The sequence below is a fragment of the Malaclemys terrapin genome, chromosome 13, assembly GCF_027887155.1.
Source record: "Malaclemys terrapin pileata isolate rMalTer1 chromosome 13, rMalTer1.hap1, whole genome shotgun sequence".
In the NCBI taxonomy this organism is placed as follows: Eukaryota; Metazoa; Chordata; order Testudines; family Emydidae; genus Malaclemys; species Malaclemys terrapin.
The window spans coordinates 16,022,336-16,090,367 of NC_071517.1; the positions used below are offsets into that span (position 1 = coordinate 16,022,336).

Genomic DNA, 68,032 nt, shown 5'->3' on the forward strand with positions numbered 1-68,032 from the left:
GAACACGGGGCTGGGGGTGTATCATTCTCTAAGGTTAATTTAATTTTAAACTTCAGGACCGTGCAGGATGCTGTCGTCTCCATGTGACTGCAGGAAACCAGCAGCTAGGCCTACAGGTTCCCAGCGTAGAGCTAGTCACACAGGTGCTGCCAGCAGGCCTTGGGCAGTCCATGGCATATAAGCGCAGCATGCAGCATTTGTAGTCACCCACCATGCAGCACATGTGTGGCCAGCCTGCAGTATATGCCATGTGAGTGCAGCACACATGCGCAACCTGCCTACAGTGCATGGCATATGCTTGTAGCCAGCTGCCATGCAGCATCCATGTGCTGCCAGCATGCACAGCAGGTGTCCACCATGGGGTATTAATGAAAGGCAAAACCTCAGCAAACTATGGACAGATTCGACCCTGGCATGGCTCTGGGTTCAACCACACAGAACAGACAGCATGTCTACACTGTACCGTCGCACACTGGAGACCTACAACAAGCATGTCACATCCGGTGTTCACATGCAGTGGACATATCGCATATGTGGGGCCAAAACTTGCCCAAGTTTAATCCACTTGGCATGAGAGACCTGGGCCTAGGCATCACTTAAGTCCCACACATACCCTCAAAATAGAGCTTCCGTGGGACCTAGCTGTAAGAGGTGCAGAGGCTGTGTCCAGGCCCCCTGCACAGGGGGGAATCTTCCCCTGGTCCCTCCTCTCTAAGCTGGTCTCCGCTCCACACTGTCAAGTCCTTCACATTAAATCATTCAGCACCCAGCCTGATTCCCATCGAAGTCAACAGGAGTTTTGCCATTGACTCTAATGGGAGCTGGAGCCAGCCCATACCATAAACTTCATTCAAGTTTTCCCCTCACAGAAACACTGTTGCTTTCGTTGTGTACTGGCAGGAGCTTTCAGAAGGCAGGGACAACGGTCCCCAACTGTCCCTCCTCCTCCCTCAGCACAGGGGCAAACACTGCAGAGGCAGGATATTTACAGGTTAACAACTATGACAGAACAGGTAGTGGCGGGATGTTTATAAGACAAGTGCCAGGGGATGGACATTTAGTAACAGGGCAAGTGGCATTACAGCCTGTGCCATGTATTTACTGGGAGAGCGTCTTGGTTATTTGCAAGGTTGGTGGCAGGCAATGGGTCACGTTACATAGCAGGCGTGTGATGATTTCTGATACCTGCATTAAGTCACAGATGCCATTGGCCAAGTGTAATGACAAAACAATGTTGGGAGCACGCAAGGAAGTAGCTACAGGGCATTAATCAAGTAAACCCTATGTAATTACTAACCCAGTTAGGAGGACTTACACAATAATTGTGCCAAGTGATCTGTCTAGTATTGGTTACACTGACACTTAGTTCTCTCAACACAGCCTACTGAAACCTGCTGGACACACAAAGGTGTGAGTGAGCAGAGAATTGAAATCAAGCTGCATCGTAGCGTCTTTACTGCTCAGCCCTTCCTTGACTACGAAATGCTACCTGCCGCCTGCAGTCTGGACTTTGGTTTGTCTTCTTGTGCTAGGGCCGTCCAAAGCATCTCCAGCACTCTAAGGCAAGAACAACAGTCCTCTCTTTCTCTCTCACTCTCTCTCAATGCTAGCTCCAAATGATGATCAAACCGGCACCAGAGCCATGGAGAGGATGAAAATGAAAAGCATGCAGCTAGGTTAAATGCAGCAGGCACAAAGTGCATGAGACTGAATCAAGGAATGGGGATAATAATGCAAGAACTTAGATGCAAGCCAGGTGGATTATAGGTGGGGTTTTCCAGTCGGTTTGCTAGACATCTGTCTCCCCAGCTTTGGAATCATTTGTAACCCTTCATAGCATTCCCTTGCGTTTGTACAGCTCCACAGATCCAGGGATCTCAAGGTGCTTTATGCAAGGCCTCACAACAGGGACTTTTACAGATGGTGGAAATGAAGGCATACAGGAGCGGAGGAGTCCACCCAAGGTCACACAGTGAGTCAGTGGCAGAGCTAAGAATCGAACCTGGCTTTGACATTCAGTCTTGTGCCTTATCTACAGGCCACCTGTCCTCCGCAAATCACTCAGCACTATCACCTCCCTCCCTCTCAAAGCCCTTTCTCCTCACCGACAAAAGAAAACAAAGGGCTGGGAAGTTTAGATGATATTAGCTGGGGCCGGCGCCCTTTGCCTGATCCCCAATTTGAGGCCCAGGCGTTCAGGGAAGCAAAGACCTGCACGGAGGAAAGAGCAGTTCTGATCAGAGGCCTGTGTGTTCACCGGATGAGGAAACGACAGAACAACAGATTCTTTTCTCATGACTCCCGGAGCACGGGCACTGCCCTGCTGTAGGAAAGACAGCAGTCACCAAAAGTGTGTAGCCCCTTGCTTAGAAACGATCGCTCTGATTAAGCCTCTCTTGCCAACTCCAGTCTGAGCACAGCTGCAAGAAGCCCATGCTGGATCAAGCACTGTGTGAAGGGGTTGGGAGAGGGGAGGCAGCTACCCTGGTGCTCAATCCCCTCCCTGCCTGCCTCACAAACCCTGATTTGACATCTAGAGGGACCAGTCCTTACTTGTCATGGAGCTCAGACTTTGCTCACATGAGGGCAGCACTAGTCGTTTGCTAGGGTGCTTTCCAAGGGCCACCGCCAAGGTGCACAGAATAGAGCAGACTGTAGCCTACCCTCCTCTTCGGTACTAAGGTGCAGCCTATGAAGACTACAGCTCCCAGCATGCAGCATTCCAAGTAGCTACTTAGGGCCCATAGTGAGCCACAGCTCTCCACCGAGGAGGACAGTGGGTGGGCCGTGGGGGTAGGGTGACCAGACAGCAAGTGTGAAAAACTGGGACGGGATGGGGGTAATAGGAGCCTATATAAGAAAAAGACCCAAAAATCGGGACTGTCCCTATAAAATCTGGACATCTGATCTCCCTACGTGGGGGAGAACTTTGGGCTGCATTCTGCTCTGGTGCTTTTCACTCAAACAAGTCACCAATAGTCCGGTTTCAAAGACTCCCCTTTGTGCACATGAGGTGCGTCGGGCTCTGTGAGACAAAGGACAGTGCAAGATCCCCGGGGTTGAAATGAGCCGGTGTCAAACTGGCTTATGCAGAAGATCTGGTATTTGCAAAATCTACTCGGGCAAAGCTAGCAGCAGTGAGGGGAGGATTTGCAAAGGCCAGGGACGAATTGTTTTCACGACTGACCGTGCTGCCCACCTCCGCCTTCTACCAGTGCTGCTGCGTGGAACCGCCCTGGGTCCTGTTTGCTGCAAGCACCGCACAAAAAGCTCCCTGTTCCTATCGCCGCGATGCATGTACACAGCCTCCTCTCTGTTCTGCTCACTCTTTATTGCCTGGCTTCCGTCAGCGAGCGCTGCTTTCCTGCCATCGCAGTCACTGTAACGGAGCCGGCTGCTCAGCCGATCGCCGGCGCATGGAAAGGTCCAGCTGAAGCTCTAGGGTTTCTTTCTCCTGCGTGGGAGAATCCTCTCTTCCCTCCTCAGGGGGAGGTGTTGAAGTTGATAGATGGGTCAGGTCCACTCGGGACAGTCGACCCTCCGATGACACGGGCCTGTCCTTTAGCGACCTAGCTGTACCTACAGGGAAACATTGCAGACGATTTAACTGACGGATTATCCAGTTGTCTGATTTTCCGTGCATCCTGGGCCGTGTCTCTGTTTCTGCACTCATCACCCATCCATCCTGCCTTCCCCATCCCTCATTTCCTGATTCTTCCCCATCCAGCCTCTTTTCCATCCATTATTACATCCAGCCACCCTTCATTTACCTACCCTGCTTCTATCCTTCAACTATCAGTTGTTATGACTCTGTCCACCCATTCATCGACATGCTCTTCTACAAATCCATCCATCTCCCCTACCTTCCACCATGTCCTAAGCCTGCTCCTGACATCCACTCCATGTTTGTTTATTGAGGACATCAATGCCCACACTTAATTTGCTGAAGAGCAAATTAAGTGTGGGGCTTCAGTGAAGCAGAGAATTTGTCCCTCTGTGTGAAGTTCATCCCAATGCAATCTGTTATTTCACATATCTATTGATGGATCTTTTCCTCCAGCCTTGCTGCTTTCAATCCATTTGTCCAATCAAACTTTTTGCCTTCTTTCTTTCCATACCCAATTCTACCAAGCTAAACACGTGCTCTTCCTGCTGAAGGCATGTACGTTGTCAAATGCTGTGTGTCTCTGTTTTAATGGTGGGAGGGGAATATTGTTCTCAGCTGTGCTGAGAGGTTCTGTGCTTTCCCAGCAAGCTTTTCACTCAGGCCATATTCTATTACAGTTGTTCTAGCTGATTGTGTTTTAAATCACGGCTCAGATCACATGGTTCTGCAGCATCACGCAGCTCACCCTTCCCAAAACGAACAGATGGATGGGCTGACACAGGGATTGCCAACAGATCCCAAATCCATCCATCATCAGGGTGTTTTTATGAAGGACACCGCTGAGCGCTAGTTTAGAAGAGTCTGCAATGTTGGTCGATATCTCCCCAGCACCAGTACGAAGCTTGGAATCAAGAACACGTCTTTCCTTCTTGCTTTGGGCTGCAGGCTGCCCTCAGCCACACGGCGCTGAGGGGACGGCAGAAAAGGCCCTGCCTCTGGGGCGGGGAGCACTGCTGCTTTCCCCCACGGCCCATCTCTCTAGCTCCCATGTGTGGCCCTTTTCAGGGTGGATGGAACCAGAGAGCAGCTTCCCCTCCAGTCTGAGTGGATTGAATCAGCAGCGTTTCCCCTTCTACGCAGCGAGTATCCCACTGGGTGGGGTGCTGGAGCAACTGCCTGTGGGGAGGATGAGGAGCAGCGCCGGGCGCTGGGGAGGTTCCCACCTGCAGATCTCAGGTGGTGGTGGTGGTGGGGGGGGGGCTGAAACACCTGCATGGGGCTGGGAGGAAGCTTTGCATGTGGCTGTTTCTTGTCCCTCCATGGGTTTTCCCCACGGATGGAGCAAGGGCCCCAGTGATTCCCCCCCCCATCATCCTCCCCGCCCCCCCGATTGGTTTACAGAGCCTGTCAGTGTCCCAGGGGTGCTTTTATTTCCTTGTCAGCTTTTGTTATCGCTGATGTCCTGACAAACAGCCTCAGCGCTGTGATGGGAAGCAGGTTTGTTCTTTAACTCATGCCCCCTCTGCTGGCTACCTCTGCAGCAGTTGGGCACAAATACTCCTGTGCTAACCGTGGTTAGTGGGGACTCCAGAGGCAGACTGGTGTGTCTTGTCCCTCGGGAGGGGTGAAGCCTCCTTGAACTCTCCTCACCTCAGCACCTCCACAGAGCCTGGCATAACCTACCCCAGCTCCACGTGGGGGGAATCTCTGCTAGGAACACAGAGAACGAGACAGAGGATTCCGCTAGGAGCCTCTCAGTAGCACACACTCATCAGACAGTAAATTCTCAGGGGGCTCCAGCTCCCATCTAGACCCAAGCGAGGTACCTGAATTGCTGGGGGAAGACAGTTTGGCGCTGTGCGGGCGTGCCGGGAGGCCAGCTGTGTCCATCAGGGTCGGCTGCCGTTGTGATGAAGACCGGGAGAGCTTGGGTTTGGACTTCAAAGGACCTGGTGGGAAGCATATGGGTAAGTGAGGCTTTCAACAGTTCTTGGAGCCATGTGGAGCCACCAGGTAATGGTGGCTCAGCTACCGCAGAGGATTGCCCATGGGAGTGCTGCGCAGATCTGAGATGGGTGTTAGCCTTAGACATTCTGGGCTACATGCATCCCTGATGGAATCTCCTGGACCTGGTGGAACTCCATTCAAGTCAGTGACCTGAGAATCTGCTGTCCAAGGACCTTTCACGGTGGAGTCTCTGTGGGACCCCATTGCGTGTGGCCACACAGCGGGAAGCCACCCAAAGACCAGGAAGCTGGGATGAGTGGAAAATAGCAGATTGCAGTGTATTTCACCAAGTGCAGTGTACCTTGCAGAGAAGTGTATCGGAGAAGTAACACAATGCCTCATGGGGAGTTTACTAGCACTCAGTGTTAAGGAGCAGCTACTTGAGAGGGGGCTGCATTCCAAGCTCACATAGAATCAGTGCTGCAATACTGCTGGGTGCTGTTACAGTGTCCCCTAACCCAGGATCTCAAAGCTCTTTACATACATTAATGAGAAAGCTTTATTATCCCCATTTTACAAATGAGGAAACTGAGGCAGCGAGCATGCAATTTCCCCAGCCCATGGCAGAGGCAGGAAAAGACCCCAGAGTTCTTGCCCCTTCATTTCCTTGGGGAAAGGTTTGACCTGATGCATTTGCTGAGCCCCTTGGGTGCTCTCCTTATTCCTGGGGATTAGCATGCAGATCTGAACAGGCACACACAGCTCTGCCCTGCCAAAACCGCCACCCGCCTCGGGCACGTTGTTATGTAACTGGCAAAGTCTACAGGAGAACAGATGAGCTACCAGGACTGTAAGGGAAGGACAAGTTCATTCAAGCTGCTGCTGTCACCTGGCAGTGATTCCAAGAGAGGAATGATGCACACAAGTGCCAGATGGGACGCTTGACTGTTGACCCAGTTTTCTCCCATTTTTGACTGGCTCAGTTGCATGCTCTGGTGTAGTGCCCTGGCTACCGGTGGGGATCCCCAGCACCTCATGAGCCCCATTGGCTGCTCTCTGACCCCTCCCCTCCCAGCGTCCCATTGGCTGCTCCCCCTTACTCAGTGGCAGGACACCACTGCCCTATGCATTCTTGCATAGGCTGAAGTTTGGCCTAGCTCTGCAGAATTTGGGAGCCATTCCCACGGCAGCCAACAGGGGGCAGTAGGGGCACATTCTTCAAGTTCTGCCTCTAGCCTTGGTGGGCTGTGTTTGTGTGGAGGGGGCAACATTTCAGTCATGGGCTAGAGCTAGTTCCATCCTGGGTCCAAGGGAGGGCGTGGAAGCTATAGCCGGGTCTAGAGCAGGGGTAGGCAACCTATGACACGCGTGCCGAAGGCGGCACGCGAGCTGATTTTCAGCGGCACTCACACTGCCCGGGTCCTGGCCTCTGGTCCGGGGGGCTCTGCATTTTAATTTAATTTTAAATGAAGCTTCTTAAACATTTAAAAAAACCTTATTTACTTTACATACAACAATAGTTTAGTTATATATTATAGACTTATAGAAAGAGACCTTCTAAAAACGTTAAAATGTATTACTGGCACGCGAAACCTTAAATTAGAGTGAATAAATGAAGTCTCCGCACACCACTTCTGAAAGGTTGCCGACCCCTGAGCCAACGGTTAGGTCTGAGATGAGCAGAGCGCTGAAGCAGGCTCCGAGGGAGCTCATACCTCCCATTTCCCAAGCTATTGTTTTAAGGATACCGATTTACAGGGGTTGGGGAGAGGGCCGGAGGTCATGTGAGCAGCAGATTCCATCCAAGGAATCAAGATGAAGGACAATCCCGTGGTTCGGGTGCTAGCCTGGAACAAATCCCGCCACAGACTTCCTGTGTGACCTTGGGCAAGTCACTCGGTGTGCCTCAGTTCCCATCTGTACAATGGGGATAACTGCACAGCCCTGCCTCACAGTGTGGTTGAGGAGGATAAAAATACATTAAAGATTGTCAAGTGCTCAGATACCGAGGTGCTGGAGGACGATATAATTACCTAATATAGCTAGATAAAGGCCTCCCATCATACAGTGGCCCTTTTCAGGGTGCCACGTGGACAGCAGATCCGTTTTGGAGGAACAGACGAAAGGGGAAACACCCTTCTCTTCTCTAAATCCCACATTCCTCAGTCTCTGTCTGGCCAGCATGATAAAGAAACAGTTGCAGTCCATCAACAGGCAGGAGATGAACAAAGGCTCCCCAAAGAAAACATACAGAGGATCCGAGACTTACCATCCTTGGCTGAAATTGATGGGAGCCGAGTGTCCATCCGCCCTTTGTAGATGTGTCCATCCAGGCCCAGGATATCCACCTCTTCATGCTAGGAAGGAAACGCAAAGATAGAACTGGTGTTGGTGCCAGTGGTTAAAGTCAGACTTGGGGACAGAGTTCTTTTTAAATGCCCAGCGTTTTTAAAAGAAAACAACAGTGAAAACCCCTGGGAATGAGCTGGATGGCATGGGCCAGGGGGGTTCGACGCAGACCAGTGACTCGGTAAGAACAGCATTGCTGGGGCCTCCTGGCTACTGCCTCTTAGTGGCTCCAGATCAATCTGCTCAGTTTGCAAGTAAACCACTAGCTTCTCTAACTGCTCGCCCTCCAAACTCAACTTGGGATCTGAGAGTCAAGCTGGGTTCTTTCCATCCTCGGTCAGAACTTGGTTAACGGGTGTGCTGATGAGACAAAAGAGAATCTAGCTCATGCTCCCAGAGCTGTGCTGGCTCTCCAGGGCTAACAGCAGTAACAACCTGTTTCAGTCACTAAAGTCAGCAGTGGCTGTTTGTATGTAGTCACTGTCCAGAGCGGGACCACACATATCAGTCCCATCCTCTGTGTACGCATGGTCTTCACAGTCACGACACTGGTATTAGAGAGAGGGTGATAGTGACTCCTATAGTTCCATACAAACCCTGATCTGTTCTCTGAGAGGAGTCCTGCCACGGAAGAGCAAACAATATTCTACCAAAAGGTGAACGGGCATCAGACACATCAGGGTCTGAAATGTACATTAAAGGAAATTACACCCAGGTGGCCAGATTCTGGTCTCGGATCTGAAAAGGCTACTGGAATTATTCTGGATTTACACTGCTAAAATTGAGACCTGGGGACTCAAGAGTTCCTAAACCACTTAGGAGCTGACATCATGTTGATTTTCAGGGGGCCTTAGGCTCCGAACTCACTGCTAACTCACCTAGGCATGTTTGAGAAGGTTATCCTAGATCTACTGCTTCAATCTTGCTGTCTCCACAAAGCAACGTGTGGCATATTGGAAAGGGGGTGTTAATATTTCATTGTAAAGACGCAGGGACAAAACCTTTCCCCTTGGCAGGAGGAAGGGAGCGGAAATGTCCCATGACAGATGCTACTGGTTTATTCTTAATACTGGAAGATGCTCAAATATCTTAGGGATGGGCACAATACAGGTACCTAAACAGAATGGATTTGGCTCCAACCCCAGAGGGTTATTAGCATTTCTAACCTCCATTCAGGCAAAGAAGAATACCTGTTCCAGACCCCCACGCAGCAGCAGAGTGAACGGGTTCAACACCCTGCAGTCACCTCCTTTCCCTTCCGCACGTATTTACTAGAAAACACCAGTATCGCTCGGGAATGCTGCCCTGCGCCGACCCCTTTGTACCTAGGGCACCATCCACATTAAGGAAATCCACACGTGCGCTGCTACATCAAGGGAGTTACGCCAGTATCAAGCCTGAGTGTGGACGTGCTGCACCGATGCAGAGTGGGCTTTGCACCTACGGTAAAGTACGTCACTGAATGATGGGATCAAGCTACGTGCCCAGCTTTGCATCAGTGCAGTGTCGCTAACTGATGTAACCACACTGAGATGGTAAGAATTTCCTTAATGCAGGCAGCTACTCCACCCATTAATTCCTCCCTGCCCCTCCAAGCCACGTCTCTTCTCCATCTCTGCCATTGTCACACCATCCTCATCCCCATCTCCATGTCTCGCTCTCTTACTCTCAGTCTCAATTTTCAGAGCCCTGGATAGTCCATCTCTCCCCCCCAATTCTCTATCGCTGTTACCCCGTCCCCGTAGCCCAACCTCGCACTGTTTCTCCCTCCCCCTCCATTACACTGCTCTGTTCGCTCAGATCTGGCAGGGACAGGCCAGGGGAGAGTGGAGTGGCGGTGAGGAGGCTCCGATGCGCATTCCCAGGGCTGAGCCGGTTCTGACTGACGGCAGTGCGCAGCAACCAGGCATGTCAGCACACTGTACAGGGCCTGAGGGGGGCTGTAGGCACCTGGGAACGCCCTGACTTTGTGTCCCTTTTGGAACAGGCCCCAACCCCATGTCTGGGGTGTTTCCAATCACGCCTTTCTTTCTCTGCCCCCACCCGCCCCAGGGAATTAATTGTGGGCTTGTATGTGAACTATTAATAGGGGATATAGCCCTGAGATTTGTTTCCCAGGGACTGAGACTTCTCTGACCATCTTGGACTCTACGGGGGGGCCAGGCCTGTGAGGGAAAAGGTCTCCTGAAAAGCAGAAGGTGCAATAAGAAAAACAACCCCTAGCTCTTACATAGCTCTTTTCAATCAATAGATCTCAAAGCACTCCACGGGATCATTGCCCCCATTTTACAGATAGGGAAACCGAGGCACGGGGAAGTAACGTGATTTGCCCAAGGACACCCTGAACCCGGGACAGAACCTAGCTCTCCTGAGTCCCAGTCCAGTGTTCTAGCCACTTGGCCAGTCACGATGACAGGCCTGGCAAGGGCCTTTGTGCAAAGCGCTGGAGCTAAAGGCACAGCAGAGGGGTGAGGTATCTGGGAGGCAGGTGCATCTCGGTGGGCAGCTGGGGAGATGTGGAAGCAGGGTTCGTGGGGGGGCAGAGGAGAGGGAGTGTATTGCTTCCTGCTTCACTCTCTGTGCTGCCATCTTTGCCAAAGGGGATCATCCTAACCGTCTAGTCTGACCTCTGTGGACCTCCCCGGTCAGGAGCGGGTGGAGCTGGGAATGAGAGACAGAAGCTGGAGCATCTGCTGTCCCTGACTCATTGGGGGTTATTCTGCACCCAAGATTGGGGTGGGGAAGGGTGGAATTTCTTTAGAAACTGCTAGAGAAGCTAGAAAATAAGCTGTGGTGCTCAGAGTCTCTGGGTGCTAGGGGTTCTGGAGAGTCCAGATACTCCAAGCCCCTCTGTATTCAGGAGGAACTCGGTTAGGAACAAACAGCTGGATTCTCAACTACTCCAGTCCCATACTTGGGGCAGGGATTTGGGGGATAATGTGGCTTCATGTTCCCCTTATTCTGAGGCTATTGCTGGGTCTGCCTGGTCCTCAGTATAAACTGGAGCAGCCTTAGGGCTCCTCTGACTTCTACTTCCCACTGCCCCTGAGAAACCAAGAGCAGACAGTGTGGTGTACCCCAGGCAAGCCTGACACACTCCTCTTGTCAGTGTAGAAACTTCACACCAGCTCTGCACTAGCCAGAAGGCCTCTTGCTCCAGGGAATTCTATGGGGGTGTTTCCAGCCTGTGTAAGGCCCTTTTACAGTACCAGTGCAGCGCACGCGCACACACACACACACACACACTCATGCAGCTGACACCTGGCCCAAAGGGTTTCCTTCCCCCAACATTTCCTGCATCTCCTATTCCTGGAAAAGCTGGTGATTAAAAAGGCCCGACTAATTCTCACCCTTACCAGCTCTGACCACCGTTTCTTATCCAACAGCTGCAGATACAGACAGGGCCCTGGCTAAAGGAAGATTTCTAAAAAGCCTTACGTTGCCAGATGATTCAAAAGTTAAATTCCCCAATGGAAACCACAACAGCCTGTTTTGGTCAAGTCAGAGACTTTTCCACTGTGATTAGCAACACTGGTAGCAAAAGCTGGGTTGCTGTGGTTTAAGTAGTGTTTCCTTTAGACCTGCTCTGAGCAGGGTAAGATGACCTGGGACTTAAAATTCCGGCAGCAGCCCCATCTATGGCTCAATATTATAGCTACCATGGAGCTGAAGTGGTGTTAGCAACTGAGGGTCGTCTTTGCAACACGTCCCGAGCGTAGTCAAGGCTTATGAAGAAGATACATTTTATTGACTCAAAATTATTAGCATCTTGTAGACAAGATCCAGACTGGCTCTGGGGCAATCTGACTTGGGATTGTATCTAGGAATAGAACTGTTTTTCTTGTGATCCAACAGCGGGAACTGAGGTGGAGGGGCCAGCCCCATGTCCCAGACAGCTCTCTGGGTACCACCAGCAAGCACACTGCACACTCCGGGTCTGGTTCTCCCTTGCTTTGCATATCCCTGGAGCCCAGTGCAAAGCAAGAGCGTAGCGCACTTCTGTCATGACCAGGTATTGTTTTACACCCACTTTGCACTGGTGTCAATGGTCACGCGAGGGGTGGGCCGGTGGAGAGTCAGGCCAGCTGTGTTCTTGGTCTCTCTCCCTCCCTGCCATCCCAGCCCCGGATACCTTCATCACTGTCAGCATGGCAGTCTCCTCGGGATGCACTGGCATACATTGGGCGATTTGCTGCAGCCGTGTGTAGCGCCTGTAGGGGTAGGTGAGGGTGTGGCTGCCGCCGCAGCGCCGAGGCATGGACAGGTAACCGTATTCCGCCATCTCCGCCATCTTGTCACTGTGGGACAGTGAACGGCAACGCTGCAAACTCAGCCAGGTAAACAGCAGAAAGCCTCCCCGACAGCCCAGCTCCAGCGCACACTGCAAAACCGAGCTGGCTTCTGGAGACCAGGCTTTCTATCTTCGTAAGTCACCATAGAAACAAAAGCCTCCTGCTGCCACGCCCCAGTGTTACCAGTGACCTGTGATGGGGAAGTAACTGGGTGTGTGGCCTTTATTGCGGCTTTAAGAGGGACAAAGAAAGCCTGGAAGGGGTATGGCTCTTAAAAAACATCCTGCATGTTTGTAAACTAGACATTGCTAGCTTGCCTATCCTGTTTTTCCTGTGGACAACTGGAGACCTGGTGAGATCCTGACAGCTGAGATACCATGAAACTGACGCTTGATTGGTGAGAGGGGAAGTGACTTTTGTGCAGCCTGTTTAGAACGACGGGCACATTTTTGTTAGCATCCATTTAACTCAAATCCCGACAAACGCTTGGGGGAAAAGTGGTCTTTGTTAAAGTCTCAACCCCTTTCTCTCAGCCCCTCATTTATGTGCTGAGAAAGCTCCCAGATCCCGAACAAGTCCCTCCAACAAAACCAGGGACTTGAAAAGAACAAACAAACAAAAAATCTTTTCAGGGACTAGCTTCTCCTTGCAGGTCACCTTCAAAGGATGTTGAAAGTGACCCCTTCCAGGGATGCTACCAGGAGCATAGCATTCCTGGCTGCTACTGCTGGAGCCCCACGCATGGACACTGAGCTAGCTGTGAACTCCATGAAGACCACAGGGACAGGGAAAAGAAGAGACTGGAGAGGGGGCTGAGGAAGGGACAAGGAGCCTTGAGGTGGGAGGGACAACCTTCTAGTAGCAGGCAATTCTTGCAGTTGCCTGTGCAGCCATACAGTAACACGGTAGCAGTGGGGAGAGGGGCCTGACACAGATGGGATTCAAGGCCTGGGTATTAGGCAAAGAGAAACACTCACCCCTCAGGACAACCCATTGGACTCTTTGGGTCTCCTCTTATTCTCCTCTGACCTATAGAGAGGGGCCCAAGTTGCCAAGTTGGATCCAAATTCAAAACTTTCCCCAAAGCCTGGATCCAGGTTTTCGGTTCAGCCTGCTAGAGATGGGGCTGGATCCGAACTGCTCCAGAATCCAGTGTGTTCTGGTCTGGATTTGGGCGCATCATCTCTACGATTTGGGGCTCACAGCAGTGAGGGACAAACCCTCTGGCTGGAGCCAGACGCAACATGGGCAGGTGCCAAACAAGCTCCTCCCACACACACTTCACTGCAGACCTGGGCATCTCCCAAGCACACCCCACCAGTCATTCCACACTACGGGGAGGGCTCAGTCCTGAGACATGCTCTGCACCCTCAGCTCCCACTATTTTAAATGGGAATTGGGGACCCATCAGCCCCTCCCAGGATCAGGCCCTTTGCGAGGGACCCCATGTGCAGATGGGACGAACTCAGACTCATTTTCATTTGTGCCTGAATAACCCAGGGCGGGGTCTCCGGAGGAGAAAGGCCCATTTCCCAAAGCCAGGGAGTCCTCATCACTCCAGCACTGGGGTCTGTGAGATTTGCTTATCATCAGGCTGCTGAACCGCAGACAAAGGGAAACCTACACATGCCGAGAAGTCCCACAGAGCGATGTGCAGAGCGGGGCGCAGCCTGGGGACACCCCCAGCTCACAGGCCCAGGCTCAGTCCCCAATCTGGGTTGAAAGCGCAAACCACATGGCAAACCCCAAACGACGTGACAGACACACAAATCCAGGGGCCCAGCAGTAGAGGAGGCTGGAGTCTGAGGCCCGCCTTACTGATGGTAACTGAGGTGTGCCTGCCCTGTGGTGCATCCCATTAGACGGGGGCTGTCTGCCGTAGCGTGGGTCTAATGATCAGCGCTGTCCATCCGGAGTGGGGGTAAGGGAGTGGGTCTGGGGCAGAACCTGGCCCATCTCAAATACAGCAGTTAAAAGCACCCAGGATCTCTCAGAAGAGGAAGATCCATGTGAGTAGCTGCCATGACAACAGATCCAGAACAGGCTTCATCACAACTGGAGCCAAACAAATATTCCCCCCCTCAAACTCTTCTGGTGTCTAAAGGCCAGTTTGACTACGAGGGGCAGTTTCTACGCCCCCCTTCCCATGCTTTATTTATTTATCTATCTATCAACTTCCACCTCACATGCTATCCCCTAGGATCAGACTGGACCCCGTTTGTACCATGATTAGTATGCACGTCACTTAGGATAAAAGTCTGTAAGAGATATCAACGGTCATGCTTCAGGGGCAGAAGCCAACTGCTACCCGTTCAGGATTACTTAGGAAGGAACTGTCCCTATAGCAGTCCACTGGAGGGTTCTTGCAATTTCTTTTGAAGCATCCGGTACTTGCCACAGCTGGAGACAAGATACTGGACTAGCTGGACCATTGGTCTGATCCACTAGGGCAAGTCCTGTGTGCCTACGATGCCAAAGAGGGCCTGACCCCTGGCTGGTCACATAATCCTGCTTTGCTGAATAGCTAACCCTATTCTGCCCTAGGACTCTCCTGCAGTGTGGTACCCTCTCCTCGGGACGGCCTGCGGGGAGAGATCTTCCTCAGCGGGTACAGAGCACAGCTTGTCTGTATCTGAGAGCAGCGCTACAGAAAGGTCAAGACACTCCACCAAGGGAAGTGAGATACGTCCAGCCATGCTCAACTAGCCAGGAAAGAGGGTGAGTCCCTCCCAGCTGCCCCTCCACGGGCTCAGGCTCTATATTGTGTAATGACTGGGGCCGGGCTGATGACTGCCCAGACCTGAGGCTCTCCTGGCTCTGTACGCAGCAGGTATCAGGTTGCCCTATCAGCAACCCCTGTGGTGAATGCGTATGTGCCCGAGCTGAGCTCTCCGTGTGGGCAGGGCTAAGAGCCCCCCTCCCCCCATCTCTCTGGCTATATACTCACTACTCACACCTGCTCTCCTACCGTTTGTTATACTGGCTTGGGCTGAGACACTGCGACTGCATTATCTCCCTGATCATCTGACTGCTGGCCTTCGCCGAGCCCCCAAAGTGGATCTGCACCTTCTCTATGTCCATGAGCATCTTGGAGTGGATGCTGCGCAGCTTGCCAAGGCCCGCGCTCTTCTCCAGCTGGAGCGCATCCAAGCGAGGGAAGGGCCTAAGCCCTAACTTCAGACTGGGGCGGAGGAGGAGATGCATTCAGAGAGGGGAAAGGAAAGGAAAAGTCATACGGTTACCCAGGGCTGGGACGCTGTTAGAGCTAATCCCCCAGCCTTGCTCACACGACTAGTCCCGCGGGCTCGAACGGGGGCTGCTCACATGCAGAAGGGCGGCAGGATCAGGCCATTACACTGTTTGGGGAGTTGGATGAGGACCCCGAGGACAGGTGAGCCGGGCTGTACCAGCCCATTTGAGTCCTGAGAAAGGTGGCTGAAACCCCACCCCGACAGCACTGGAGACTGAAGTCCTCTAGTCATCTGCAAAGCAGTGTTAGCAGCAGAGCAGGCTTCCCTCATGCAGATAAGCCTCAGCCCTATGCAGCCGCGACCCCTCGGATCTGAGAAGGTATTTCACTCTTCAGGACTTACTCAGCCCTTTACCTCCCCGAGGAGATGTCAACCAAACGGGGCCACTTGTGCGGGGTTCTCTCCTGTGGATTCATTCCACGGGGCTGAGATCCCGCAAAACTCATTGCACACTGGCTGAAGTGATTCGTTCTTTCTGCCACAGAAGAGTTTTGGGTTTCCCTGTTCATGTGACGTGGGGCTGGGCATCACCCAGCAGCGAGTTTGGAGCTGTGCTCATGCCCACAACCTGCTATCGTCACAGCTGGAGGATTTACAAAGGTTTTATTGTGCAGGGTTGTGAGGCCGAGGGGAGAAAGGGTCAGTTAACTCCTTGCAAATGTCTGCATGGCCAAAGTCTGCTCTCACTGACACCAGTGCAACCCCCAAGGAGATCAATGGGGTTGCTCCATGTAAGCTCCTAGGGACATCCCCTGACCAGGACTTTCGAACAACCAAAGCAGCGGTCCCTAGAGAACCCATCCCAGAGTTTACATTGAGCCCAGCCTGTGCTGGGGCAGGACCTTGGGAGTTCAATGACTGCTGTGCAGACACTTAGGTACCTCATCTCAGTGCCTTGATTTGTAATCTGGGACATAACACATAGGTGTCCCTGAGAGCAGCACTGGCCCCTATCCAATTCACAACAGCGTGGATAAATTCCCCTCCCCCTCTCGATGACCCGGCAGGTGTATGGATTCCAGCTCTGGGCTTGGAGCGAAAGGAAGCTGCATTCACTTAACTAGCAAACTGCAGCAGTACAAGGCTTCAGTGCATCGAAACCCAGGGCAGGAGAGTGGCCAGTCTCCCTAGGAGAAGGCAGTCAGCACTCTGCTAGGAAGAGCAGGCCTGCAGTAGGGTGATGCCTTCAGCTGCCACACTGGGGAAAGGGGATTGGGAGGACCGTCCCCATTCTGCTAATTCCAAGACAGCCGGAAATGGAGGGCAGGCCTGGGAAGGCCCCGCCTGGCTGGCTGGTCCAAGCTGCAGTTGTTGCTCCAGCCCAGTCAACACCAGAAGCTTCTGCTAGCAGAGGAACCTCTGCGCTGCCACCACTCCCAGTGGAGATGGAGAGCTCTTCCCTCTCAACCCCCGTTCTCTGGTCCCCACCCACACGTGAAGCCCAACACTAGGAGTAAAGGCCCCTCCCTCCCGCATGCACCGTACCTGCGGGTGTGCTGCCTGACTTGCTCCAGTTCGTAAACGGTGTAGGGCCGGATGGAGCGGTGGGATGGTAACCCCGGCACAGAGGGGACGGTCATGATGGTCCTGGCAAGTCAATAAGCAAAGGGGTCAGGGGAAGAAGAGGAGAAAATCCAAACATCCCTAGTTATTAAATCCACTGCCTGGCATGTCTGGGGTTTGCCACATGTCCCCGGAGGGAGATCTCAGCCCCTCATTTGTACATGGAGCATGGTCACATGGCGCTGTAGCTGCCGTCCAGAAGGAGGCGTACACGAAGCCTGGAGAACGAATCATGGATTGAATCGATCTCTCCCATTGCTGCTCCAGGGCCAGCGCTAGGAGAAGTTTACTGGGCCCTAAAGCATGGATGGGGTCAGCACCAGAGAGACTCTAATCCCTGCACTAACACCTTCATGCCCCTCTGGCAGTGTAAAGGGGTCGGAAAGTAGGCAGAAATGGCCCCTGAGAAACTCTCTTGGGCAAGGGGCCTCCCTGACCAGTGAAGAGCTGGGCTTGGGGCTCCATGCCAGCCCCGGCACGGGGTGGGGTCAGGGTCACGTTGGGGGCATGGCCAGAGTGCACTGCACTAAAGCTATTCCCTACTTCCTAGGGACCATGGGAAAAAGAGCTGAAGTTAGAGCAGCTCTTAGGCTGCTCTAATTTACACAGGGGGCTGGGCAGGACTGTGCAAGGCTCCAGAATGTGGGGAGTGCCAAAGGAATTTAAATTTATCTTTGCCCCCTGCCCCCTTCCTCACCTCCCCACCCCCGGCCACAGCGCAGGAATGGAATACGTAATATCGGGCCAACTGCATCTGAAGTTCATACTCTGAAACCTGTCGCTATTCTGGTGACTGTCCTTGCTTTCCCACTTCAGTGTCAATCAGATTCTAGCAGCTGATATGCCCGAGTTAAAGAGATTAAGGCTTTATCTCATTTGATCACGGCTCTTCCAAGTTTGCAGGTGCTATGAAGCATTCATTCCTAGCACAGGGGATTGGAGATAGCACGACACAGCGAGTGTCTGACAGAAAGGGTCAGGGGAGGATGAGCTCCTGAAAACGGTTACTTTATAATCCTCCCCTTGTAGCACTTTCTGTGGACAAAGCTCTGCACAGTCATTGATTTATTAGCCTCCTAAGAGGTCAATAAAATATTATTATCCCCCATTTTACAGCCAAGAACATGGAGAGATTAAATGACTTGCCGAAGACCACATACAAAGTCAGTGGCAGAGCTGGACGGGACCCAGTTTTTACATTTTGTGTGAAATTCCACACAATGAAACATTTTTTTCTGTTCCAAAATGGGTCGGGGGGGGGGGGGGGAGCGAGAAGAGATTAGAAAACTCTGGCAAAACAAAATTCCATTTTTTGTTCTGATTTCGGGGTTTTAAATTTGTATCCCTTTGTAATATAAAAGACATTTCAAAACCAAAACGGTCCCTTCTGAAACTGTCGCCATGGAATGCTCCGACATCATCGGAACGCTTTGTATCAGGGGCTTTTTCAAACAGATTTTTTGTCAGCATCAGGGGTAGGCAACCTATGGCACGCGTGCCAAAGGCGACACACGAGCTGATTTTCAGTGGCACTCACACTGCCCGGGTCCTGGCCACCAGTCCGGGAGGCTCTGCATTTTAATTTAATTTTAAATGAAGCTTCTTAAACATTTTACAAACCTTATTTACTTTACATACAACAATAGTTTAGTTATATATTATAGACTTATAGAAAGAGACCTTCTAAAAACGTTAAAATGTATTACTGGCATGCGAAACCTTAAATTAGAGTGAATAAATGAAGACTTGGCACACCACTTCTGAAAGGTTGCTGACCCCTGATCTACATGTTTCACTGTCCAAGAATTGGCATTTTCTGATGGAAAAATGTTCCCCTGGAAAATAGCCAACCAGCTCGACCAGTGGCAGTGCTGGGATAACAACACAGGAAGTCCTGGCTTCCAGCTCTATGCTCACACCACTGGAGCAAGGGGTTTACCCCTGGCACCCAAACCGCCCCCTTTTGTGTCCTGTGACCCCGTTGGTTTGATCTGGTAAGGTGGTTCCTGTGAGCTGTAGCCAATGAACCGAATTACTGCAGCTAGTCACATTTGGGACGGTTTCTGCACCATAAGGGTTAGAAACTTGTTTAAGATCCAACAGGAAGTTTGAGGGGTGCCCCCAAAAAGCAGCTTCCGAACCCACCTTGGGGACATGTCACCAGTGTTTGAATCACCATGCTAAGGCACACAGGGGCATAGCAGTGTGAAAACGGTGTACGTGGATGTGGGGGGAGGCATGTTGTTTCCCTCCCGAACATGGGGAAAATACATCACTGCCCCTCTTCCCCCACCCTATTTCTTTCCTCATGTCACTTAATCCATGTCGCTGAACTGAAGAGACCATGAGCAGCGGCTGCCCACCAGCCCCACCTGTAAAAGGCCGCAGCACTCTGAAGAGCCACGTTTACGCCAATAAAACATTTGCATCCATGCGCTCAGGAAACACAGTCCAGTACTTACGGGCCAGGCACCACCATTTCCAGAGGCCTGTCGCAGGAAATGCAGTGGAAATGAGCCATCAGTCTTCTGTTGGGATGAAACCAGACATGGGAATCATTACAGGCTTGGACCCAGGGGCAAACGGTTTCTTTGGCTCTGTGCTAAGGACAATAGGACTGAATAAGAAGTTACAGAGCCCCAAGCCTAGAGGACCACCGAGGAGCCACAGAGGGCGCTAAGAACGGTGACCTGGGACATGAAATATTTCTATAGCTCCATTGGGTGACCATATCAGCAATACACTGGCCAGGGAACTAATTTTATTCAAGTAACTACATCGGTATTTCTATGTATTGGGCCAGACGCACAGCTAGTGTGAATGAGCACAGCTCCAGTGACTTCAATGGAACTACCTACACCAGCTGAGGATCTGGCCAGTTATTTGTAATATATAATGATAATAATACTCAGAGTTACTAAGATGAAAGGGGCTATAGTTGGCTTGTGAGCTCTTTGGGGCAGGGACTCTTTTTGTGCTGTGTTTGTACAGTGCCTAGCACCCTGGGGTCAACTAGGCCTCTGAGGCGATACAGTAACACAAATAATAAACACCAAGGGCAAAGTGACACATTAACTCCTTCCACACCCCCTGTGAGGTGGGCCAATGTCACTATCCTCAGTGCACAGGTGGGGAAGTGACTTGCCCGAGGTCGCCTCGCAAATCAGAGGCAGGCTCAGCGGCCTTGACGCCAACTCTCCTGCGCTAACCACTAGCTGTTATTGCCAGCGTGATTAAGTTTTGTCGTACACATAAACCTTGCACCTGTAACTGCTATGAAATCATTTTACACACCAAGCACTGGGTGTCACACATGTATTGATGGATATGAAATTTACACCCACGTCCACACTTATCATATACACTGGTCTTTTACACACTACACCCAGTCTGCAGTTCTATCAGCACTAAACACACCAGGAAAAATTTGCTTAAAAGCACATGCACTTGGCACAGAACTGTGATGAAGGGGTGGAATTCGGCACCCACATAAACCTTAGGCAACCCTATTAATGCTGTGGGGGGAAGAGGGCACAGAACTGGGACCCAGATCTGCACTTTCAGAGAGCAGGTAGCTAAGAACCCCAAACTCCAGAACAATCCGGCTCCTAATCACTCGTAACATTAATAATGCAAGGATAGGGTCATGAATCAGCAACCTGTCCTGAGTTGACATGAAAGCGCAATTTCTCTTGCAGGGACTGTATGGCGGCTCTGAACCTGCCCATTTATGTAAAGATCACCCTACAGGCAAAACTGAAATCAACCACATAGGCACCCCTGTCTTCCCCCGAGAGGTTGCCTGATGCTGGGGGAAAACCTGACTCATCTTTTCAGAGTTTGTTTGCTTTTATTTTCCACCCCTCCCAGTGTTAGGTTCAATAAAGGAGAAAGCACACAAGTACATGTGTGGGCTGGGAAGTGGAATCTGGATGTCAGACCCTGTCTGTATCTTACAGAACACGTGGGCCATACAAAACTGTTATTGTGTCATCTGGCTAACAGGGTGCAACAGGACCCCCCAGGTTTCATTTCTCTGGCAGCCCCTGCAGTGTGTGGGCCTGTGCATCGGACCTACACACTGAGCATGGGTGCCCTCTAGTGGCCCTACATAGGGGACAACTCACAACTGGTGGCAATTCACTGTGTTGGTAAAACTCATGGGAAAGTTTCACTTCACTTCTTTCATCCTAGGATTGCCAAGCACTTTGTGAATCTTGACACCGCTTGAGGAGTAAACCCCTGTGAAGTTCTTAAGTAGATATGACACATGAGTAAACCGAGGCAGAAAGAGGCAGTAAGGGGCTTCCCCAGAAGACACAATGAATCTGTCCAGAGCTAGGAATAAAAGTCATGAGTCCCAATCTCCACTGTAATCACTGAACCATACACCCGCCCTCACATATTCCTCCAAATGGCTCTGTCTGAAGAGGCAGTGATCTCTCTTATATAAGGGCTCTGTACTGCTGCCCACCACCACAGTATCTGATGGCCTTCCACATAAAATCAGTAGCAACACTGAAGTCCCTAGCGCACTTCAAGAGCTACCAGCTCTTAGGTTTTAAGACAGGATTTTTCAAACCTGTGTAAGGGATTTAGATGCCTGTTCATTTCCAATCCCTTAGGCAGCTTTGAAAATCTCCATCTTCATTGTTAACAGCCTCCCTGTTCTGCAACTGAGCTTCTGCCTGCAACAGAACGACAGGAGCAAAGAAGCTGGAAACACCTTTAGATCAGGAAAGTTGCAATAGTATTTGAATAGGCGAGCACTAGAAAAATCCTAAAGCCAGGTCTGCACACATTTTTTATACCAGTATAGCTATGTTGTCTAGGAGGGTGATTATTTTTTTTTTTAAATCAACTGTGTTATAGTACAAGCTCTAGTGTGGATGCAGTTATACCAGGATAAAGTTGACTTATAGTTATTCCCCTTCCTGCATGGAGCAGCTGTACTGATCTAAGCATATTTATACTGGTATAATTACATCCACACTAGGGGATTGTAGTGCTTTAACTATCCTGGCATGGTTAAAGTGGTAGAACTTCTGTAAGTAGATAAGCCCCAAGAGAAGTCAACCTGGCTGAGGTTATCCCAGGAAATCAGAGAGACCAATCCCTCGGTCTAATGTGTTTCCCTAAAGCTGTAGCTGTCCATCTCCGGATGTGCTTACTTCCTAATTCCAGCAGCATCGTCCGCTTCGTACTGCGGAGAGCTCTCCTTCAGCTGTTTCCGGATGGCCTTCCAACGCTCTTCCAGCTGCTGTCTGAAGGGATCTAATTCCAGGCGGTCCAGCTGCAAGGCAATGCACAGTTCGTAAAAGCCATGTGCGCATTTGTATGCGTGTGTACAAATGGCTCACCAATGGATTCAAAGGCAGTGAACACCCAGGAGAAGAGAGATGCTTCCTAAAGGGAGATATGGAGGTAGAAGCAGGGGCTGTGGGATGAAGCTAGGCAAAGGAAATCATAGGCTGTCCCATCTCACCCTGGGAAGTTTCCCCTGCTATTCAGATTGGAACAGTCTCTCAAGAAAAGTAGTGGAAGCTCCATCACTTGGGTCATTTGGAATAAGATGGCAGGAAGTGTTAGGAAATGTACTGCAGAGAACCATCTTGGATTGCTGGGAGTGATCTAACACTGAGTGGGGCCTTTCCATCTTTACCTCCTAAGGTTCCTAGACCCACCAAATGTCCACAGATCATCTCTAAGTGATGGGACAGCAGCAGGGCACCACCAGAACCACACAGGCAGCACATCAAACAAGGTGGGCAATTCTGCTCAGCCCATAGTCAGGGGGTGTCACAATTCAAGGCAACTACACCTGTATTTCCACTCACTGGCCCAGCCACGGCACCTGCTCTCTGGCTTCCAGCTCCCCAGCTGTTGCTTCTCCCACCTCTCATTCCCTTCTGACCAGGGTATTTCCAGACTGCACAGTTCCCTGCCTTCACTGTTTATTTCCCAGCACAGACAGGTTGCCCCAGGGCACTCTCTTGCTTTCTTTTCGGAGATGGTTTGGCTAACAGGTGTAATTGCTCCGGTTATGAGTACCACACAGTTCATTCTATGCAAGTCTCTTTCATTCTTGAGGTAAAAAGCATTACAGAGAAAACATGTTAAAAACGAAGAACCTCCACACACACTAATAAGCCTACCAGAGATCACCCCAACCCTAACATGGGCTCAGGCAGGAGCAGTCCTTCAAACCCCCACCAAGGGGCTGCCTTGTGGTTTCAAGTTCACAGCTTCAGCTGAAAACAAGCACCCAGTCTTATGGGGTCTCAGTAGGCCCAGGCCTTCCAACCCTCCCCTAATGACTGGGGCCCTCCGTGGACCAGGGGTCCTGTCCATTGGCTGGATCAGGAAGAAGGCCCTGAGCCAGTTTAAAATCAGGCTATTTACCCAAAATCCCTTTCTTTGTCTGTAGATCCCTGGAGTTTGAACTAGTACACAGCAGCCTGACCAGGGGGGTGGTTTCTCTGGGGATGTTACAACCTGAGTGAATTTGCCTAATCACTCACTGCTGGTCTCCTATTTACCTTTCCCATGGAAATACATACAATCCCACCACAACACACACACAACAGCGTTTTTAATACGATGGACCCCAAAGGAATTAACTTAATTCAATGAAGTTCACTGAGGATATTGCAGAGAACTGTCATTCTGTCACAGAGGATACATCGATCAGTGCTAGGGAACGCAGAATGCAAAATAGGAAGAGAGGAAAACAAAAAGTCATGCCTGGTTTAGCACCAGCATGCTCAGCATTATCACAGAATCCCTGCCCCAAGGAGCTCCTGGTTTAAGGGCTAAATGCATAGGAGGCAGGACACCTTGGGTCACATCCCCTGCACCCTCTGTGAGGCCAGCAGTAGCTGGATGAGATCTGGCCCTGCCCGGCAGGGGTCCCAGATCTGGCTTGGTGTGTGAGACATGGCAATCTGTTCCCTGAGCACTCCTAGCATGCACGACAAAATCCCCTTGCTCCTGGACTCAGGGCTGGATCCATTACAGGAGGCAGAAGGAAATGAAAATTAAAAATAAAACACTGCTGGCTGGGTTCCCATGTACACCACGGCCCCTTTGCAGTGGTCTGGCAGCGTGAAAGGGCCTCACGTGTAACTTTTGCTCACTTGAAGGCCCCAGAGTAATATAAAGGGGCCCTAGGGAGAATAGGACCCAGGCCCTGCATGAAAACCCCAGCAGTTATAGCAGATACAGTGTTTAGAATCAGAGGGGTAGCCGTGTTAGTCTGGATCTGTAAACAGCAACAGAGAGTCCTGTAGCACCTTATAGACGAACAGACGTATTGGAGCATGTGTCTGATGAAGTGGGTATTCGCCCACGAAAGCTCATGCTCCAATACATCTGTTAGTCTATAAGGTGCCACAGGACTCTCTGTTGTTGTTTACAGTGTTTAGAATGGACCAAGCTCCTCATCCCGTCCTGCTTTGTCCCTTCCCCCATTTGCCCTTCCTGTGGCTGGCAGCTGGCTAATGCACTGGGTGGGGCTGTGAGTCATGCAGAAGGCACTGGCTCCAGCTTACCTTGGAGTCCATCTCCACCAAGATTTTGTCGAGCACTTTGTGCCAGTCCTGCTCCTGCCCGCTCATCTTGTTCACCAGATCCTGCATCATCTTATTCAGCTGCTCCGTGGTGGCATCAAACTGTGTGCGGCTGACTTTGCCAGCCAGGGCGATCTTGTCTGCTTTCTGGCCAGGGGGAGACAGGAGAGTGATTGGGAGGAGGCGGAGGGACGAAGAACCTCAGCTTGATCTGGGGCACAAGAGAGACATTCCACCCAGCATTCCCGTTCCACAGGGCCCCACGTGAGCATACAGCTCCCTCTCTCTACTCCCCAGAAAGAGACACCTCCCTCCCTTCACAATCAAGGCTCCGGTGCTCTGAGTAAGGGCTCCATCCTCCAACTCTATCCATTTTCTTTCTCCCCGCTCCCCTTTGCCCACTTAGATCAGGCCCTTCCTCATCAAAGCAGATGCTGCCACAGCATGTCAGATGGCTGGCCTGGGTCGGCTCCTCACCGATACCCCAGGAGGACTCTACCATGGACCCTCCTCTTGCGTACTCTGGTATGGTCAGGAGTACCTGCAATTGGAGCTGTGGGTACTCAGCACCTCTGAAAGCTCAAGATGTCTCATTCAGACACTAAGCAGCTGAGGCACCGAAATAAGGGGCCACCACTGGCAATTCCGGCTTCTGCGTAGGTATTGTAAGTGTCACAGCGTGCGCGCGACAGGGAGAGTCTCCTTAAAGTTGCATTTAGAGGATGTAAAATGCTAAGTGATCATGGCTAGCACCTTTCATCAGTAGATCTCACAGCAATTTACAAGGTGGGTGTCACTAGCCCCATTTAAAAGAGTCACAGAGAGGCGAAGGGACTTGCCCAAGTCCCACACAGAAGAGCCAGGAACAGATCCCAGGTCTCCAGCCTGGGATCCTAGCCAGGGGACCACACCACCTCCCACTGAATAGAGAGCCTAAACGTACATCTCCTGTGATTGTGAAAGAAATCACGTGCGTCTGTCCCACCCAAGCAGTGCTGCACACCCCCTTACCACGTCAATTTCTGTCTCCAGATGCTCCTTGTCTGCTTTCTCCTTTTCCAACTTCTCCAGTGACTGGAAGAGAAGCTTTACAGAACACAGAAGAGGCGGAGATGAAAACCGGTCAGAGAACGGGGAGGCTGAGATTACTGCACAGTCCTTGTCATTACCCAGACCATCAGCAGCACCTGCACGTGCTCCCTAGTAGCCTGAGGCCTCTTGGGGCTCAGATATCTTGAGTCATCACTAAACACAACAGCAGGGTGGTGAAGGAAGCACATCTGGGCCTAGTCAGTGTAAGAACCTGCAGACAGGAGGGCTGTCCATGTGCTATTCCCTGTCTGCCCTTTGATCCCCTCTCCAGATCTCCGCTCTCTCAAGAGGGCACTCACCTACCAGAGACTCACTGGGCGTCAGGCCCCTCGTGTTTTAATGCCTGTGGTGGGTGTTACGTTTCTGGGGTCAGTCTCTGATGACAGCCTCAGCAAATCCCCAGTGTATCATAACAGGCAACTCAGTGGCATGACTCATAGTCCCCTGCAGTACTTGATGTTGGACTAGGAGAGAGCGGCTCAGGGGCTAGCAAGTCCAGAGCCACCTACCTATCCTCTGTGCTATGTAGAGCCTCAGATGAGTTGGGTTCTCCCAGGGCAGGAGAGAGGATCCTTTGTCTCCTCTGCCCGTCCCTTTGTTTTCCTTGCTAACGAGCGTCCACGATGAGGATGCATAGTGCTAAGAACATTCCTGATTACCAAGCAACCCAAATCCTTGGTGAGTACAGGCAGCACCTTATCCTCTAGCCAGGCCCCCTGCCATCACTTACAGAGATATCTTTCTGCTTCTGCCGATGGTCTTCTACGAGGTTCCCTGTGGTGGCATTGAGATTCTCACAGTCTCCTTGCACCTGGAGGATGGTGTTTTGGATGCGACTCAGCAGCTCTTCGTCCTGATTCAAAGGCAATGGAGGGGAAAGTGAAGCTCTGTCGCAGATAATTACTGACAGACACAAAGCCTTCGAACCACAGAGCAGGCCTGGCACGGGCAAGAGGTAGGACGCCTCATCCCTCACGTGGAGGACTCTCCGCTACCGCTGGGAGAGCAGTTCTCCAGGGCCCAGCCAGTGCTTGGCTTCACTTCTGAGGCTGCCAGCTGTGGATGTGCTTTTGGTGACACGGACACTGGCTCACTTGCACATGGAGATCTGGATCAACAGCATGCGTCACACAGGCCACTGAACAAGTCACTTATATGGCATCCATGGCAAAGATTTTCAGCCACTACTAGTCAATGCAAATGAGTGACCTCAAGGTGACAGGCTCCACAGAGAACTCAATCCCCAGTCCCCCTCGGGCAGAATGATATATGGGGTATCCAGGACACATCCCTTCCTGCTGGACACAGTCCAGATAAAAAGTGGTTCCCAGTGGCAGTCGAGGGCCTAGAGTTCTGTGCCAGAACCCACAGGTTGTACTGGAACTGGCTAAGTATGATTCCCTGAGCTTTCCTTTTAGGAGTGATATTTACAACATGTCTAGTGCTGGTTATTGTTTTTGCAGACTCTGCTTCCAAAAGAGGGCGCATACTCCAGACATGCAAAGCCAGCACTTGTGTGTGTGTGCACTATCGCTGCTCACCCTAGTCTCAGATCCGTTTGTGCAAAAGGAGCCTGTGCCCACTTTTGCAGACACAATTAGCTACTGTGACTTTTAACATGAAAGAGAAGCTGCAGTTGACCCTAGGAATCATTCCAGGATCTCCTGGGACCCGGCTCAGCTAGGTGAAGGCGCCGCCATACCCTGCCATTCGGATCAGCTAGAAAATGACTGCTGAAATACGACCACGAACTTTTCATCTCCCAAAACATTTCCCATACATTGAGCAAGTAAGGCTCACAACTCCCAGCCCCAAGAAATAAGTATTTTTGTCCCCATTTTACCAAACAGGAAACCAAGGCATGGAGAGGTTATGTGCCAAAACAGTGATAGGAAGAGAACTCAGGAGTCCTGGCCCCAATCTCACACGTAGATCTCTAGATAGATCATAACATTGCATCAGTTCATCACAATGGGGCTCTGACACAGTGAAGAATGTTACAATATCAGTGTCATAAGGCCACTACATTGTCCCACACAGGAGATCAGACACCATGAGCAGCAGGAACGTAACTGTGCCGCCCACATCGACACAAGGACTGGGCTGGCCTCGTTCTCCTCTCTAATCTCAGGTTCATCATTAATAGCAGATATTCTGTGGGATTTACTAATGCAACACGGGGTCACGTGGAGCCCAATTCCCCATTCGGTCATGAACTAGGGTCTTCTTCCAGCTCTGCTCTGGACAAGTGCTGATCTGAACGGCGTCAAGCCAGAGACAGGATAGTCCCTTTATGACACGGGTGCACGGTTGGAAGGGGAGGGAGAGAGGTGGGCTGGACTGTCTGGCTTGCAAGTTGCACATAGAACTGTGCAATGTGTGTCTGAGGGCAGGGTGGGAACCTGCGCAAAGCTAGGGCTACAGACCGCAGCACAAATGGAGGAATGGAACCCTTGTGATTTGCACTGGACTCAAACTGCTACACCATTATCCCTGTTCAAATCCCCACCGCCTCTTCTTCTTCGCCATTTTGGTGAAGCTGAGTGCTACCGGAAGAAAGTGACTGTGTTGCCCTCAGCCTAGCACAGGACAGCAGGCAATGAGCAAGCTGCATCACACGTAGAGCTCTGCTAATCATAACCTGCAGCACACTCTGCTAATCTGGTCTCGGAATCCCACACACAGCTCTACCAAGGTACCTCAGCCCCAACTTGCAGCACCCCCTGCTATGCCAGCCCCGAGGTCATACCGTTCACACAGCTCTGGCCATGCACCCAAGCCCTGACCTGCACCCCCACCTACTGCAGTCCTGGGACTTCACCCAGCTCTGCCGATGTGCCTCAGTCCTGGCCTCCACCACCCCTGCTATTCCAGTTTGCAGCTTCTCTAGAGCAGAAACCACGAGCCATGCTGAACGCTGGGATGGCTTTGTAGGGCTGGGCATGAGCCCACTAGGCAGTGGGAAGACACACAAAACTCACTCTGACATGTGACCCCTAAAATCAGGATTTGAGACCAGGCCTGAAGATGAGGGGTCAGGGCACCCACCCCCCAGGCCAGCCAGCAGGTGTTAACCAAGACCAAACGAGGAGCCAGAACAACGATGGGCTTCCCAGGGAGCCGGCAGCGATCTGCTCCTGCATGGCGCGCAGCGCAGAGGGGCTGAATTGGTCACAGTCACATGACTCCCGTGTGCAGCTCTTCCCGTGGGCTCTGCATTAGGAGCAATCAGCATGCCCTGGGCTGCCGCCTGCTGCTTCGACTCTCTGCTGCACTGGGCTGTGGACCCAGATCCCAAAGGATCCAGTCTGAACCATCCCCTCACAGGGCCACTGAAATCCTCCATCCCTCGCTCCCCCCAGGTACTTCGTTACGTTCACAGCTTTAGCCTGGAAGTCTGGACAATAAAGCAGGGTGTTTCCTTTTGGCTGGCCTTACCTGGCTCCTCAGCTGCGGCCTCTTTGCTGGCTTGCTTTCCGCGTGCCTCGTCATGAAGCTGCTAATTAAATCCTGCAGCTGTTCGTAGCGTTTGAACAGCTGGCTAACCTGCTCGCTGACGTCCAGGCTGCAGGCCGGGCATGTGCCATGCGGCGCTGCCTCCCCAGGCTCCGGGCTAGTGGGCATGCTCATGGATAGCAAGGTGGAGGAGGAGGCCATCATGTTCTCTATGATAGATCTAAGCTTGTCTAACTGTAGGCAGGGGAGAGAAGGAGTTGGGTTTGAAACAGGCACCGCCCAGCAGAATTTCTCTGCATGCTAAGGCACCCGGGCGACAGGTGCTGAGCTCTATCCAGCAGGGATATTAGCAATGCCCGAGGCAATACATTCTGGCCAAGACTCCAAGGATTTGCCCATGCATGGATGGGCCCTAGGCTACCTTCTCCAGGTAGCAGCTGCTGAAGCAGTGCTCCCCCTAGAGGCTAGACCTGACTGCCTTGGAGTCTATCATTAAGGTCCCTATCTTGGGGCAGTCGGCACGGAGTGGAGCTCTCGAAGTATTGCAGAAGATGTACTGGCTGGTACCTGAGCAAAGCATCTTATTGCTACCAGACCAAGGAGTGGGTCTGGCTTGGCTGCATAAGGCAGCCCACTGAATTGCCACCAGGACAAGCTAAGAAACAGCCGTGTCTCTACCCTGCTTCCCCTCAGATAGCAGAGCAACGCTTTAGCCTACGGTGAGCTTTAACAAACCCTGCTGCATTCCGGGAGGCAACAGCCTGTGCATAAGAACCTCCTTGGGGCACTACCCAGGGCTGTCATCTCCTACACCGGGGTGGGCAAACGTTTTGGCCCAAGGGCCACATCTGGGAACAGCAATTGTATGGCGAGCCATGAATGCTCACAAAATTGGGGTTGGGTTGCAGGAGGGGGTGAGGGCTCTGGTTGGGGGGTGCAGGCTCCAGGGTGGGGCCAGAAAAGAGGAATTCAGGGTGCAGGAGGGGGCTCTGGGCTGGGGCGGAGGGAGTGGGATGCGGAGGGGGGGTGAGGGCTCCATCTGGGGGTGAGGAGTTTGGGGTGTAGGAGGATGCTCCAGGCTGGGATCGAGGGGTTCAGAGGGAAGGAGGGGGATCAGGGTTGGGGCGTGGGGAGAGGATCGGGGTGCAGGTTCTGGGCGGCGCTTACCTCAAGCGGCTCCCGGAAGCAGCAGCATGTCCCTTCTCCAGCTCCTATGTGGAGGTGCGGCCAGGCGGTTCTGCACGCTGCCCCGTCCACAGGCACCGCCCCTGCAGTTCCCATTGGCTGTGGTTCCCAGCCAATGGGAGCTGTGGGGGCGGTGCTCGGGGCGGGGACAGTGTGCAGAGTGGAGAACCCTGGCTGCCCCTACGCATAGAAGACGATGGGGGGACATGCTGCTGCTTCCGGGAGCCGTGTGGAGTGGCCCCAGACCCTGCTCCCCAGCAGGAGTTCGAGGGCCAGATTAAAATGGCTGGTGGGCCATATCTGGCACGTGGGCCATAGTTTGCCCACCCTAGTCCTACACCAATGAAAAACGCTTCGCCGGCTCTGGAGTGAGCTTTCTGCTGAGCTCAAATGCCCCTTCCTTCCCCTGCAGGATCCAGAGAGGGAGGCAGCAGTTAGTGAGGCAAGAGGCCCTTTGGAGCCCAGCTAACAGCTTCGATCCACTCCACAAGGCTAGAGCACTGGCTTCAAGAAGAGGAAATCTGGAGACCTTTGTATTGAGCAATTGTCCAACATCACAGGGGAACTGGGCAAGCAGAGATACTCAGAGTTACCACTGCGCCAACCCCAAAGGGCAGCTGTTTCACAGCAAGCCAGTGAGCAGCCCGTCCTCTCGCCTCAAACCACCTGACCTGTTCCTGCAGGTAGAGGGCTGTGTCAGTCACCGACTGCTCCAGCTTGGCTTTGCCGTGATCCTGCTGCTCCCTCAGCTCCTGCAGCTCTTTCTCTATGTCGTGCACTGTCGATCTGGACCACAGAGCCAACAACAGAAAGGGTCATTTGCTGAGCAGAGGTGCTGCCATGGGGCTTGGAGCACGGAGACAGGGACCAGCACCCACCCAGCACGGGCAGGTGCTAACCCTCCGCTGTGCCAAATGCAGCTCCCCTGAAGTCAGCCTGTTTAGCCTAGGGCTGAATTTGGCCCCTGCCATGGTTGCTGGGAGGTAACTCTGTGGTTTAGATACTATCAAACCACATAGCAACACACAGTCCATACAAGGAATGCAGCCGTTCTTATGGCTCTGTCCAGCTTCTTTGATGTGGGTGAGGTGGGAACGTAGAGCCAGCCTGAGGCACACGCGAAGACCAGCTGCAGGGTTCCCTCTGCTTTGAGGAGAGGCGAGGAGGAGTGAGGTCTTGCACTGTTAGACTCTCTTCCCCTTCCCAGCATTCTCCTAGGAACCCCTCCCCTCCTGCATAACGGCCCAGTGTTTCCCTCACTCCCTCTTGAAAAATGACCTGGTGAACAATCCACTCCTCAAACCAGCTGGATCTTGACAATCCCTCCCACCCAGTAATGGCAAACCCCTTCCCCCTAGGATGGCCAGACAGCAAATGTGAAAAATCAGGACAGGGGGTGGGGGATAATAGGAGCCTATATAAGAAAAAGACCCCAAAATTGGGACTGTCCCTATAAAAATCGAGACATCTCGTCACCCTACTTCCCCCCCAACTCCTCTGCCCTGGGTGCCAAAACCCTCTCACAGTCACTTAGCAATGTACCTCCCTGCCCTGCCCAATGTCCCCCCCCAGGTGTGCTATTCAAGTTATAGATGTTGGCCTGGCACAGAGCCCTGCAAAACCTAGAATCAGGGCCTGGAGCCCTTCAGTTACTACTTCTACTTCTATGCTTTCAAGCAAGCCCAGTGGTGTATACGCAGATTTAACACAGTCCAAGTCTCTGATCGGTCCAGGAGGGATACACGGCTGCTCCCTGCAGTATATTAACCAAGTGGAACCATGGCTACCCTGCAGGTAGTTCTGTTCGACGAACCATGGCATATGGGTCACCTGTTACAAACAGTTCTACATGCACCAAACCCTTTGGGAGGCGGGGAATGAGCCTAGCTCATTTTTAAGCCAGCCCTAGTGGGATGCGGGCTAGTTAGCATGGGTGAGCCCTATAGGTTATGCAGTTCAGTTCTGCTTAAGTCCTCCAGAACGTGGACCAGATGCTACAGCTCAACCCCATCCCGGGGAATGGAATAGGGATGGCATTCTCGGTCGTGACGAACTACTTGGGACCGTGAGTAGTTAACTGTAGTTCAGTTCTGCATCAACTCAGGTCTGAACCTGGTGAGACAGAACTAGATATCACAGCTCAGGTCTGCATGAGGGATTCAGATCAGAAACCGTAGATTGTAGGAAAGTATAACAAACGAGGCACTGGAATCCAGCTCTATAACATAGGTACGAATCCTATGGAGTCTGGACCAGTATTAGAGTCAGCTTTATTGTAGAATCATAGAATATCAGGGTTGGAAGAGACCTCAGGAGGTCATCTAGTCCAACCCCCTGCTCAAAGCAGGACGAACACCAACTAAATAATGTAACCTGTCTGATAACAGGCCCCTGTCTTATCAGAGGCCAGCTCTACAGCCCGTGGGTGAATCCTGTGGGACCAAGGCTTGTTGTTGGAGCCTGTTGCATTAGCAGCAGAGATGCACACATCCACAGCTCTCTTCTCCTCTTTTTACCTGAGGTAACCTAACTGCAGGTTAATCTGACTGGATCCCTTCACTTTCTGATCTGCTTCTGTTGCCACCTCTGCTTCAAGGACATTCTGCAGCTTCCTTACCTAGAACCATGACAACCATGAAGAGTCAGGACTTCAGGCACACATCTGCCTGCAAGGACTTCCCTCAAACTGGCTGAATAACTCCCCTCCCTGCCCCCCACCCCCAGTGCGTGTGCTGGGTTCAAATACAGCTAAATGCAGCCCTGATGTAAGCAGATGACACTCTAATTATTTAAAAGGATTTGCATCCACTCATATCTGAATTTAGCTCAGTGTATTAAACACAAAAATGTGATACACACACACACACACGCACACAGACACTTTCTGGAGTGAATCTCAAAAAGAGGGGATCTTGGACTAACCTATTCAATAGCTAGGAATCTGCACACTGTCCCACTCACCCAGCTGTCCTCCCGCTTCCAAAATGCCCTGAGCACCGAAAGCAACAGGGCAGTCCAGTGTACATCGTGACAGAAAATAATCCTTGGCAAGACATAGAGCAGAGGTGGGCTTGGGTAGGACTGCTGAAGAATCTGGGGCTCTCTCTGCAAGGGGGCTAGGTGGGGAGGAAGCCTGGAGCAACCTGTTCTGAGGGACAAAAGGGGCAATCTCCCACCCCCTCTCCTTTCCAAGGGTTTCTCCCCACCTCATACTGATCTTATTATTGTTCTTAATATTCTGAGTGTGCCGAGAAGCCAATGAGTTCAGGGAACCGTTGTGTTGGGCACTTTACTAAGACACCGTAAGAGAGTCTCTGCCCTTAAGAGCTCACAGTCTAAATAGACAAGCCAGACAAAGGTGGGGGGGATGAATTAACCATTGTACATGGATAATATTGGAAACAGCTTAAGGGCTGGGTTCTCCAGATTAAGCAGCCCCTGGATAATTCTCCCTTTGTAGGGGGACTCTCCACCAGCGTAAAGCTGATGGAGGCAGCTGTGATGCCTCCTGCACTGGCATCCCTCTTCTACTGCATGGGAAGGGAGCAGGCGTGTTAGGGCTGGCAAGGGGTCATAGCAGATCCAGGCTCAACGCCACCTGATTTTTCACTGGTGTAACGTCCTTGAGGGAATCAAGCCCTAAGTGATTTGCTTAAGGTCATAGAGGCAGTCTGTGGCAGAGTCTGAAATTGAACCCAAAGGTCTCCGAAGTCTCAGTTCAGAGCCTTAATCACACTATGAAACAAGAGGGGTGTTCACCACTAATGCCGGCACCACAACTCCACAGCCTATAGCACATGTTCGGACCCTGGATGATACAGTATCAAAGTCCCTGTCTAGCACACCATCCCAGCCAACCACAGTGGACTTGTTACCATTGCTGATTCCATGGTTAGGTTACAAGACGGCACACCAGTTGCTCACCTTGGCCTTTACATCTTTCATGTCTTCTGCCGTGGCCTTCAGGGATGACAGCTGCTCCATGAGGTCAGCAGGCATGCTGGAGAGGTTCTTAGGGACTAGACACCACCACGGAAATACAAAGGAAGCACTTAATTGATTGTGTACATAAGAACAGCCATACTGGGTCAGACCAATGGTCCATCTAGCCCAGTATCCTGTCTTCTGACAGTGGCCACTGCCAGATGCTTCAGAGGGAATGAACAGAACAGGGCAATTATCAAGTGAGCCCTGTTGTGCAGAACCAGCTTCTGGCTGTCAGAGATTTAAGGACACCCAGAACATGGGGTTGCGTCCTGACCATCTTGGCTAATAGCCATTGATAGAGCTATCCTCCATGAACTTATCTAATCCTTTTTGAACCCAATTATACTTGTGACCTTCACAACATTCTCTGTCAACGAGTTCCACAGCTTGACTGTGCGTTGTGTGAAGAAATACTTCCTTTTGTTTATTTTAAACCTGCTGCTTATTAATTTCATTGGGTGACCCCTGGTTCTTATGTTATGTGAAGGGGTAAATAACACTGCCCCCATCCACTTTCTCAACACTCTTGCATCTGAAGAAGTGAGGTTCTTACCCACGAAAGTTTATGCTCCCAATACTTCTGTTAGTCTCAAAGGTGCCACAGGACCCTCTGTTGCTTTCTCAACACTATTCGTCGCTTTATAGACCTCTATCATATCCCCCCCAGTCGTCTCTTTTCTAAGCTGACCAGTCCCTGTTTTTTTCCCTCTCCTTGTATGGAAGCTGTTCCATACCTCAATCATATTTGTTGCCCTACTCTGTGCCTTTTTCAATTCTAATACATATTTTTGAGATGGGGCAACCAGAACTGCATGCAGTATTCAACGTGTGTGCATGCCATGGATTTATATAGTGGCATTATTATATTTTCTGTCTTATTATCTATTCCTTTCTTAATCATTCCTAACATCCTGTTAGCTTTTTTGACTGCTAGTGCACATTCAGCAGATATTTTCAGAAAACTATCACCAATGACTCCAAGATCTCTTTCTTGAGTGGTATCAGCTCATTTAGACCCCATCATTTTATTTGTTTAGTTGGGATTATTTCTTCCAAAGTGCACTACTTTGTACTTACCAACACTGAATTTCATCTGCCATTTTGTTGCCCAGTCACCCAGTTTTGTGAGATCCCTTTGTAACTCTTCGTAGTCAGCTTTGGACTATCTTGAGTAATTTTGTATCATCTGCAAATTTTGCCACCTCCCTGTTTACCCCCTTTTTCTGATCATTTATGAATGTGTTAAACAGCACTGATCCCAGTAAAGAACTCTGGGGGGACGACTGCTATTTAGGTCTCTCCGCTGTGAAAACTGACCATTTATTCCTACCCTTTGTTTCCTATCTTTTAACCAGTTACTGATCCAGAAGAGGACCTTCCCTCTTATCCCAAAACTGCTTACTTTGCTTGACAGCCTTGGATGAGGGACTTTGCCAAAGGCTTTCTGAACGTGCAAGTACACTATATCCACTGTCATGCTTATTGACTCCCTCAAAAAATTCTGATCGATTGGGGAGGCATGATTTCCCTTTACAAAAGCCACTTTGACTCTTCCCCAACATATCATGCTCATTTCTGTGTCTGATAATTCTGTTCTTTACTATAGTTTCAGCAATTTGCTGCTACTGAAGTTAGGCTTACCAGCCTATAATTGCCAGGATCACTTCTGGAACCTTTTTTAAAAATCAGTGTCACATTAGATATCCTCTACTCATCTGGTACAGAGATTTAAGCGACAGGTCACATACCACAGTTAATAGTTCTGCAATTTCAAATCTGAGTCCCTGCAGAACTCTTGGGTGAATACCATCTGGTCTTGGTGACTTATTACTGTTTAATTTATCAATTTGTTCCAAAACCTCCTTATTGTCACCTAAGTCTGGGACAGTTCCTCAGATCTATCACCTTAAAGAGAATCCCATACCTGAACCAATCTCCCTCACACTCTCTGCAGTGAAGACGGATGCAAAGAACTAATTTAGCTTCTCTGCAACGACCCTGTCTTCCCTGAGTGCTCCTTTAGCACCTCTATCACCCAGTGGCAGCACTGATTGTTTGGCAGGCTTCCTGCTTCTGATATACTTCAAAACTTGCTGCTAGTTTTTGTGTCTTTGCTAGTTGCTCTTCAAATTCTTTTTTGGCTTGTCTAATTATACTTTTACACTTGCTTGACTTGCCAGAGCTTTTGCTCTCTTCTATTTTCCTCAGTATGATTTGACTTCCAATTTTTCGAGGATGTCTTTTTGCCTCTAACTGCCTCTTTTACTCTGTTGTTTAACCATGGTGGCTTTTTTTTTTTTTTTTTGGTCCTTGCACTGTTGTTTTTATTTAGGGTATATACATTTAATTTGAGCCTTTATGGTGTTTTTAAATAGTTTCCATGCAGCTTGCAGGCATTTCACTCTTGTGGCTGTTCTTTTTAATTTAATTTCCATTTAACTATTTTCCTTATTTTTGTGTAGTTCCCCTTTTTGAAGCTAAATGCTACTGTGGTGGGTTTCTTTGGTACTCCTCCCCCCCCCCCCCCCCCGTAGGAACATTAAATGTAATCACATTATGGCATTACCAAGCAGTTCAATTATATTCACATCTTGTACCAGATCCTGCGTTCCATTTAGGATTAAATCAAGAATTGCCTCTCCCTTTGTGGGTTCCAGGACTAGCTGCTCCAAGAAGTACTTATTAATGGTGTCTAGTAATTTTATCTCTGCATTCCATCCTTAGGTGACATGTTCCCAGTAAATATGGGGGACATCCTCATTATTAGTGGGTTTTCTGTTTTTGTAGCATTTCACAATCACCATCACCATCACCATCCTGGTCAGGTGGTTGGTAGCATATTCCTATGGCTATACTCTTACTATTCACGCATGGAATTTTTGTCCATAGAGTCTCTATGGTACAGTTTAAGCATTTAAAATGTTAGTATATTTGATTCTGCTTTCTTTCACATATAGTGCCACTCCCGCATCATCATGACTTACTCTGTCATTCCTATGTATTTTGTACCCTAGTACTACGGTGTCCCATTGATTATAATCTTTTCACCACATTTCTGTGATGCCGGTTATGTCAATATCCTCATTTAATACCAGGCACTCAAGTTCACCCACCTCAGTATTTCGACTTCTAGCGTTTGTGCACAAGCACTTATAAAATGTGTCTGCCTTTGTGTGATGTAATTGAATTGGATTCTTTTGTTTGATTGTTTCTCTTCAGTTCCTACCTGCACTTTATCAGCTTCTATCCCTCTCCTCTTTACTAGGATACAGAAGGCCCCTTTAATAAGTCTATGGCTTAGCTCAGAGGCAGACCCTGAAAGCAGATTACCAGCTATCGCCTCCAAACCAACACAAGCAGAGATATGAAGCTTCCCTAAGAATGGAATTGCACTTCCGCGCCCCCATTTAGCCCCACAGCCCCCAACAGTGCCCCCCACTGGGATATTTTGTATCGTTTCAGGATGGGGGATGGAAATGCAACAGGATACTTTGAAGTGAACCAGAAAATGATCCAAATGCGATAAAAGGCCCCTTTTCAAAATGGTACCTTGGCGCGAACCCTAGACCCCCGTCAAAGTCAGGGCAAGAGTCCCAAGGCGGAATATTTATGCCCTCAAATGACAGCCCGGTCAAAGTAAGCTGCACCCATTCCACCAAGCGCGTCTCACTGGGGAGTCAGCCCAAAGGTACGAGCAGTGTGCCAGTCACTAAGGAACCATGGGGAGGGATCCAGGCCCCAGCCAAGAGCACCACTGCTCACCCAGACACCCCTGTGGATCCAGCAGAAGGCTACAGTCAGCACCCACTCTGGGAAGCCATACCCGAGGAGTGTTTGCCCAGGAAACCGCCTGCATCGCTCCCTCCCAGAAGGACGTGATGAAGACACTGGCTGATGGGGAAGCCCCTACCTGCATCCGAGAGGAATTGTCGCAGCTTGTCGAGGTCGGCGTGGCTACACTTGAATTGCTCCAGGTGGTTTATCTGCTCCTGCAAGGTGGTGTAGAGGTCGGTGAGCTGCCCGATCTGGCGCAGCGCTTCCACAGTATCCGAGTAGCGGCTGGAGGCGCTGCTGGACCCGGAGGACTCTCGCGGCGTGGATGAGGGTAGGCGTTTGTCCTTCTCTTGTAAAGGTGACGCCGGGGATGTAACGGCAGAGTAAGGTCCAGGTGGAATTGCGAGCTGGGCTGCTAGAGCCGGGGGACCTGCTGTAGGTGATGTGGGCTGGAATGCTGAAGTGTCTGCTGGGGTCCCAAGGTAGCCTGCCTGGGTCCCTGGAGCTCCAGGCCAGACTCCAGGAAGCCCCACCTGGGTTGCTGGGGAACTGGGCCAGGTGCCAGGGAAGCTCGGCTGGAATCCTGGAGCACCTGCCTGTGCCCCGGCGGAGCCTGCCTGTGCCCCTGGGAAGCCTGGCTGGGCCCCAAGGAAGCCTGGCTGGGCTCCTGGCTGGGCCCCGGGGAAGCCTGGCTGGGCCCCGGGGAAACCTGGCTGGGCCCCTGGGAAGCCTGGCTGGGCCCCTGGGAAGCCTGGCTGGGCTCCTGGCTGGGCCCCTGGGAAGCCTGGCTGGGCTCCTGGCTGGGCCCCGGGGAAGCCTGGCTGGGCTCCTGGCTGGGCCCCGGGGAAGCCTGGCTGGGCCCCTGGCTGGACCCCGGGGAAGCCTGGCTGGGCCCCGGGGAAGCCTGGTTGGGCCCCTGGCTGGGCCCCGGGGAAGCCTGGCTGGGCCCCTGGGAAGCCTGGCTGGGCTCCTGGCTGGGCCCCGGGGAAGCCTGGTTGGGCCCCTGGCTGGGCCCCGGGGAAGCCTGGCTGGGCTCCTGGGAAGCCTGCCTGGGCTCCTGGCTGGGCCCCGGGGAAGCCTGGCTGGGCCCCTGGCTGGACCCCGTGGGAGCCTGGCTGGGCCCCGGGGAAGCCTGGTTGGGCTCCTGGCTGGGCCCCGGGAGAGCCTGCCTGGGCCCCTGGGAAGCCTGCCTGGGCCCCTGGCTGGGCCCCGGGGAAGCCTGCCTGGGCCCCTGGCTGGGCCCCGGGGAAGCCTGCCTGGGCCCCTGGCTGGGCCCCGGGGAAGCCTGCCTGGGCTCCTGGCTGGGCCCCGGGGAAGCCTGCCTGGGCCCCTGGCTGGGTCCTGGGGGAGCCTGGCTGGGTCCTGGGGGAGCCTGGCTGGGCCCCTGGCTGGACTCCTGGCTGGGCCCCAGGGGAGCCTGGCTGGGTCCCTGGCTGGGCCCTGGGGGAGCCTGGCTGGGCCCCTAGCTGGGCCCTGGGGGAGCCTGGCTGGGCCCCTGGCTGAGCTGCTGGAGTGATTGCTTGGGATTCTGGTGTGCCTGTCCTGGTTCCTGGAGTGCCTGTCCGGGCTGCTGGCTGGACCGCTGGCATGCCTGCCCTGGTCCCGGCCTGCACCCCTGGAGTACCAGGTCTGCTGCTGGGAGAGCCAGACTGACTCCCTGGAGCCCCTGCCCAGGTTGCAGAGGGTTTTCTGGCTTGGGTGTCCATAACTGAAGCTGGAGAGGGCTGGCTTAGGCTGGGCTCCACAGACTGGGCTTCCTGGAAACCAATGGAATGGGAGCAATTTACTGATGGGCCCTAGTTCAAAGCAAAGGGGTGGGGGGAAAGCTGGGATATTCAAAACCACCCTCTTCTATTTCTTAGGGTTACCATATTTAACAAATAAAAAAAGAGGACCCTCCACGGGGCCCTGGTCCCGCCCATTTCCACCCCAGCCCCGCCCCAACTCCGCCCCTTCCCATCCTAACTCCGCCCCCTCCTCCCTCCCACTCCCAGCCACGTGAAAAGGGCTGCCCGAGCGCTACCGGCTTCACGGTTTGCTGGGCAGCCCCCAGACCCTGAGCCCACGGCCGGCGCTTCCCCAGTGCAGCTGGAGCCCGGGAGGGGAAGTGCCCAGCCGGGGGCGCAGGGTCTGGAGGCTGCCCGGCAAACCGTGAAGCCGGTAGCGCTTGGGCTTCGGGCAGCCCTATGCCTCCGGACCCTGCGCCCCCAGCCGGGCACTTCCCCTCCCGGGCTCCGGCGGCGCAGGTTCCGGAGGCATGGGGGCTGCCCAAAGCCCGTAGCATTCGGCTCTTAAACAGAGCCGAAGCGTCAGGGGAGGAGCAGAGCCGCCGCGGCCGGAGGCTCTGCTCCTCCCCTGACTCTTCGGCTCTGTTTAAGAGCCGGGCTGCCCGAGCGCTACTGGCTTCGGGCAGCCCCCATGCCTCCGGACCCTGTGCCGCCGGAGCCCGGGAAGGGAAGTGCCTGGCCGGCGACTGGGGTCCGGAGGCAAGGGGCCTGCCTGAAGCCCATAGCGCTCGGGCAGCTCGGCTCTTAAACAGAGCCGAAGAGTCAGGGGAGGAGCAGAGCAGCCGCGGGAGGGGAAGTGCCCGGCCGGCATTTTCCCGGACATGTTCGGCTTTTTGGCAATTCCCCCCGGACGGGGATTTGATTGCCAAAAAGCCGGACATGTCCGGGAAAAACCGGACGTATGGTAACCCTACTATTTCTGCACTTCAACTGGAAGTAACGTTACCATCAAATCAGACAGGCCTATTTGGACAGAATGGGCAATGGGACAGGACGTGCCCCCAAACCGGCCTTTATACTGAAAGGAAGCAGCAATCACAAAATGCCCTCTGACGACCTTGCTGGTCGCTGAACCAATTCCATTAGTGGCCAAGTGTTTCCTAGGAGCCTGCTTTCTACAGGAGTCTCTGGGATGGGGTTCCTAGCAGATATCGGACTCTCCCTTTCAATTGTGTACACTTGCCCCTGTCAGTCACACACCCTTCCCCACCATGGGGAAATCACCAGCTACTTCCCACATTCCCTTCCCACCAGGTATTACAGTTACTCTGTCTGCCAAAACGCCCTCCATAGGAACAACAAGCATTGTGTAGGCATGAAAATCACACGAGCCAGAACTGAAACTCTGGACTGAAGCACTCTTGAGCTAAAATGTGTGAGGCTGAGGTGGGGGGAGGAGTTGGTATCAGGATCCTGAGCATAATTCTGTAGGGGGGGGGTCCCCAGGCCAAACCAGAACCCGAGGTCCACCCTCAGACTCTCAGGAGCTGGAAATCCACATCCAACTCTAGATCTGGTAGGTCAGGCTTATCCCATTCTGAGAAGGTCAGATCAGCTTTATCACCTCCTCATAGCACCAATACATTCCAGGGACTGTCTTTGGAATGACTGATTCTGGGAATTAGCAGTCACATTCAAATGAAATGTCATTCTGTGGTAAGGAAAGAAATGATTTCTTTTGGAAACTATGCCACCTGCATGCGTCCGTATGGGGTAACTTTATAGAGTTTCTGACACAGAACAAGAATAGCACGCGTTAGGAATATCATGTGTTGCTTACTATAGAGATTAGCACTGGAACAGAAGCTCCCAATTGATCAGTTAACTTCTTGTATTCCTGTGGGTTGATTTGCCCTATAGGATATCACCTCCTGTGCCCTGTGAGTGTCTCTATTTTTCTACTCCATACCTACAGAGGGATCTCAGTAGCTAATCTGTGACTCCCAAAGAATGGTACAGTCATGATGTGGCCACCTTGTATGATGCTATATGAAGTTAATTGTTTGACAGGCATGCTATGAGCCACATGCTGCCTCTGAGTGTCCCTCACAGCCTGTTCATGGATGGAGGGATGCATTACAGATGTGTTCAATCAGGCACATTCCTTCGTTAGCTTGGATTTAAGGCTGCTGAAGTACAAAACCCACCAAGGTGATCACTACAAGTTGAAGTCCCCAGTTAAACCAATCTTCACCCACAAGCTCACAGGCACCTCGCTTCCACTACAACCTCCCTTTCACCTCCAATGAGTACCAATCACAATACACACATGCAGCTATTCTAACCCACTCCCAAGTGCATAACTGTAACTCTGACCGCAGCTAAACTGATCTATTCTCCACAGATGCAAGTGCGCTGGTAAAGTGTATAATGTGCTATTTGCACATGATGAAGGAGGAGGTCAAAGCGAAGGGGAGCGTGTTTGCATGTGAATTAGAGTAACGGGATGTGTGAATTCTGGGAGAACGGGGATTGAGCCGGAGGGAGAGAAGTGGAGATCTGCTCTGATGAACCTCTTGGGAAAGAGCAGGGTTTAGTCCTACGTGTATAAAGTATCAGTTCTGTTAGCACAATGGCTAGAGCTAGGTATGATACACGGAAACACCGTGTAAGTTCCTCCACACCTTCCAATGCTCTGCCAAATGCATCTCCATCCTGACCCACAACACCTTGCCTTACTCCACTCTAGCATTCCTCCAGCTTGACCATAAGCTACCAATTGTGTCACGCTGCGGGGCTATTTTCTGAGGCTGGCAGCCATCCCCTGGCAACAGCCACCAAATTAATCTTCACTCAGGACTAGCCTTCTAATCAACCCCTATAAGACATGGTGACTTCACTGCTATCTAATCATGAAGATTCAGCCAGTGACTTCCCTAGACAGTTAAATGTAACAGGAAGCTGCCCTAGGCCTGCCCCGTGGAGACAAGGAAAAGGAAAGAACCAGATCAGTTAGCTCATCTATAAGACATTTTTAACATGCACGGAAAGAAAGGACCAAATTCATGCACTGGGTAAAGCTGATGGTTCAGTGGGATTACACCAGTGGTTAATTTAGTCCAGTGACCATTGTAAAATTCTGTAATGCATAAATTCCAAGAATGTGAGGCCTCCAAATGACACAAATTACCCTTCTCATATTGTGCTAGTTAGACACTGCGACAGGGGTGGCGGAGCCTTCCCAAAAGTGGCCCCCTCCGTGGCCCCACTCCTGCCACTCTCTTCCCCCTGAGGCTCCGCTCCCCACAAAGCCAGAAGCAGGAGGGTGGCCAGGGACTCAGGGCCCCTCCACCTGCCCATGGTGGAGGGGCCAGAGAGCAGCCCCAGGCCCATGTCCCGACCGCCCGGACCACTCCACCCAGGGCAGATGGAGGGTCAGCGGCTCCCCACCATTGCCTGGGCTCCCTGGGCCAAGCTCCACTTCTGGCCTGGCTGGGAGGTGGAACCTCAGGGGGACAAAGAGGGACAGGGCTGGGGCCGGTGGTGAAAAGTGGACAGGCAAAAAGTGGGAGGGTCATGGCTCCTTGGCTCCCCTGTTCAGGCGCTCCTGCACTGGGAAGCCCTGGGTGGGAGTCATACAAGGATTTCCAGTGCTCAGGCATGGCCCCTTGGTGTCAGAGAATGGCAATCACAAGGTGCCATCACAACATGGGGTCAGAGGGCAGGCGGAGGGAAAAGGCCTCGCTGTCTCTTACATCTCCAGTTTCACACAGCTTTGCTCAGAAAAGGCACATTTAGAGAGAAGCCTTGGATGAGAGCCTGCTCAAGTGGAACCTTGCATGGCACTGGGGCCTAGAAAGGTGAAACGTGACAGAGGTGCAGGCTGATCCCCCAAAGCCAGTTCCGGACACCCTGCCCCAGAGAAGAGCGTATCAGATCGAACACGTTCATGTCAAGCCGCATAAAGGCCGGAAAAGTTCCAGATTCACAAGATCTCCCTCCTTACTATTACGGGGATGTCTCAGCCGAGGTCGAGGAATGGGGCAAACATATTAAGCTCTCCCCTCCCTCCAGCACCCCTAAATGAAGTCACACTCACAGTGGGTGGGCTCTTGCCTTTGCCTGTCACAAGACAGTCCTCCAGAACTTCCCAGCGCACCATGTTATACATTTCTTCGGGGGAAGGATAGAGGTTTAGCCTTCGCTCTAGGTTCCTCTGGAAAGGAAGCAAACCAAAACCAAACAGACATGACTGTACTTCTACGGGGCATGTCTAGGAAGGGACTTCATTCTCTCCTCCATTAACTCTTCAGAGACTAGCAGGCCAGTGATCACCCAAGAAGGTAGCTCGACAGAGAATGTATGTTCCCCAAACTGAGCAGCTGACTTTGTCTTGGACACACCAATAAAAATAGGGGCCCCTTACAGGGAGAGCACAGAACCAGCACCAGGAGGAGAAGAGGAACAGTACTATGCATGGTAACCAGTTCAGCGTCCTTGGCTCCATGATGGCACAGACGCTCCCCAGCTACCCACACCACCACTTCTGCGATCATGGAGTATCAGGGACAGACACCTAAGCCTTCCTAGTGGAGAAGCGGAGGCTCAAACTCCTCCTATAGAAGCACTGGCATTTCCTGCCCCTAAAGAATCCTCTAGCACAGGGGTCAGCAACCTTTCAGAAGCGGTGTGCCGAGTCTTCATTTATTCACTCTAATTTAAGGTTTCGCGTGCCGGTAATACATTTTAACGTTTTTAGAAGGTCTCTTTCTCTAAGTCTATAATATATAACTAAACTAGTGTTGTATGTAAAGTAAATAAGGTTTTTAAAATGTTTAAGAAGCTTCATTTAAAATTAAATTAAAATGCAGAGCCCCCCCGGACTGGTGGCCAGGACCCGGGCTGTGTGAGTGCCACTGAAAATCAGCTCGCGTGCCGCCTTCGGCACGCGTGCCATAGGTTGCCTACCCCTGCTCTAGCAAGAGAGAAAGCTGGATGGATTGGGGTGTTTCCTGATGCGTCAGGAGGAAGGAGGACACCACAGAAACTCAGGAAGACACTCATGTGCCTTGCCCCTCAATGTATGTGTAATTCCTGTTCCTACTGCGCTGCTTAGGGCCTGACCCTGAGACATGCTGAGCACTGAAGTCACAGGGAGTGAGCTCTCAGGATCATAGCCGCCAACTTCTATTTCCGCCAGTGGGTGCTTGACCCCTCTCTGCCCCCCAGCCCCCCCCGACTCCGCCTCTGCTCCACCCCCTCCCGCCCCGCCTCCATTCCAACCCCTTCCTCAAAGTCCCCGCCCCAACTCCACCCCCTCCCTGCCCCTATTCTGACTCCTTCCCCAAATCCCTGCCCCGGCCCCACCTTCTCCCCTGAGTTGGCCCATGTTCCCGCTCCTCCCCCCTCCCTCCCAGAGCAAGCGCTGGGAGGTAGGCGGAGGAGCAGGGACACGGCGCACTCAGGGGTGGAAGCGAGGTGGGACGGAGCACGCACTAATTTTTCCCCATGGGTGCTCCAGCCCCGGAGAACCCACGGAGTTGGCGCCTATGCCCAGGATCAGGTCCTTCCTGGTCCAAGTAGCTGAGATCTTGACTCAGAGCAGAAGACCCGGGGGGAAGAAATAACAAAGGAGGAGAAGCTAGGGATTTCAGTGAAGATCAGCATCCAAAAAGGAGGAGTCAAGGAATGAGAATTGGGGCCCCGGGGGTGCCTTGGCAATTCATATGCAAATCGTTCCTCTCAGAAACGTACCACATCATTATCCAAGTTCTTCTGATCAGCGATGCAAGTCTGCAGTTGATTGCCAATTTCCTGGGTATCTAGTTGTAAATTCTTGCAAGAAAAGAGAGTTTAGTTAATCTCCTACAGTCTGGTGTGTGTGTGTGATTGCCTTTAAAAAGGAAGATGGCCAATTTAGACTTCGATCCAAAATGTAGGGGGGGTTGTGTGAGCACACATGTGCAAGCCCACACCCGCACACCCACAATGTGTGTGCGCATTTATATTCCCCCCTCCAATATCTATTTTCCTGTTATTTTTATTTCAAAAGGCAGTGGCATCAGCTTGAAATACAGTCAATTTCAGAAACTGAGTGAAATGCCCTTTGGTCCCCCTGCCAAATTGTAGGTTTACAATGCCATTTTCCTGTCTTTTAAATGTTTTGCTCTCTGCTGTTGCTCTGTGAAAGTCATGCAAGCAAGATGGGAAGAAACTGACTATTTGTTCTTACCGAGCAGGGAAAAGTTTGACTACACAAAATGCAAAGTAAACAAACTGAAGGAGCGAGCAAAAAAAACCACTTTGCTCTAGTCTATTTCAATTCTAGTAATCTTGGGAGTTATTGTTAACTGGAAAGGGTCCAAAAAATTCAGACAGGTATGGAATGCTTAAGTCGATGGTGTGCCTTTAAATATTTCTTCCTCCAGTACTGAAAACTCAACACAAGAACTTTGTGCTAGTGCATCAAATGGGACACAAACAGAGAGCAAAACTGAGAAGATTATTTTTTGTACTTCACTCACCTTAATTAAGGAGCGTATGTTCTGAAAAACAGATTAAGAACCCAGTCTGACAAAGCCTTCTTCAGTCAACTGAAGGGGCTGATGTGAGTGAATGTTTGCAGAATCAGGCCTCTGATTTGTAAAGATCTTTCAGTTTTGATCATCTAAAGTGGTATTAAAAACCCAGGAAAGGGTGTGATATTTATAAATATGGTTTTCTGTCTTGGTCATATCCCTTTAAGCACAGCATACAAGTAAAACACTTGAAACTAGCTCTGACCTCAGTTCATTGTGTTGTATATGATGGGGACTGGGGTGAGCACCAATTAAATGGAAAAGGTCACCCTGAAAACTCCTGAAAGCCCAGCACTATGGGTCTAATCCACAGCCCACTGAAGTCAACGGAAAGACCCCCGCAGATCAGTTTTCTACTTACCACAGGAAAGTGGGTTTCTCAAGCCCCACTTGTTGGAGCTGAAGAAGCGAGTGTTTGGAAGAGACTGGAAAGGCAAGAGGGGATGGGCTGGGGAAGCAGAACAGGGAGGGTGTTCCAGTCCTGTGTTGTGGGGGACATTGGGGCTGGGCATCAGTGGCAAAGCAGAGGGGGTTGTGATAAGGGACTAGGTCGGAGAGGTAGGCTGGGCTGGCCCAAGTCACGCAGGGTGGGGTCTGGGCAGGAGCGCCGCCAGCTTTTCTGCCGCCCTAGGTGGCGGAAGATTCCGCCCCGAAATGCCGCCCCCCACAGAAGGTCCCGCCGCCGGAATACCGCTGCGGTCGCCACCCCCCAAATTGTAGCGCCCTAGGCGACCACCTAGGTCGCCTAACGGGTCGCGCCGGCCCTGGGTCTGGGTTGCGAGCACCTATTCTCTCGGGTAGAGCATGCTTTTGGGGCTGAACACACAAAGTAAAGGCTCAGCCTTGGCATCCACTTAGCTTTTGTTTCCCTGTACTCTAGGAAACGAGATGTTTACTGCTTCCCCATGGCCCCCCTCCCTTCCCCCAAGGCTCACGGGAAAAGGCGGCTTGCCAAGCTGCAAAAAGAATGAGCTCTTGCGGCTGGCTGGATTCTCGGGGGAGCTAGCGTGTTTTGCAAGCGTGCCTGCAGATGGCCACCCTGAGGATCCCTGAAGGTACAAGAAGTAAGCTGGGCACTGCCAAGCTCTGCTGCCTCCCTGTGGGCGGCATCACAAGGTTCAGATTCTCCCCCACCTGGCAACAATCCCTCGGTTGGCAGAGACCTATGGCCGGCACGAGGCAGGTGGGAGCTCCCCCAGGCCTTGCTAGAATGATTTACCCGCTGAGCGTTCTCGCTCGCCATTGACACGGAACAATGGTCCCTGTCTTAGTCCTTCAAGGGGCGTGATGGACAGGTTGCCCTGTCCTGGATCCCATGCTGGGCTCCTTTATCTATCTAACTCCTCCAGCAGTTAGCAGGGGATTGGCTCTTCCTCACCCCTTCCCTGCGCTAAATACCCCCTCACATTCCAATGTTCTTTCTCAGCCCCTCCGCCAGCCCCCGGGTGGATTCTAAAGCTGCCCCACCCTGGTGGAACTGGCAGGAGAAGGCAGCGGTGATACAAAGGTGAATGCTTCTCTATCCCACCTGCCCCATGGGCACCTGAGGACGGCAACTCCTCACACTCGTGTCAACCCATCAGGAGCTGGCATCAGGCGTGTTTGTCACCTTGCTGGGATCCCTTGTGGGGGTCCCAAGTGCTGAATTTTTACCTCCTGGCTGCAGCATCAGCTCATGTTACCTGAACCAGGCAATTGGCTCTGCTGTTACAGGCCAGGCCACCCAGCACAGCTTCCCCAGGCCCTGGGAGTACAAACCCCATTCCCTCTGCTCTGGCGCTGGTTAACTCCTGGGCGGAGCGCTCAGGAACAGTAACAAGGCTCGAGGGAAGGGAAGGCCTGAGAGTGCAGGTGAGCCCAGTGCACGACTCCCCCACACGTTACTCCCCAGCCACATGGACTCAACCACGCGGTTGGTGTGCGGGGCCGGCACACAGCTCTGTCTGAATAGCCAGCTCCCCCGTGCCCTTGCACAGTTCAGTTCTGACTTGCATCCCGCCCTGCTGTTCCAGGCCTGGGCTCCTCAGGAGCCACGCTGCCGATGGACTTCAGCCCCAGCATCCCCTCCTATTCCCTTCCCAGCTCTGCCGATGCATCTCGGTCCCAGCAAGCAGATCCAATGCCTTCTGCCGTCCCTGGCCAGCTTAGCTATCGGCGGCTTTTGCACTGTCCTCTGGCAGCATCTCCTGCTCCTTCCCCTTGTCCCATGCCACAGACACCGCGTGGGCATTTTAATTGAGGAGGCCAATGTACAAGCAAACTGAGATATTTTACATGGTGAACTATGGAGTCTCCCCCCTCCTCTCTCCCCAGAGCAACCCCTCGCCTGCCCTTTCCTGGTATTAGAGTAATAGGGGGCAGACCGAAGGATACAAGCTGGTCTTCACTGCAATTTTCCTACAGGAGAGGAAAGGTCAGCCAGTCCCCTCTGTCTGCTCTGACCAGCATTACCACAGACAGACAGAGAGGGAGGGAGAGGAGACATTTTCCCCTACATGTGCAGCGGGGGAACAGTGTGTTCTTATCGGACACTGACATTAGAGCATGCTGATCTGCTGCACATAAGCCAGGCGTAGTCCTGGCCCAAGCAGCTTGCACTCAAAGTTACCCCCAAAACACAGCAGGGGTGGGGAATACCAGCTCATAAAGGCCTGGGGAGTAGCGAGAAGAGAAATCAAGGGGACGGGACCGGGAGAGAGGTCTCATTCTCTTTGCTGCCCTCACTCAAGCGGTAACTCCCCTTGGGGTTGAGTGCTGCTCGTGGCAGGAGGGAGAGCCCCGCTCCCAGGTGGTGGAGGGTGGAGGACAGGGAGGGCTCAGTGCATACAGCAAGAGAGACTAGGGGATGTCGGTGCCTCAGGGCTGGAAGGAGAAGGCTTGGCGCTCCCCTCACCAGGGAGTGTGACCAGGCCGGCTCTGTTCTGTGGGCAAGGGCCACACTCACCAAGTCAAGTTTCTCCTTGATGTTTTCAAGGCCCTCGTTCATATGGAAATTAGCCGTCTTCACGCCATTGACCTCATTCAGCAGATCCTGGAACAGAGCCATGGCCTGGAACAGACAGGGGAGCGAATTTAGGGCCACAAGAACACCTGGTACGCCCCAATGAGGATGCTCGGAGAGGCAGCGGGGCCTAGCAAATCGGACAAGGGGCAGGGAGCGATCATTCCCAGCTCTGCCACTGACTGGCTGTGTGACCTGCGGCAGGGCACTCCCCTGTCTGTCTGTCTGTTTCCTTAGCTTTATCATTAGCAGGGAGAATAATACCCACCTATCTGGCTGAGGGAGGGGCCAGATGGACCCTGTTAGGCGAGCTCCAGTTGCCAATGGAGTGTGGACGGTGCCGAGGGGCTTGCCAGGGAGCCAGCTTGAACAGGTGGGAGCTAGGGCCATCAGCTTCCAGGACAGAACAACACAGCAGCTCCACCCCAGAGCATCCTTCCCAACAGGGAGCTGGACACAGGGAGGGGCTCAATAGAGCTTCTCCTTTTACTCCCCAAGTAAATAACAGCTTATAATGAATAAATTAATTAAGCCTGGCAGCTCCACACCTCCAGGCAGACCCATGATCTGCTAGATTAACCGGAAGGGTTAAATGAAAGCGCCAGCCTGGCCCTCCTCCCCTCACTCCCCCCGTCAGTGCATTTCAAGACAGGGGGTAAATATCATTGCATTGGGTACCTAACTGAGTGTGAACAGATCAAGTGCAGACATGCCCTGCGGTCTATGCCAGGACACCGTGACATGCGAGCATTCACTGTTCATTAGCTTGCTGCCTTCCCATTTTAGCTTGGACTCCGCAGACTTCTCCTTCCAGATTTGGGTACTATACGCTTCTCCCTCTGGTACTGTTGTCCTGCCCACACAATACCCTTATCTTATTGTATAGCTTTTGCCACAAAACCTGCCTCTGATACACAAATACTGGGATCAAAAACTTCCCTGATGCTGTGCTCAACAGCTGGTGCCAAATACCAGTGAGTGGGTTTAACTATTCATTAGCTGGACTTGGCCTTTCACACAGAGCACTTGACCATAGCAGACTCAAACCAGGGCTCTCACAGTAAACAGGCAACATCTGCTACAGTAGCTCTATCTCATGGTTAGAGTGGGGGGGCAGGAGATTTGGGGTAGGCCACTGATTCACCAAACGGCTTGCCAAAGGCCACGCAATCGCCTCGTGCCTCAGTTTCTTCATCTGTAAAACGGGGATAGTGATATTTACCTACAACCGCGAGGCAATGATGTTCGGAAAGCGCTTTGAGATCAGCTGGAAGCTGCTGGGGACATTGCAAAGTATAAAAGCAGACTGTGCTAAGCTGCTTGCAGCTGGAAACTGTTCTCGGCATAAAATATGCCAAGTTACATGAGTTGCCCTCACCTCACCACCTCTGACGCGGATAATAAATGACCCAGGCCACAGGGTTGTTGGGACTGTCCCGCTTTCCCCCTGCCAGAGGACTGGATGCTCGCCTCTCCTTGGAGCTTCAGCATTAGAGGGTTTTTCCCTTTGAATCCCATTAACCAAGGCTCTCAGCTGTGCAGATCTTTAGTAGAACATTGATCAGGGATCAACCACTCCGCTGGCCATCTTATTAACAAGCAAAGTTCTACAACAACACTGTGCATCCACATAGCATTGCTCAGTGCGGTGTCTCCCAGTGATTTACAAACAGCCTCGTCTCATCCCTGCCAAGTGCAGAGGATATTATCCTCCATTTTACAGATGGGCAAAATGAAGTACCGAGAGGGTCAAGTGACTTGCTCAAGGTCACATGATGACTCCGTGGCAAAAGCAGGAATGGAACCCAGGTGTCCTGACACATGTTCTAACTATTAGAGCCCCCCGTCTCCCAATTGATGCTGAGCACTTCTGAAAGATTAAAATGGCCCGGTATTAGATACACACTGTCACGGAGTGTGGGGGAGTCAGGGCCCTGCACCCCCCTTCCTGGGATTCACCGTGACTCTCAGCCAGCCAGTAAAACAGAAGGTTTATAGGACAATAGGAACGCAGTCTAAAACAGAGCTTGTAGGTACAACCAGGACCCCTCAGTCAAGTCATTCTGGGGGGCAGGGAGCTTAGACCCCAGCCTTGGGGTTCCCCGCGTTCCACCACCTAGCACAAAACTGAAACTAAAAACTCCTCCAGCAGCTCTCTCCCCTCTCCCCACAGCTCCTCCTCTCCTTTGTTCAGTCTCCCAGCCAGAAGGTGTCACTTCTCCCAACCCCCGTCCTGGCTCAGGTTACAGCTCAGGTATCTTCCTTCAAGGGAAGTCCCCCATCCCCAATGTAACTCCCCTGCAACATTCCAGGTCAAATCCGCCCCGCTCCCTGTTGCGTCACACACACCTATGACAAAACCGATGATTAAACAACAGGAGCAACTGGAGAGTTACATTCACTAGGGCTGGAGGGAGATCCACTTACTCAAAGTGTCAAGTATCAGAGGAGTAGCCGTGTTAGTCTGAATCTGTAAAAAGCAACAGAGGGTCCTGTGGCACCTTTGAGACTAACAGAAGTACTGGGAGCATAAGCTTTCATGGGTAAGAACCTCACTTCTTCAGATGCAAGTAATGGAAATCTCCAGAGGCAGGTATATATCAGTGTGGAGATAACGAGGTTAGTTCAATCAGGGAGGGTGAGGTGCTCTGCTAGCAGTTGAGATGTGAACACCAAGGGAGGAGAAACTGCTTCTGTAGTTGGATAGCCATTCACAGTCTTTGTTTAATCCTGATCTGATGGTGTCAAATTTGCAAATGAACTGGAGCTCAGCAGTTTCTCTTTGGAGTCTGGTCCTGAAGTTTTTTTGCTGTAAGATGGCTACCTTTACATCTGCTATTGTGTGGCCAGGGAGGTTGAAGTTACTCAAAGTGGTGAGCAGTTACCCACGTGGGTAGCCAATTCACCCCAGGCAGAGCCAGCACAAAAATGATGCATCCTTTGCAGTCCCACTTAAACTCTCAAAAGAAAACGTAAGTTGTGCATAGGTCTTGTGCTGGGTCCGCTGCACGGGATTGAGTTCCACCCTATTGTATGGGGCTTACAAACTGGCCTCACACACAACACCGGGAAATTCCAATCTCTTGACCAGAAAATTTGATTTCTTTTATCTTGGGGTTCTGTGCTGTCACCCGTCAGCAGCTCACACCGATGTTTTATTTCCATTAACTCGGCACAAGTAAGATCAATCCATAAAACCATTTAAAAAAAAAAAGAAAAAGTCAGGCCCAGTCCTACAAGGTGCTAAGCAGTCTCAATTCTCGTTGGCTTCACCGCGGATGCTCACTCAGCAGCCAGCTGCAGGCTCTCTGTGCCTCACAGAATGGGGCCCTGATTTCCTAGCTGAAATGCTGCTCTTGGATCAAACTAGCGGCAACCCTGGTTTACACTCAGATGGCTTTAGGTGTCAGCGCTGTACTCAAACTGATGGGGAACATCGATGCTCTCACAAATATTAGATCACTCAGGAGATGAATTGGAAACCAGAGCCCAGCTCCCACAGATCACAATGGGGATGCTTTGGTTTTTTATTTAACATGACCCTCCCGAGGCAGCACTGACGAATAATTAAACATTTACAGCCTGCCATATTGGATTGCAATAACTGTGCGACATGAGCCTGGGTGCTGATTTAATGCTCGGAGAAGGAGCTGTGTATCAGCCACAGAAAAGGCTCATTATCTCGTCAAAGCAGTTCCTTTTCCCTCCCAATATGCTACACGAAGGGATGAATAATTCAGCCGGGACTTGCTTTAATCTTGTGGTTCAACTCTTCCCCTATCACCGCCACTATTGCTCCTGCTTTGGAGGCATTCTTTGGGCATGGATTTTCCTTTCACCACATTTGATCACTGTCCTAAAGCCAGCCAGCTAGCTCCGGAAGCACGGCTCACTAGGCTCGGCTGGATACGCGCAAGATCCATGCTGCCTGGCCCCCATGACAAGGTCTGCTCCCCATGCTGGTCTAGAGCAGACAGTCCCCGCTGCCGCTTCTGAGACTGTCAATTTCAGCCAACCATTCTGTCAGCAAACTCTGCTAATAAGTAGGGGCGGCATTCTCCTCCCCATGCCGCACAAGGCCTACGCATCACCTACGTCCTCAACATAAGTGATGCTAGTCCCGCTCCACAAGGGCCAATTGCCTCCTCAGAGCACGTTCATAACTTTCTCCATCAGGGAACAGCTGCTGTGTTTAGAACACACAAACAGATGGCAGGGAACAGAGAGGGAGGTTCACCTGTCACAATGTGTTATCCTTGCAGACACACTATCTGCGCTAGGAGCTCCCTCTTTGTGGCAAACGCTCACAGCTCTGCAAAACAGGCAGAACCTAGGATATTAATGTGCCCCCCTCTGCCCCCACCAGCCCATGGTGTCACACCATCTTCACCTATGCCAGAGCTTTGTTTAGACCTGCCAATGCCACAGCCCAGTTTCAGTGTAGGGCTTGGAAGAGTCCCAATTTTGTGGAACGGTCCTAGGCATAACATGGGACTGTGAGGCCAAGGGCCATCCAGGTGCATCAATCTGCTTCCTAGGCAGAACCAGCTGAGCACAGAACAGGGAGGGCCCTGTTGACCTACTCTGGGATGAGACCTAGCAACCAGGTCCTCCCCCTCCCAAGCACTCTGTACAGGAGAAAGGAAGGGAAAATCCACCGTCCAGTCACAGGTGGAGAAAAGGAGAAGGGATGGAGACGGGGGGGGGGGGGGGGAGGAGGCATGGAATGCAGGGACTGCAATAATAACCTTGTTGAGCTCCCTGCAAGCCCTAAATCCTACCCTGACTCATGCTGCATGAATTTTGGACTGTGATGGGAGCTGGAAGGGCAGAGCACCTCCAATCTACAATAGTCAGTAGTATCTTGCTGAATGTGCAAGACAGAAGCAGTAGGATAACCAGCACCTGATCCTGTGAGACGCGGAAAGCCATGGGAAATGAGGGCACACAGCACCTTTGTCCATCTTTTGTCAATATCTGTTTAACTCAGATGCATGAGAAATACCTGGGGGAACAAGAGGTCTCTGCTAAAGAGTCAAACCCTTAAACCCTTCGATGAAGGACTGAGAAAGGTCATAATCCACACTGAGGCCCTCCAGTGAATCCTCTCACAAAAGCATGGACTTAAACATGTTTGAGATTTCTAAGAGGACGGCAAGCAGAAAAACTCACACATTTTCACCCTCCTCCCCAACCCTTCAGATCTTCTTTATCCATACTAAGGAAGCAAAGCAGACCCAACGCCCCCAATCGCCCTCCCCCATTTGAATATTACCTCCCTTTCATCACCACTCCACATACATTTAATTATCACTTGGCCAACCCTACACATTTAGCTCTATACATCTTCCTTCTGAGTCAGCTCCTCCAGGCCACGGGTCAGTTTTTTGTTCTTCTCCTGTCATAACCATACAGCTAAGGGTAGCATAAAATCCCTCCTTAACCTGTAAGGGGTTAAGAAGCTCAAACAACCTGGTTGGCACCTGACCAAAAGGACCAATAAGGGAAGAAGATACTTTCAAATCTGTGGGGGAAGGTTTTGTTTGTGGTCTCTTTGTTGTTCTCTCTCGGACAGAGAGGGACCAGGGCAGGAAAAAAAAATCTCCTAAAACCTTACCTGAGATAAGCATCTAAGGTTACAAAAATTGCAAGTAAAGCAAGAAAATGCGTTAGATTATCTTTTGTTTTAACTTGTGAATTTCCCCTATGCTCAGAGGGAGGTTTATTCCTGTTTTTTGTAACTCTAAAGTTGAGCCTAGAGGGGAATCCTCTGTGTTTTAAATCTTTTTATTACCCTGTAAAATTACCTTCCATCCTGATTTTACAGAGGTGCTTCTTTTACTTTTTTCTTTATAATAAAGTTCTTCTTTTAAGAACCTCATTGGTTTTTAAAGTCCTAGAAACCCAAGGGTCTGGTCTGTGCTCACTTGGTTAACCTATTGGTTGGTATATTATTCTCAAGCCTCCCCAGGAAAGGGGATGAAGGGACATGGGGGGATATTTGGGGGAAATAGGAACTCCAAGTGGTCCTTTTCCTGAATCTTGGCCTAAATCACTTGGTGGTGGCAGCAATACCGTCCAAGGACAAGGAAAGGATTTGTGCCTTGGGGAAGTTTTTAACCCAAGCTGGTAGAAATAAGCTTAGGGGTCTTTCATGCAGGTCCCCACATCTGTACCCCAGAGTTCAGAGTGGGGAGGGAACCCTGACATCTCCCAATTCCCCCTAGTTTGTAACTGTCCTTCTGGTACTAAGGAACCCAAAGTGACCCCACTATCCCAGATGTGGTTGTACTACTGCTGCCTAGGGAGGGAATATTACACTGCCCTGTTCCATGACACCTTTGTCCTTTCTATGGTCACATCATACTGATTGGTCCAGGCTGCACTGCCAGTGAATCCCATGAGTTGGAATGTGGAGAGGCTGCTCTAAGAAGAACAAGTTATTCCTTGTGCCCCCAAAAGAGCCCACTTTTCTCCCCTCTTTTTACTGCCCCCGTCCCGATTTTCGATTGCAGTACAGATGCTCCCCTTCCAGTGGGGAAAATCCCCAGGGCTTTCCCCTAATGAGCCTATGCAACATGCTGGTATCCTTGATCTTAGAACAGAACCACGGGGTCCTCTGGCACACCACTTCAGCTCCTTAGCCAGCCTCCCGCCTCCTGGAGTGGCAAGAATTAACTTGGCAACACTACAACGCGTCCTGAGTGAGACTCTGAACTCAAACCGCTTTCAGGGAGCCCCAGGCTATAAGGGGGATAGCAGACATCCTGGAGATGATGCTATTTACCTACAAGAGGAAGGGTACAAACTACAGCATTTACATTATGCCTAGTAAGTCCAACAGAACAGCTATACGGTCTCAGGCAGCCCCCTGGGGTATCTGTGCCGTGGTAGATCTGCCACTAATGCACATGGAGTGGGGAAAGGATCCGAGGGCAGATGTAAGTCAGGGGACAGAGATGGGGGAAAATATTACTCCCTCGCTCGTAAACTGACAGCATCACATGGCACTAACTTCATCAGGCCAGAGCATATCTGGCAATACATCTGCCATGATTTCAATGTAACTCCTCCCTTCCCTCTCCCCCCAACTCCAATGGAAACTCTGTATGTGATCTGACCGCAGGGTATGACCCCTCAGAGAGACACAGGTCCAATTTCTTTGAACGCTATTGGAGTCCTGGAATAGAAAATGCCACTTGCACCGGGGCGGCAGAAATGGGGGTGCAGGTGGGGAGCAGGAACAGGGAAATATTGTGGAGGCAGCTGCCATGAGGCCCGGGAGCCGAGAAGCAGGTAGTGGGACCCATCGGGGCTGGAGTGAGTCAGGGAGCAGGTAGGAACCCCTGGGCTGGGACCCTCCTTCCCAGCTTAGAGCCAGCTGCCTGCCCCCACCTTGCCAAGTGTCAGTACCTCTCCTCACTCCCCCTCTTGTCCCTCTGCCCCCCATTTGCAGGAAGCTTTTCTCCCTCCCTTCCACTTTGCACCTCTTTAGTGTCCTTGTGACCAAGGACATCAAAGCATTTCACTACATTAAATTAAGCGCCCCAACTACCTGTGAAGTAGGTAAGTGAGATCATCTACAGGTTCTGGATGGGGAAACTGAGGCACAGAGCAGCCAAGGGATGGATTTTTAGAGGTGCTGAGAACCCAGTCCTACTGAAGTAAAGAGGAGCTGCAGGTTCTCAGCACTTTTGAAAGCATCAGATCCTTGAAAATTTGCTAGAGGTCACATAGGAAGACTGTAGCAGAGCTGGAAACAGAGCACAGAGATCCCACCTCTCAATGCATTAAACCGTTCTGCCCCTTAAAAGCATACAGCGCAACTGGAAATCAGGGCTGACAAGAGGGACAACAACTGTACTGGGGCTCCAAACTCAGGGCCCCCCCAAAAATGACTAACGGCTGTGTAAATAAAAAAATGGGAGGGGTGGAGCCCCAACAAACATGATGTACCGGGCCCCCAAACTTCTCTTGATGGGCCTGCTCCCAATTCAGGAGTAGCTCATTTGTCAGCAGTGTCTAACGGACGTCTACACAGATCACTGACAAAGGACAATAAAAGGTCACAAAGAAGAACATGGGCTCTACGTTCCCTAGCTTGAAGAGAAGATGAATGAAAACAAGAATACACCCTTTGTTAAAATTATGGCATGTGATAAATGAGCAACCCCCTGATCGTCCCCATCCAGCACTTTAATTAAACGAGTAGCAGCAATCAGGACTTTATTTCTCTTGCAACCTTAGAGGAATCAGTGCAGAGATGCTCTTGTAAAATTCATGCAACAAGTCACAGCTGTAATAAGAACTGCGTAACACCTAGTCATGGTTTTCCCTGTTATCCAGCCTTGAAAATACATGCCAGATCACAACCCCCATAACAACATGCAACGTAAATAACACTGGATGAAACATGTGAAAGATAATTGGAGACTGCCCTGGGGATTCAGAAAATATTTCCCTTCTTATAGTTTAGCTCTAATTCTAACACAGTGAGAGTCTTAAAAATTATTGATTTCTACATGAGAGACAAGGTGGGAGAGGTAATATCTTTTCTTGGCCCAACATCTGATGGTGAAAGAGAAGCTTTCTAGTTACGCGAGCTCTTCTTCAGGTCATGAGTTCCAAGTGTCTTTCAGACGCCCACAGACTTCTCAATGTCCTTCACTTTAGACCCTAACTTACCATCATTTAGCACAAATTTGGAGTCTTGTTGCTTATTATTGGAAATTATTTCTATCAAACTACAAAATAAATAAAATAATACCACCACGCACTAATACAGAACACAGGTCTGGTAATGAGTGCTATATAAGGAACTTAAAACAGAGCAATTATCTACTACTTTTCTTCCAAATGGCTCAGGACCCTTTATAAGGGTCGATATTAACCCAATTTTCTAGGTGGGGAAACTGAGGCATAAACGTGTAAAGTGAGTGACTTGCTCAAAGTTGAACAGCAAGTCAGTAGCAGAGGCAAGGCTATAGCATATATTTGCTGATTCTCAGATCTGGGCTCTCGCCACTGGACATGTTGCCTCCTCACAACTTAAAGAATGGAAAGATTTACCTTGGAGATGCCATTCTCATTAGCTTCTATCTTTTTCTTCATCTGCATCATTTGCCACATGTCAGCCACAGCAGATCCATTCGGAGAGCCACTCTTGGTCCTCTCCAGCAAGTCTGTTCCAGAAGGCAATTTTTCTAGGGCAGCCATTTGCTTCTCAAGACCTTGAACCTGTTCCCCTATTCCATGGACCTGAGACTTCACCCCATGCACCTGAGCCTCCACTCCATGCACTTGAGCCGCCATCCCAACCACCTTGGCCTCCACGCCATGCACCTGAGCCGCTACCCCAATGACCTTCTTCTCTAAGTCAGCATAGGGCAAGTCTTCTGACTCATCGCGCTTGCCCTTCTCCTCTTTCTCCTGCAGAGGCACAGGTTCCGGGGGCTTGGGTTTCTCCTCATGCATCTCGGCTTTGACATCCTGCAGGTTGAGTTGTTTAATGATGGCATGGAGCAAAGTGTGGAGGGCATTAAAATTGACCACCCCGATCTCCGGCGTCCCTATGGAGAGATCAGCCAATTCCAACAAGCTGATCAGAGCCATTGCCCCCCGACTTTAACTCCTGCCCGGTATCTGATGCCGTTACCTTCTCATTCAAATATAAAGCTATTTTCCTCCCCAAATAGATCTAATGACTTGAGCCCATGGGCTCAAATAAGTTTCTCTTCTTCACCTGGTGAGTTATTAAGCAAACAGTTAAAATCAATCCAGACGGCTCGATCTTCTTCCCACAAGCCCAGCTCAGCTGCACACTCCATCGAATAGCAATTTCCCGGGGAATTTTCCTTCCAGGGATTTTCCCCCCAGCCTTTTTTAAAAGTTATTTATTTATTGACTTAAATTTCCCTCGACCTGTCTAGGCCTGATCCTCTTGCCCCCCGCCCCCTCCCTCCTGGGCTAATGCCCCTGTCTCAGACACCTGCCGCTGCCATGCCTGACTATGGGCAGAAGCAGGGAGCAGGCTGCTGGCAGCCCAGCAGAGCCATCTCCACTGGGACACACCAACCCCTCTGGCTCGGACCCGCCCCTTTCGCCCTTCCATTGGCTACCGAACACACCGCCCCACCGCCGGATTGGCCACAGCGGCTGCCCATGTGCCTTTGTTTACATCAGCGGGTTCTGATAGCTACATTGTAGCGTCTGGAGTTGCTAGGCAGGGACGCAGCGCCCCCTAGACGTTCTGTGGCTCATTGCGCCTGGGGAAGTAGTCCCCCCCTCCAAGCCTGAATTGAAGCGGCTCTGAAAGGCAGGGAGAAGGGCTGGATCCTGGCCCCACTCCTGGCCGGATTTGAAAGGCTAGGGCTAGGGGGTTGCAGTGGGCCTTTGCCTCTGCCTGCCTCCAGAAACACGTGGGGAGGGAGTTAAGCTGGGGAATGGGCTGGCTGGGGTTTAGAGTCATGGGGAGGCAGCCTGGGTGCGGAGCTGGGAAGAATGGGCCATGGCTGCCGGAGGACAGAAGGGTGCTGGGTAGGCAGTGGAGAGGCTCTGGAGACGTGGGCAGGGGCACTGGAGCAATTTGTACAGTGGGGGTGCTAAGAGCCATTAAACCAAACTGTAAACCCTGTCGAGGAGGGAAACCACTTCAAGCCACGGGAGTGGGGTAGCTGGGGCTGCAGGAGGCTGGGCCCTAGCTGGTTGAGCTGCAGGGCCAGCCTTCGGTAAAACTCATCAGTCTCTCCTCATATTAGGGACAGCACAGCAGGCTGTCATGGAGGGTGACCTTAGCCTGAAATTGCTGAGCATGTCTAGGGTTACTATACGTCCGGATTTTCCCGGACATGTCCGGCTTTTTGGGCTCCAAATCCCCGTCCAGGGGGAAATCCCAAAAAGCCGAACATGTCCGGGAAAATCAGGACATGCGGGGCCGGCGGTGCGGGTGCTTGGGGGCCGGGCCGGCGGAGCGGTGCCGGGCCAGGGGCTCGGGGGCCGGGCCGGCGGAGCGGTGCCGGGCCAGGGGCTCGGGGGCCGGGCCGGCGGAGCGGTGCCGGGGACTCGGGGGCCGGGCCGGCGGAGCGGTGCCGGGCCAGGGGCTCGGGGGCCGGGCCGGCGGGGCCGGGCCGGGGGCTCGGGGGCCGGGACAGCGGTACCGGCACGGGACGGGGGCTCGGGGGATGGGACGGCAGTGCGGGGCCGAGCTGGTGCCGGGCCGGGGACCGGCGGTGCTGGGCGGGCCGGGGTTGCTCAGCGGGGCCCGGGGCCGGTACCCCAGGGCCCGAGCCGACCCAGGCTAGAGACGCCGGGGGGGCCAGCCTGGGCCGTGCCTCCTCCCCCCACACCCCCCTTACCTGCTTCAGGCTTCCTGCGAATCAAATGTTCGCGGGAAGCAGGGGAGGGGGCAGAGACTTTGGGGAAGGGGCGGAGTTGGGGCGTGGGCGGGGCCCCGTGGAGTGTCCTCCTTTTGGAGGCACAAAATATGGTAACCCTAAGCATGTCAGACTTTACCCATAGAACTCCTCCATACTGGCTCCCGAATACGAACTGCCTCCTGAATGGCCCAGAGGGCTCGGTGTGAGCTTGCAAAAACAAAACTCAAGGAACTAGCCTTGAAAAGGCCACAGTACGTTCATAGATGGCCCAACGTTCAGTTTCTGTGACAAATTCACGCAGCCTAAGACCAACAGAAATTTGGTCTGCTGATTTTCCGCCCCCCAAATTAATGGAAGCTAGTTGTTACTCCGTAAAACACAATCCTGGCTCATTTGCAACCCAGACCTTGCAGCACTGGGAACCCGACTATAGTAACTGCAGTGGCTTATTACCCACATGGAGGGAAATGCAAGAAGTAAACAAAGAGCATAAGGAGTGAAAAATAAAATACATTCTAGAAATACTTGGTGTGTCAATAAGCTAGGGTTATTCGTACACAAGCAAAAACGGATGTTTAAAATATTTTTATTATTTTGCACTGCAGTAGAATTTACTGAGCCCAACCCCATTGTGCAAACACAATGAGAGAGCCTCAGCCTCAAAGAATTTATAGTCTAATTAGACAAGAGACAGAAGGTGGAGAAAAGGGATACAAAATATCAGCGTAAAACTGGGAACAGAGGAAAAGAGAGATGAAGTTAGTGACTACCCCAAGGTCACAAAATTCCAGTCTCCTGCCTCCCAGTTCAGTGCATTAACCACTAGACCGTCCCTTCCTCCCTAAAGTGTGCTATTTTAAAAACTAAGCGTGGGGGTGGGGGTGGGCGTAATCACATAACTCACCATCAGCTAATTTGATCAAACTCGAAGGTTGGTGCATGTTTCTCAGGTGCAGCAGTGTAGAAATTCTGCAAATGTAAATCCAATTAATGAAAACCTTGTTTCAAATAGGAATTGCCAGACTGGGTCAGACCAGCAGTTCATCTAGGCTAGTGGTTCTCAACCAGGGGTCCAGGGCAGACATGCCAAACTCGTGAACAAAATGCAAAAATTGGGCTTGTTTTTGGCTTAATTGGCTTGTGTGTTGCTTGTTGGCTAGTTTTTGGCTTGTAGCTTTTTTTTATTTTTTGATGGGCTCCTGGCAAGCGGGGGCCGGGAGGGGCAAGCAGGGGAGAGAGTTGGGGTGCACAGCGGGCCCACTACAGTCCCAGACTGCACGCCGGGGGGATCTAGTCACAGAGTGTTGGGGTTCTTAGGGATTAGCTTGTTTTGGTCTTGTTTTGAAATAGGATTAGCTTGATTTTCAGCTTATTGTGAAAGTCGGGATGCTTATTTATTATGTGAAAGTTGGCAACTGTGGTCCAGGGCCACCAAGCAGGGCCAGCATTAGACTTGCTAGGGCACAGGGTAGAAAGCTGAAGCCCAGGGCCCTGCTCCATCACCTGGGTCTGAAGCCAAAGCCTGAGCAATGTAGCTTCACACGGGCCTCTGTGGCATGGGGCCCTAAGCAGTTGCCCTGGTTGCTAGCCCTTAACACCAGCCCTAGCTTTTATATGCAGAAAACCAGATACTGTGGCACATGTGGGCTGTGGAGTTTTTATAGCATGGTGTGTGTGTGGGGGGGGGGGAGGGGGGGCGCGCTCAGAAAGAAAAAGGTTGAGAACCCCTGATCTAGGCCAACATACTGTCTCCAATGGGGGCCAGTACCAGCTGCATCACAGGAAATAGCCATACAGTAAGGAGTTAGGGATTAACTCTTCCCCCAGGGAAAGTTTCTTCCTCGTCCCCAAGAGGCTGGGTTATGCCCCCAAATTTAAGTGTTTATTTGTTCTTTACACATCCTGTTGGTTTTTGTTTGTTTTTTAATATTGTAACTAGGCCTGTGTACCACATAAATGTGCAGTGCTTTTTTGACTATTGCTGATCTCTTGGCATTATGAGATCTTGTGGCAATGAGTCCCACAGTAATTTTGTGCTGAGTGAAGAATATACTGTATTATATATTGTATATACTGCTTGTCCACAAGCTAAATATGAGTCAACAGTGTGATGCTGTTGCAAAAAAAGCAAACATGATCCTGGGATGTATTAACAGGTGTGTTGTGAGAAAGACACGAGAAGTCATTCTTCCGCTCTACTCTGCTCTGGTTAGGCCTCAGCTGGAGTATTGTGTCCAGTTCTGGGCGCCGCATTTTAAAAAAGATGTGGAGAAATTGGAAAGGGTCCAGAGAAGAGCAACAAGAATGATTAAAGGTCTTGAGAACATGACCTATGAAGGAAGGCTGAAAGAATTGGGTTTGTTTAGTTTAGAAAAGAGAAGACTGAGAGGGGACATGATAGCAGTTTTCAGGTATCTAAAAGGGTGTCATAAGGAGGAGGGAGAAAACTTGTTCACCTTAGCCTCTAAGGGTAGAACAAGAAGCAATGGGTTTAAACTGCAGCAAGGGAGGTCTAGGTTGGACATTAGGAAAAAGTTCCTAACTGTCAGGGTGGTTAAACACTGGAATAAATTGCCTAGGGAGGTTGTGGAATCTCCATCTCTGGAGATATTTAAGAGTAGGTTAGATAAATGTCTATCAGGGATGGTCTAGACAGTATTTGGTCCTGCCATGCGGGCAGGGGACTGGACTCGATGGCCTCTCGAGGTCCCTTCCAGTCCTAGAATCTATGAATTATCAGAAAACGTGCTTTGCCAGTTTCTCCATGACGACAGGCATATAGGATTCACAGCATCACATCAGTATCCATCCTTCAAACTTGTGTATTTTGTCTCAAAGTATTTTCTATACTGGTAAAAATATCACTTCATCCACTGCTGCAGTAGTCAGCTCTGCACTGGAACACAGCAGCTGTCGAGCAGTGCAGATCAATTTAGGACAGAAAGTAAATGCTGTAACTGTATCCATTTGAAAGCACAGGACTGTAATTTAAAAGGATGGCATTTCCTTTTTCAAAGAGGCTTTTTGAAAAAGGCATAAAAAGAAAAGGTGCTTTTGTTAGTTTAGGTAAACAGATTGAAATCACCAAAATTAGAATTTGGCCAGGACAGGTATGTTCATCCATTACTCTTATAAGAGAAGCCATGGCCTCCCCCCTGGGCACTGTGAGGACTGTTAACGTATTGTTCTGCACCAGCTATAACTTGGCACCTGTTTTTAGGATAATGCTCCCAAACCTCAGTCAGTGGTAGTGTTCCTGTGCTTGTAACCCCAGCACAACTTTCTCCAGCATGATGGTTATTTCCATGGATGGGAATCATCCAAGGGTAGAGGCCTGATCCTATACTACTTGAAGTCAACTAAAGTCCTACTACTGACTTCCATGAGCTTTGGCTCAGGACCTTCCCACGCAAGGCTGGACAGTGTAGTTCAGTTTCTTCAAGCAGGACTGTTCTCTTGGACAGTGAAAACGATGTATTTAGTAATGTGATGGGAGAAAATATTTTCAGACATTCCAACTATTTTCCTGGCTCCAATCCCACTTGTCGTCATTTTAACCTTACGACAGTCTTCCATGAGTCATCGTCCCTTCGGGTTGCTAGGTAAGAGCAAAGCCGAGGGGAGAGTTGTGACAGGATGTGTGTTTTTACAACTGCTCCACCCAGGCCCAAGGCAGGGAACAGTTATTCTGTGCGCACATGGATTAAATATTGATAGGAAAGGGACTTCCATTTTCAGTTTTCCCCAAGACTAGAACCCATTAGCTTCAACACTGAATGAAAGATGCACAGATGCCAGCCTCACTCACATGGAGTATTAGGAAATGAATGCAAGCCAAACATTCTGGCCCTACTGCACATGCGAGGAGCCAGCCAGATTCTAGCTTAAGTAACTCCCCTGCATAAAGGTATTACATGAAGTGCTCTTTAAATCTCATTTCCATATTGTATCAAGGCCCTCCAGGCTAAGATGGATCCCAGCTGGGTTATTACTTTCAATGCATTAAAAAAAAAAAAAAGGCAGTGGTTTTATCAGGACAGAGCCTCAACATCCAGCAGATGTCAGCACACCACATGAAATGGAGGTGAACATCTCCCCATGACAGTCTATACTCAGTGAGGGAAAGCGCTTACCCCCACTTACGAACATCCACTGTAGAGTAATGTTGAGTTCTGACAGCTGCTTGCTTGCAGCCCTCCCAAAAGAGAGGGGCCAGGGATACAGAGGCTTCTGTGTTTTCTGTTCTTCTAACAAGACTGGTCATCCATAGCACAGAGAGGTTGCAGAAAAGTAGAAGGGGAAACTAATCTCTTTTCTACAAATGAGACTATACTAAGGATATTTAAAAAACCAGCAAACTAACCTCACATAGTGGGGTGGGTGTGTGCTCTCTCCAAACCCCTGGCCAGGGTTATAACAGGCTGAGCCAACAACTGCCATCTGGATGGCTCCTCTCCCACCCCTACAACCGAGATTTTGCTAGGTTCAAACATTTGATCTGAATTTCACTGTCACAGTAGGTCTATGGCCCCAGTCACGATAGTATCTGAACACCACCCAAATGTTAATGAACTGGTTCTCACAGCAGTCACAGGTAAGGAAATCCTCATTTCAGCAAAGGGGAATGGAGACACAGAGACTCCGTATCTTGCCCAAGGTCACAAGTTTTAGCACAGGGCCCTAAACCTCAGGATGAGCCTTCCCCTGTTTTAACCTGCTTTACAGAAGTAAAAAATAAACTGCTTTGGGGCAGGGACCATCTAACGTGCAGTCATTAAAATAGCAGTAACTCAGGGGTTTGGGTTAGGAAAAGTTCCCCAAGCAGATCTCCCTGGGCAGATTGAAAGAATAGCTCACAATACGTATACCACCACTTTGGGGATAGCCCCATCTGCTTTTATACAATTTATACTTTCATTAGAAGGTGTTTTTCAGGCATTGCTATTTGTAGAAAACTTTCCAGTCATCCAACACCAAGTCCTCTTCCTAAGATGGAAGCCAACCTGCCCAGAACACTCAGAAGGTGCGATTGACTTCAGACTTCTGTCACTTGCCTGTGTCTTAGCACAAGGTAACATTCAGTATAAATCAGACCCCTAAGACCTACGGTGATGTTTTTTCTGCACGTCCTCCATGCAGTAGATCTGCAGGCACAGCAAAGTCTCCTTACTGCCATTTGGTGGCTAGGCAGGCAAAGAGCTGCATTGCAGGAACAGCTGGTCATGCTCATATTGTTGCCTCATCCTCCAGTACCCCACCCACTGCCATTTGTTTCATGCACCTGTGGCATCTTGTCATTAACCAAGATCATAAGAACTTTAGGACACCCTCTTTACGGTGTGTAACACAACAAAACCATGGCTCCCGATTGGGGCCTCTTGGTGCAGTTTATAGAAATAAGTACCTCTCTCTGAAGAGGGTATTAATTCTGTACCTTATTGACAACAATTTGGGCATCAATATCACTCTTATCATGGTACCTTAGAGACTAACATTTATTTGGGCATAAGCTTTTGTGGGCTAAAACCCACTTCATCAGATGCATGGAGTGAACGTCATGCATCGGATGAAGTGGGTTTTAGCCCACGAAAACTTATGCCCAAATAAATTTGTTAGTCTCTAAGGTGCCACAAAGACTCCTTGTTGTTTTTGCAGATATAGACTAACACGGCTACCCCTCTGAAACTGTCATTTATCATGGTAATTTTAGCAGAAACAGGTGCTCAGGAATCATGCACAGAGCCTGTGGAGATAAAATACTGCTTCCATCACCTTCCCAAATATCTGACTCTGTTCTAGGCATCACTATTGCCATGCCTTAATAAAAACTAAAATAAGCCAGGTTTCCTCTCCTGAAGTTTCAGGCTCACCACTTCCATATACTGCAGAGATGGCTGGGGAGACAAACCCAAGGCAGGCTCCTCTGCTACCGCACTCATTTAAACAAAGCCTCTTTTATAACAGGGAGAATTACTGCAGTGAGATCCTTCCCTCTTCCCTTCCATGGTCTTGGTATTTGCTTAGTCACTGAACTGGAAGTTCTCAAGGACAACCATTAGTAGGAGAGAGCAGTAGCCAAGTCTCGTTCAAAAGAAAACACAGGACCCCCACTTTAAAAACGGAAAAGGCTTAAGGCTCCTAACCCAGGTATACTAACAAATGCAGGATCATGCCGTATCAGTTTAACCTATAGCTCTACCGCAGGAGGCCCTTGGGGAGGTTACACAAGCCTCAGCATCGTATAGTATAGACCATATACATTCACCCTGAGTTATTTTTTCCTGCACATATTTATGGAAATTACTCAAAGCCACACATCTTTCCAATAGACATGCAGGTACAGGATAGGCTTATTACTAGCAGTGAAATCAAAATAAAGCTGCAGAAGTGATTGTCAACATTAGAGTGAAGTTTAACCTAGTGCAAAGAAGCGACCCAGGGCCCTTTGCACCATATAACGTCTGTATTAAAAGTTTAAGTGGTGTTTAGTCCTTGGGGTAACTAACTTAGGGCTTGTCTACATGGCGAGTTAGTACACAGCCAGCCAAGGTGTGAATCTACAGCAAGCAAGTCTCAGAGATGGGTCTACAGACTCCGGCTCATGTGATGCTCCTCAGAGCCCATGCGTCTATACAGCGATTTTTAACACCAGAGCAGGAGCCTGAGTGCATAGCCTGAGGCTCAGACCTGCTGCCGCGGGTTTCTGCTTGCCATGCTGCTGTACCATTAAAGAGCCTTGTTCTGCAACCCATTATGTATACTGAACTTTTAAATGGTCCCCCTTCAAGTCAAAGGGACTATTGCTCGAGTAAACACTACTCAGTGCAAGTAAAGGGTTCAGAATCATGCCCACATGACCCAGCCAGGCTGATCTGCATGGGCGTACGTAGAGATTAAAATTAGCACCAGGAAGACGACAAACCCTGAACTGCAACTGTCTCTACTAATGCTGTTGTGGCTGTAGCAGAGGTCAGTTTCCATGTCGGGCAGCTCATCCAGCATAAACATGAAGAAGTTTGATTGGTTGGAGACTCAAAACCTCGGGCAGGATTCCTTGCTCTAGGATCAAAAAGAAAAGTCATAACCGAAATAAATTATTTCAGTCATTTGACAGGCATTACACCTGCTAGCACAGATGACTTAATACAGGCACCATCTGCAAGGAGGGCAGTACAATTCTTTGCAAAGGCACAAAAGATGTAGAAAATACTTTCCACCCTACGGACTTAAAATAAGTTAGCTGGACTTTGACCCTGTAGAGGATTAGACAGCTGTGACCA

General features: G+C 51.1%; 1 protein-coding gene across 1 annotated transcript; it reads right to left on the reverse strand.

Annotated features, from left to right (window-relative positions):
• Positions 1 to 1,190: 1,190 nt before the first annotated feature.
• QRICH2 (glutamine rich 2) lies at positions 1,191 to 59,307 on the reverse strand. The gene is made up of 16 exons (XM_054046660.1): positions 58,447 to 59,307; positions 49,321 to 49,425; positions 45,553 to 45,633; positions 43,898 to 44,014; positions 38,208 to 39,828; positions 34,235 to 34,329; positions 26,400 to 26,522; positions 25,589 to 25,663; positions 24,560 to 24,724; positions 22,181 to 22,302; positions 19,472 to 19,537; positions 16,932 to 17,033; positions 12,036 to 12,201; positions 7,824 to 7,911; positions 5,434 to 5,556; positions 1,191 to 3,579 (listed from the first exon to the last, which is right to left on the reverse strand). The coding sequence occupies exons 1-16, from the start codon at positions 58,987 to 58,989 to the stop codon at positions 3,377 to 3,379; spliced, it is 3,795 nt and encodes a 1,264-aa protein (XP_053902635.1). The 5' UTR covers positions 58,990 to 59,307; the 3' UTR covers positions 1,191 to 3,376.
• Between the last annotated feature and the right edge of the window lie 8,725 nt (positions 59,308 to 68,032).

What these genes read in the sequence shown, in the direction of transcription:
- QRICH2 (XM_054046660.1), bottom strand. Translation starts at nt 58,989, where the DNA reads ATGGCTCTGATCAGCTTGTTGGAATTGGCTGATCTCTCCATAGGGACG. An exon ending in ATGAGAATGGCATCTCCAAG is followed by an intron (nt 49,426 to 58,446) that starts GTAAATCTTTCC and finishes TGTCTGTTCCAG; the next exon opens with GCCATGGCTCTGTTCCAGGA. An exon ending in ACAATTCCTCTCGGATGCAG is followed by an intron (nt 34,330 to 38,207) that starts GTAGGGGCTTCC and finishes GGTGGTGTCTAG; the next exon opens with TCCCTAAGAACCTCTCCAGC.